At 45.5% G+C, this 72,089-nt stretch overlaps 1 protein-coding gene and 1 long non-coding RNA gene across 7 annotated transcripts; both read right to left on the reverse strand.

Annotated features, from left to right (window-relative positions):
• Positions 1-434: 434 nt before the first annotated feature.
• On the reverse strand, positions 435-3,751 carry LOC115353900. Its single transcript, XR_003927740.2, has 3 exons — positions 3,500-3,751; positions 3,280-3,423; positions 435-1,146 (listed from the first exon to the last, which is right to left on the reverse strand). It is a non-coding gene; the product is annotated as an uncharacterized LOC115353900 (long non-coding RNA).
• Positions 3,752-4,658: 907 nt separating this feature from the next.
• SLC41A3 (solute carrier family 41 member 3) lies at positions 4,659-31,707 on the reverse strand. 6 transcript variants are annotated; one of them, XM_029996127.1, is made up of 11 exons: positions 31,577-31,707; positions 29,293-29,611; positions 18,604-18,711; positions 17,706-17,777; positions 16,767-16,911; positions 14,489-14,635; positions 11,733-11,877; positions 10,938-11,017; positions 8,978-9,112; positions 8,043-8,191; positions 4,659-5,595 (listed from the first exon to the last, which is right to left on the reverse strand). In XM_029996127.1, the coding sequence occupies exons 2-11, from the start codon at positions 29,581-29,583 to the stop codon at positions 5,410-5,412; spliced, it is 1,458 nt and encodes a 485-aa protein (XP_029851987.1). In that variant the 5' UTR covers positions 29,584-29,611; positions 31,577-31,707; the 3' UTR covers positions 4,659-5,409. The 6 variants fall into 6 exon arrangements, with proteins under 6 accessions (XP_029851987.1, XP_040974740.1, XP_029851986.1 ...); XM_041118806.1 differs by lacking the exon at positions 31,577-31,707 and adding an exon at positions 31,018-31,035; XM_029996126.1 differs by lacking the exon at positions 31,577-31,707 and adding an exon at positions 30,697-30,837.
• Positions 31,708-72,089: the final 40,382 nt, after the last annotated feature.

Genomic DNA, 72,089 nt, shown 5'->3' on the forward strand with positions numbered 1-72,089 from the left:
TATTGCCATATGAAGTAGCATTCAGACTTCTGGGTCACAGAGCGCCTGCGTCACACAGCCAAGATGGGGCGAGTGCACCATGGGCATGCCTGGGGGCAAGTGCCAGCCTTGGCCTTGCTGCAGCAAGGACCGTGGTAGCAATCCCCCAGACCCCTTAAAGGCTGCTGGTACTATGGCGGGGTCCCATCCTGGCCTCAGACAGGCTGCAGAGCTTGGGGACAAGCAGCTCCGAGTGAGCCAGGCTGGTCCTGGAGTTTGGCCCGAGGCTTGGGAGCTACTGAGGAGCTGTCAGAGCACCAGGGATGCAAAAAACAAGAACCGCCTCACTTTGGTATGTCCATGTGTGCACACGTATACAATGTAAATAATTATTATATTATAATGTATAATAGAATTATTGCAAATAATTGAAATATTTATAGGTGATAATACATGCATATGTAATATGTATATGTGTATAAACTATGTATTACAAGAATAATTAAACAGCATTTATGATTATACTTATTATATGTTGAGTGATTATATTTGTATATGATTGTAAAACTTAATAGCCATTTAGTTTATGTATATCTACATATGTGTGTGTGTACAACATCGTATTTGTTATATAAATACACACGTGCCCCCCAGCATAAAAGACAGAGCACCTTCCCTTCCTGCAATGTTGAACCTTGCCACAGTCCAACGTGGCTTAGCAGCTAATGGCGAGCCGGCCCCTTCCTCTGAGTGCCGCTAACAGCTCTGCTTGCTCCAGCCTTTGGAGCGTGGCACGTTGCCTGTGCTGCGGGTATTTCATGCTGTGGAGCCGCTGGCCCCATCCCTGGTGGCCCACGTGAAGCTGTTGAGTTTCTCCTTCCAGTGGCACAAAACTGAGCTTCAGCGATAGGGAGGTTTCGTTCCAGAGCTTGCTGTGCGCCACAGATTGGGTTGTTTACCAGCTGGAGGATTAAATAGACTTCCATTGAAGGGAAAAAAAAATAATACATGTTTTCAAGTATGTCTTGGAAGCGGTGTCGCGCTTGAAGGACAGACTTGCTTCTGTTTGCTGGCTGGCACTTCACTTGTCCCTGGTAAGGATGTTGCATCTCACACGAAGTACTTTCTGCAGGAATACTTTCTTAGGATGGAGGCAGTGAGTGGAAGCTGGTGAGGGAGGAAAATGCATGCTTTGACTATCCCTGAAAACAAACCCCTGCTCCCATCTCTCTGTAGCTGCTGACAGCCCCTTCTTTGCTTGCAAAGAGAAACCCTTCTGCAATCAGGCATGAGGGAGCCCCTGACCGTTTCCTCCCCGATGCGGCTGGGATCTCCCCAAGGTCCCAGCAGCCCCCCCAGCACACATCACCCCAACGTGCCGGCCTTGCGGTGCTGAAGGGCAGGCACCCACCCCCTCCCAAACTCCCATGCCCTTCCTCCCCCCCCATCCCACAGCACTGACATGAACCTGAGATTTAGATTATTTGGGGACAACTAGTGGCTGATCTCAGGACTGAGTCTAAACTTCGCTGCTAAGACAGCGTGAAGGAAAAACAAGGGAGATTAAAAGAAATAAATTTTACATTTTTTTACTGCCTCCTACTACAACCTGGATGAGCTGTCCGATAGCTGCACAGGGCTTGGAGGATCCAGCCCAAAGCAGTTTATTTATTTATTTATTTATTTCTGCTTTATTAAAAAACAGCTAGTCTCATTCTTCTGCTGACACTCCACATTTGCTTTATTTCCCCTTAGACATGAAAACGAGGTAAGCCTTCTACTGGGTTCTCGTAGCATTTGATGGGTTTCTCAGTCCAGGGCAAGCGCTGAGCCCAAACGGGCAGGTCAGCAGCCAAGGACTAAAGAGCAGCAAGAAAGCAGCTCTCTTCTCCCACCTCTTCCTTTTTAAGCACATTGCTTATTTGGGAGCTGTGAGGACTAAATACAAATAAAAGTCACCGTCAGTGCAAACAGAGGTGTTGGTGACTGTGGCAGGGTGGCTACAACCCAGTGAAAAGCTGGGCACAGTAATGAGATAGACACAGCAGCAGAGAAACCAGGCCAGCTGCTGGCAGGGACTTTTCCTGCCAGGTTAGATTAAAGACAGAATATAACAAAACGTCCACACCCCGTCTGGGCTCTGCTACCCGCACAGGTTTGCTCTGAAGCCCTGTGAATTTTGTGAAGGAAAGCAACCCCCTCCCCAAATCTCCTCCCCAGCAAAATAACTCCCAATACACCACCATGGGGAGCAGAAAACCAGGTAGGGCTTGCTGTGATGTACTGAAAGCTCTTAAAAGCTGAGGATCCTGCAGGCATTTAAGCACCAAATCTCTGCTTTTAAGGGGAGGGAAGGGGGACAATGCCTGGACAACTCAGTGGCTTCTGGCCCTGCTGGGACGGGGGCTGCGCTCAGTGTCACCGCTCACTGACGGGCTGGGGGTGCTTTCTTGGAGGAGCAGGTTCAGATGGAGTTACAGAACGCTGATGCAAGCTGTGCTCCAGGGTTACATATAACCTTTGGAAGCAAAGGCCCTTTCTCATTTGCACAGAGAAAGAATGAAAAGGAAGAAAGAGAAAGAGTAAACAGGCTGAAGAGCCAAATAACTAGCCTTTCGCTGCCCTTAAAAAAAAGGGGAAAAAAAATCCCCTTTTATTGAAACCATTTCCTTTGGTTATATCATTTCTCTTGAGGCTGGAAGCAATTTTCAGTCTTAAGTGCGTTCCCTGCACTAAGTGCATGGGCACGAGGCTGATGCTTGGCTGCCCACCAAGGGGTACCCTGCAGAACAAACAGCACGTCTTGCTGTGCCCTTTGTAATCTCCCCGCATCGGCTTGTAGCCCAAACGCCTCCTGCAAGGGGGGAAACCCCAAACCCAGCGCAGGCAAGGTGCAGCACAGGTCACCTTGGCCCAGCTGGGTCCCACAAGTAGGACACAGATGGCATCCATTACGTGTTCCCATCCGTGTCCTACGACAACAGTGACAACCAGAACAAGCCAAGCTCTGCCCAGAAATCCCCCAATGAAGGGATACACCAGTGCCAGGGCTTTGTTGCAATCACCTGGCAGAGCAGCAGCCGTGTGATGGGCACTGGGAATTGATGCTGGAGGAGGGTGACTGGGGTCCCTTGTAGTCTGCACCAGCCACAGGCTCCAGTCTGGGGCTTTTGGGGGACTGGAGGGAGCAGGGGCAAATCTGTGCTATTAAAAGTTTCACATGTCTGGGACCCTACAGAGGGCTGGGGTGTCCTCAGCAACTTGGCCTTAGGGTCAGCCTGGCCTTAGGGTCAGCCTTACCCGATTCACGCCAGCAGCAAAAGCATCAAGGTCCAGAGACGACCTCTCCAAGTCAGTGGGAACGTGCAGCAAAGAGGAGAAAAGACGGTGTTGAGGCAGGAGGAGTTATTTGCCAGGACTACTCAAGCCACTGCCAAACCAGAGCTAATAAAGGCTTAGAAAATAAAACGCTAAGCTCAAGTTATTAAAATATACACAAGTTATTAAAATATATACGTACGTATCTCCTAATGCAGCCCCCTCAAACTGGGACCGGCAATCAGACGCTTGCTTTGCTTTCCCCGCAAGCCCCCTCAGCTGCTGCTGCTGCAATTATCACACGTGGGTGCTCTGGGCCGACGGCAGCGCAGCCGAGCAGAGCTGACAGCACGCAGGCTCCAGCGAGAGATAAAGCAGTGAGGCCCAAGACGGGGGAGCATGTGCCTCGAATGCTGAAATCTCCCCCACCATGAAGCTGGTATGCGCATACTCTCCAGCTGAGCCAGCATGGGGTAATTTATCCTTCTTCGCAAAAAAACCTAGGAGGCTTGGAGAGGGGGGAGGTGACAGCTGCTTTTTTTTTTCTGGGAGTGCTTTTCCCCACACCTGGCAGCCCAGAGCTGAACAGCTTTTGCTGTTGGGGACCTTCAGCCACGTGTTGATCCCATGCAGGGGCCTCAGCTTTGCAGCAGCTCTGGGAGATTGGAGCAGCACCAGGAGCAAAGAAACACCCAAGGCCAGTAGGCACCCAACACAGCTCAAATTTAAGTGTTTAAGAGCTGGCAGGTCCTTGAACAAGACATCTGTCTGCCAGCAGGCAGGCATACTTGACTTCCCCCTTTCCCTCCTCCAACACATACAAAGGCAGATTATTATTAAAGTTGAGGCTTAGCAGCGTTTTTCAAAAGTTTGATCCACATCCTCAACTCTTGACTCTTGAGCATTTTATTATCAGGAGGACCCTACTGCTGCTTTGATTTCAGAGAGAATTGGCTGCTTTCAGACCCACAAGCCTCCCTGATGTGTTCTGGTAGCATGAGGTAGCCAGCCACCCCAGAGTGAGGACCTAAGGAGTCAATTTGCCAAATCCTCATGCCAAATCCTCACCCAGCCCAACATGGTCCTTATGCACATGCAGGTTCTAGACTCATTGCAGAGCAATTGTTAATGAGTGGATGGCAACTGTGGGAGAGGGCGTGGGCTTTAATTCTAACCTGAAACATGTGGGCTGCAAAAGGCTGTTCTTGGTTAGGAAACACTGATTTTCCTGAAGCCCTATTAAAATTGTGTTGTCCAGCCCTGAACGGATGAGAAAGAAACAAGCAAGTTCTGCCCGACAAGTTCAAACTAGAAACAGGCAAAGCCATGGCAAGAAAAAACAATCCCCAAATCCACAGCACTACCTTTTTTTAAAACCACTTTATTTGTGTGTATGTTTCTAGAAACATTTTAACTACTGGACATTTCATAAACTGTAACAACACACCTTCCTACCCCCAAAGTGCAATCAATCCAGATTGTCAGTCAGACAACAGCGACGCTGCCAGGGCAGGTAGGTGGTATCCCTAGATAACCTCCCCCTGGGCGCGAGCCAGCGAGGAGCTCACTGCATCAGGTCCTGAGCGTCTGTGCGATGGAGGGGAGACAAGTTTAAGTACCTGGTTGCTCTCCTCCTCCAGGGATGCGACGGGAGAGAAAAGGGGGGCGAATAAAGAACTTCCCTTGATGGAAAGCCAGAGTCCAACAGAGAGGTTGCGACATCCACTTTGCAGGATCGGATGCAGTGACCTCGGCAGGCCTTGGAGTGGCCTCATGGGCTGCGTTGGTGCTAGGGACTGAAACCGATCAAAATGCTCACTCATTACAAATGGTCCAAATGCTCCTTAACGCCTTGTTTGCTGGGCACTGGCGTGAGCAGTGGGCGCTGCTTAAAACCGGCTTGCTCACTTGCAAGGGCGCAAGTCTGCGGGTGCTGATTCCTCGGGGCGGGCGAGCCCAGCTGTAAGGCACGATGGGGAGGAGAGATGGGGTGTCGAGGGCGCCAGGGGAGGCCCAATCCAGCCGGGTGACCCAGCGCTCATCGCCAAGTACCCCGTTGTCCCAGAGGAAAGCACCGTGTCACACGAGTGATGCGGAGCAGCGCACGGTCTCTCAGTTCCCCAGGTTCATGTCTGCACCATGGACAAGCCAAACCAGGCGGAAACAGACAGCCAGGAACCCGGTGCCCAGGAGATCCCCCAGGGCAGTGAGGTAGGGGATGGAGAAATTATCCGGATCCAGTGCCTTCCTCCACATCAGGCGCACAATTAGGTCAGCCACGTAGAGCAGGATTCCCACCTGAGGAGAGGCAAGACAGGCCCTGCTGTGAGGCAGCAAGAAGGTAATGCACAGCCTCCCTCAGCTCACAGCCAAAATGACATGGCCACAGCCGAAGTACCAGAGCTAACAGGGATCGCCGAGCGTTAACGCCTTCCCCAGAGAACCCCTGTTTCTCTTTGGGATGGAGCTGCACTGGGATGGGTGTAGCTGGCTCATGCCCTTGCGCACTGCATCGCCTGACATCGCCCATGGCCCCATGCTGCCAGACGCAAGTGTGGGGACCACGCTTGAACTGCTCACCAGTATCGTGTGGCCCGAAACAGGAGTCTGGCCACACCAAAAGCATCTCCCAAAGGTACGGTTCCCGCTTCCCAAGCCATGAATGGGAGCGCTCCCATTCACTCCACCAGAAACAGGGGTGCTATAAATATGCAGGGAGCCCCAAAGGATAAGTTTGTAGCCACATTTTTTTCTCTTCATCCTTCTTTTTTCCATTAGAAATTCAGATCGCGTCTACTTTGTTTTTCCTAAAAGTCTCAGTGGACAACTGGAGTTTGAGGCAGTTTTTACATCAAAGTTATCCCAGGCAGCATTGACATGTTAAAAAAAGAAAATAATTTCTGTTTTTTAATCTCAACAGTTTTAAAATCTTTGTTGTGATTTCTTTTAATTCCTATTTCATTCCCAATTCTGATAAACAGATGGAGGAAAAAAATACTTTGGTTAAAGATTAAAGACTATCTAGTTAATTGAATTAAGAAGAGAAAGAGAGTTTACACCCCACATCTCTGGTCCCTCCATGGGAGACCGCAGCACAACAGGAACCAAAGCCAGAGGCAGCCTTTCTAAAGGTGAGAACTGCAAGCTGGGTGGGGGAAGAGGGAGGAGGAGAGATGGGGGAAGCAAATTAAGTAACAGAATCACAGAAACTAAAGCTGGATGGAAACTCAAGAGTATATAGACCATTCCTGTGCCTCAGTACAGTATCAAATATGCCCACATCTTTCCTGATGGTCATTTGTTTAAAACCTATGCTAAACAACCCTTAAAGATGGAGATGTCACACCCTAAGCATTCAGTCCCATGGCTTTTTTTTCTGTTCTTGTTTTTCCCAAGGTCTAACATAAATCTGCCTTTTTCCATTTGAAACCCATGATTTCATGTTTCATCCCTAGTGACCACAGAGAAAATGTTATTCTGTGCCTCCCTACAGAAACCTGGTAGTCTAAAGGCTGTTAACCAGATTTTTCTCAAGACTCTCTTTGGACTAGCTAACCCCAGTCCATTCAATCGTTCCTCTGAGGTCATGTTCTCTAGGCCTCTGATCTTTCTCTTTGGGCTTCCTCCAGCTGACCCAAACTTCCCCCCTCTCTTTCTTTCTGTCTTTCTTTATAAAGTATAATGGAGGGGAAGAAAGAACTAGGCTGAGCGTATTCTCCTCCGCTGGCCTCCATGGGAATCTTTCAGGGTCAGTGGCGTTGCTGGGATTCTGCTCTTTACACTGTCATTTATTCTGTGTATTTTCATGCTTGGCTTTGGTTGAGGACTCACCTCGATGCATAAAGAGAAGAATAAATATTTTCCTTTACAACTATGGCTGCACTGCTGGGCTTAGGGTTGTGCAAAGGTCGAGAAAACCTGATTGTTTACACACACAAAGAATTCACCCACAGACACGAGGCTGCTTATAAGGCAAAGTGAGAAGTCAGCTACCTCACCCTGCAAATTAATGAATCACTGATTTAAAAGGGCAAGTGAAGTCAGAGCCTCTGTGAGTTCAAGCAACAGCCACATGCATTTCTGAGTGAGACAACACAGTTTACAGGGCAGGCAAAACAGCGAAAGGGAACAGGCAGAACAAATTGGATGAACTGCCCATTGCCTACCCAGAACTTTTACTTTTAAAGATGACCTTCTCAGGCCTAGGTTTTCCCTTTGGTTTTGACCCATATGGCCCTACCCAGAGGGATCCCTAGGTCTTCACCATGATATGTGAAACTGGTTTCCAAAATGAGAGGGTAAACCTGATGGCTGGGGTTCACAGCCTCTCACTTGCCCCTTACTGGGATGACCAGTGGCAGTCTAGAAATACTTGGGGCTTAGAGACTTCAGGACTGAACATCGTCAAACAACATACCACCTACAGCAAGAGGTACCTCCTTGCTAAGTACGTCTCTGCACACTTACTGCAGCTCAGCGGACGATGATAACTTGTTCCTCATCTCATGTCTGATGCCTCACTCACCATTAAGGGCAATTGTGCTCATGCGGGCAACCAGACCCTGGCAATTTGGGTGAAGTATTACTGGACCCACAGAAGATACATGATGCTTGGTAGGAAGCACACCTGAAACGATTGGAAATGTGGGCCGCTGTTGCAAGTTTTACCATGACTTCTGTTTAGCCTGGAGACTGCTTTGTTCGGTATCTGAAATGTTCCTTTTGGATGAGAGTTTGGGGTTTACCTGCAGCAAAGCAGCAATCAGATACAACATCACAAAGGTGAAGGACAGAGACGTGTGGCCTCCCTGCAGCAGATGGATGGTGTAGAGGAACACGAGGTGCCCTGGGATAACCAGGAGGAACAGGACTCGGGCTGACTTGGAATTCACCTCTGCAGAGGACAGAGACAGAAAGAGTGATGACAGCGGCTGCAGATGGTGCGGGGAGGACAGGACACAGCTGCATATTTTAAGGCATAGACTTGGGGCTGTCCCCAGCCACCAACCGCATTGCTAACACTTTTTCTAGATCCCGCAGCAACCTGGAGCATCTGCAGTATCAGCCCAGCAGCTTTGTCTAGCACTGAAACTACGTGCCAGAGACGTGCTCCATGCTGATCCACTCCACTTCTTCCAAACACTCCTCTCAGCTGCTGTCTGCCTCCCACTGCTTCTGCTCTGCCTTGCTGCAACCCACTTTCCCAGTTTTTAGTTTGTTTTAGCAGTAACTCCCAACCTAGCAGGGAAAATCAAGAGGAACCTGCAATCTAAAAAGACAACATACCCAAATCCAGTTTTGCTGATGCTTAGGTTTATCCATTGCTGAAGACGGAAGAATTGCTGATTTTCACCACTCTGTCCACAGGTGATGGCTCTAGGCTGGCTATGGTTAAAGTTGCTTTCTATTAGATCACATCTGAGATTCTTTTTCAATCACTTTCTTTAGTGCTCCCTGAAGGCCAGTTCCTTTCCATGCCAGTGAGCAAGTATACCACAAGCTTTTTTTCAAGCTGCCCACTGCAAAGATCCTCCTCTCCGATATGAGTACCCTCCCTCTGGAAGGGGGAAAAGGAGTTCTGCCTTTGAAACCCACCTAGTCCTTCGCTAACCAGGCTTGATAAAGGAGCTATCTGTGATGACAGGCCTTGAGACAGGGACACCTAGGGTTCAAGGGCTACCTGATGAGAAGAATGTGGTGCACGGGTTGGGCCAATTCTGCCTCATCTTGTACGGTAAAACTCCAGGCATGCTCCAGAAGTGCAGGAATGTGGAAATACGGCTGGCCTGGATGGCGACCAGATTCCCTCCAACACCTATGAGGACAAAACACAGTAAACCTGTAAACCACCTTCACTGCAGCAGGAAACATCAGTCTAAAACCTAGCCCAAGGTGAGTCGATCTGCATTCACTTAGAAGCTCACTGAGACCAGCAGTGAGAGAAAGAGAAAACCTGATCTTATGTCATGGTGATGCTGTGCTATTCAATTGGCAGAACAGCTCTTAAAAATCAGGAAGGCTCCAGTGATCATCTCCTGACTGCTTTATTGGAAACATTTTCCCTTGCTTCCCAGCACCGGCTGTAAATGCCACATGGCCTCTGAAGATGATGTAATTGCACCTGGTTTGACACAGTCTGTGAGCAACACCTGAGGAAAGCAGCACACGCAATGGCAGATGCTGCTCACGGCCACTTCTTGGATTTACTCACCCAGAGAGCCGTTATTGTTTAAAAGAAAACAAACATCACAGAGAGTGATTATATGTCTGTCTGAAGGCATCTAACACACTTGATAAATGAGAAGGAATCATACAAGAATGAATCAAAGCCCAAATATGGGAGGTAATTAAAAGGAAATTAATTCCTTCCAGACTGATTAATTCTAGCAAACATGAAAAAGCAGCTACGTTTTCCAGCAGAAAATAGAGGGATGATCATCTATGGGGCAAACCTCCACCACCCTGAGTATTTGCAGGGTAGAAATGCCACAGAAAAGATAATGGTGAGCCAGATCCTACAGGCTTCTCATATTTTTCCCTCCTTGAAGAAGGAAATGCTCCATCATTAAATATGAGATTTGCCAGAGCAGAATCAAAGTGAAAATACTAAGACGAGCTCAACATAGCTCAAGATGGGAGCTTTCTGAATCGTGCACTGCCACGCTTTGCAGGACTCCCCTGCACATGCAAAATGAAGAACTACCCGTGCAAAGACACTGAGCACTGTGTAACTCTGCCACCAGCTCTGCCAAACAGGTCGCCTGCCCCAACAGAGCAATGTCTGGGTCAATCATTGTTCAACTAAATTGCTGTTGACGTACTTTCCTAATGAGGCTCTTTGGCTAACCGTGCTGGAAAGAGTTTGTCAGCAAGGTGGCTGCCTTCATGCAGATCCAGTCAGGTGACAGCTGGGTGACACCCCCTGACACTGCAAGAGGACACCGTGCTTTGAGGGTGGCAGGAGGCCAAGCCTGCCCTAGGAACATGGGTTTCTCCTGGGATGGGCCTGGCCTGCAAGAACATTACAATATCAGAAAAATAACCCAGTGGATCCTCAGCGATGCCAGGATCCCCAGCAGTTTGTACTGGGGAGTGTGTGTATAAAAGTACTGTGAGGCTTCAAACAAATATAAATATACACACAAAGGATGTCGAGATACATATATTAAAAATCTGTATATATAATCCATATATATAATGTTTTTTATATATATACACACATATATAATCTTAATATATTAATCTTTATCAACAATCTGTATAGGGGATGACTGCACAGCTCAAATTACAGAGCAGAGAGAAACAGGGAAAATGGATTTATTGTGACATTCTTAGTATGTTTGATGTTATGAAAGTAAAGGTGTTAACGTAGCTCTCAGAGACAACTGTCGGATGCTGTTAAACCTTCCCACAGCTCTGCCTGTATTTTTCAGCCCTGCCTGCTATTTTGGTCCAGAGACGCTTCAGGATATGAGTAAGCAGGGATGTACAGGCGACCACTAGCTTCACTTCCACTCATGATGGCAGCAGGGACCTGAACACAGACCTCTGTGTAGGGGCAACAGTGGCTACCATAACCCTTGGGGAGGAGGGGGAGGTATAAATAAGAGCATGCATATAACCCCCCCCGCCCAACCTACCGTTAATCACAGGTGTGAAAACTGCCATGCCTTCAAAGTTTGGGTCAGTTACAGTTTTGTCCAAGATGAGCCCACCAATGCTGTTAAAAAAGGACAGGCAATGAAGGTGGATCAATCTCTTCCCAGGGCAATTCCTGCACCATGAAAATAGCACACTGAGATGAGTTACTGCTGCTTCCCCATTGCCAGAGCTGGACTATTCACCATTTACTCCTTTTACAGCTCAGTCTTCACCAATAGATAAGTCTTACAGTTTTTGTTAATGGCATAACGTGATTAGGAAGACCTCCTTGCCCACCCTTGAGCAAAACTGCTAGTAGCCAGGAAAGCTTTATCATCCTTCCCAAAAGTTTTGCTACACTTCTATACTGGTCTTAGCAGTTTTTTTAAATACTCTCCCAGATCTCAGCTGGGCCTGAAAGGTGTAGCACAGGGGGAATGAACTACCTGGCTCTACATTCAACAGTCTTCTGTCTTTACAGCTGGATAAAAATGAGGTTGAAGTCTGACTATTTGTGATGGCCATCATCTCCCTTTTCGGTTTCCTGGCTTGCACACACGGCGCAGAGATGTGCAAGTGAGACATAAAATAATGACTTGCTTTTTCCAGTCATTTGGAGGCTCCTTATCTGCTATCTTACAGCCTGTTGGAGGGCCACCAATGGCTGAGAACTACTGGACAAATACCCCTCTGCTGTCTCTTCCAGTTTCACTTTTGATGGCTTTCTAAATGAGCACAGGGTCTCTCTGCAGCATGCATACACGTGTGGGCTCAGGAGCAGTTCCTCACTTTACCTGCTGATGCTCATTGCAACAATGACTGGCTGCCATCCAGATTTCAGGACTTCAGCAAGGGAAGGACTTTGCTTGGCAATAGCAACCCAGAGAGGGATCATGACAATGAAGACAGCACAGATCAGAGGAGAAAGGTATTTCATGTCTGGCAAGAAAAAGAAATCTTGAATTAAATGTCCATGGCTTCGCAGGTTGGCAAAATCATATTGCAGTCTGGAAGAAAGGCAGCAGGGCTCTCGCTCAGACTGAGTTAGGTTAGCAGAAAAATCAATCACATGAGGCAAGATATCTCCCACACAACGACCCACTCCATCACAGAAATCCATAATTAATCCCTGAAATTCACTGCTAGAGGACGTTGTTTGAAAATCAGCAGGATTCAAAGCAAGTTATATTTAAAGATGAGCAAGTCTCCAATTCCATCTCCAACTAAGCAAGACAAAATGTTACAAAAATTCTGGCTTCAGGGTACAAATCAAACAGCATGGCAAGGGGGAAACTCCTGCGTGCAAGCTGTATCACACAACAGACATCTCACGCCTTCACCTAAAACAAGAGGTAATAGGTACTTTTTTGGTGGCAAGCTAGCAGAATTGCTGAGCAGCTGGTCTGCTCTATGGGAACAAATGCTCTCTTGCACATATAAGCCAGTTAAGATCCAGGGTTTCTTTCGTGCTAGCTTACATGTGTTTCCATTAGGTGCTTTTCCCATTTGGTAGGGGCATAACCTTGAAGTGACCTTTAGAAGCAAAGGAATTAAAAAATAAGTAGATGTGCAGCACTAAAAGAAAATAAACATGACTCAGAAGCATGAGAAACACCTTCAAGCAATGGGGATGATGCCAACCCTTTTGATATAAAAATGCTTCTTCAACAACGCTCTCCATCTGGTCTCTGTGTTGGGGCCAAAGCCAGCGGGTTGTAATGCAGACTTTGCAGGTAATCTGGGAGATGAAGCCGGCTCAAAGTGTGCATTTTTCAAAATGACATTGCCAGGGCCTCGGGCTACCTGGATGAGATAGCACTGATGTGATGAAACCTTCCATGAATCCAGGACTCTTACACAGAGGTGCACTCTTCACGCATGTCTTTAGCACTGAAATGCAACCACTTCTGGGGTGTAAATAGCTGCTGTTTTGTCAGTGCACTTTACCACCTGGAGTCATTTAGGACAGATGGGTTGTATGACAGACTTAGCCGCTGTACTGGATCTCCTTTCCTCACCCCTTGTTGTTTCAGGCAATTAATTCCTTCTTAAATAATGCAGACACAGAGCACTGGAGTCTATCAAACCTTATCAAAGCCCACAGAAAGACTCCTGGTAGGATGAATGGACTTCAGTCTCCACATTCCAGTTCTGCTACATTCTCTTACACAGAGCCCATAAGCAAGCTGAAACTCTTTAGCACAGTTTGTATCTCCACTATGCAGGACTTGGAAGGACCAGGGTTAATTTTTAAAAAATTGAAGATCTTCACTGGCAAAAGAGTACTCTGCAGAAGGAGGTGGTGCTGCATCAGATAGCACATCATACTGCAAACTTTACAGACTCACCGGTACTTCTGAAGGATACATTTTGGTAGGACCCAGAAGTTGCCACAGCATGACCTGTCCCTTACTACACACTGGGGAGGGAAATGGAGTTATTCAACCACCATCAACAGTCCCTTCCTCCTACCTGCTTCACTTCATGCTCCTAATGACTAGGTGTCTGCGTGCTGAGTATTTTCCATCTCAAGAGGCTATTTAAACTATGCTGAAAACATCAGGAATGCTCTCTGGTCACAACCATAGAGGTTATGATGCTGTTCTGCCACGTGCTCCCTGGGAGGTATTATCAGAGGCGTAGTGATTGAAAGACACTTTACACAGGCAGGTGTGATGGCATCATGGAAAAAGCCTATTAAAAAAAAATGCACCTCTGAAGCTCAAGGAGGACTGAAGCGATTCGTGGGCCTCTCCCTGTAACGTGTGCTCCTTTGCTCCCTCACTTGCTGGCATATGGAACAAGTTATGCAAACTGAGAACAGCTGCCTTGCTGCTTCTGCTCACAGTCTGAAGCAACAGTTTGGGTTTCAAATGGTATTGAGTTTGCTGGATCTTTTTATTTTCCTGTTTCTATTCTAGGTTAAGCTCATGGTAAATAGCCTAGCACTTTCCAAGCAACAGTGAGGCATATATCACCAAGTTGCAACACGTTTTGAGCTTTTCAGTGTCAACAGGTGCCCAATTCTTTGCCAACCAGCAGAACAGCTAAGCCCATAGCCACAACTCCTACTCAGAGTCCTGTGAGCATAAAACAATGCAACACTGCCTTCCTCCCTCAAATTTGATCATATCTTGTTCACTCACGACTCTCCACATGAGAAGATACAAGAATATTTTACAAACGCCAAAACCCTGAAATTGCTTTGTGAGGAAGGACCTGCTATTACCCATGCACAGAAAGTAGTTATGCTTGGCCAGCGACAAATGCAGGAACATAGTCAGTGTCACATATGTCAACCTTCTGTTCCAAAGCTATGCAATACACGTTGGCCATTTCTTTGACAAATCCCAGTTATGTTTCTTAGGCTCTGCCTTCCAGTTTGCTACTAAAAGAGAGCTTGGAAAAAGCCTCTTTGATCACTTTTCTAACCCAGTGACATGACAGCCTCCATTCTGAAACATTCCAGAAATTGGTAAGCGTCCTGCAATAATTTCACAAGGATTCATCCCTCACTTGCTGAGCTCCAAATCCCTGCTAAACACTGTACCTATGTATTTGAAGAGTGTACTGCTGATTCCTGCCAGCAGGGAAAGGGTTATCAAGTCTCCAAGGCTTGCTGCTATGGGTGTGGCAACATTGTCTGGATTGATCCCAACTTTCCTTGCTCCGATGATCACACCAATCATCACCAGACCTAGAGAAGACACAGAGCAGGCATCAGAGAATGCATCCTGCTGCGTTTCACCCCAGAGCTTCTGTTCTGGTTCCCAGAGGGATGCGCAGTCTGGGAAAACCAAGAAGCAGATTGCCCACAGCGGTACCATACAGCTGGAAACTGGACATCCCCAGGAATTTGTCCTCTTGCTTTCGCCAACCTGAAGGGCACGACTCTGCCCTTATGAACTGCACCAAAGGCCCAGAGGCACACAAGCAAATTCCAGGGATCAAAGGAGATACCAGCAGGCAGCCCAAATGTAGAAGCTCCCCTCCTGAGCAGCCTAATCTGCTGCCTTGAAGCAGGACCAGGCATGAAGCACACTCATAGATAAGCACACAGCAGGCATGCAGCAGCCTCCTGGTGCCATCCCCCGCTCCGGATTCCACAGCACAAAGAGATTTTCCATATTAGACCAAAATTTCTCTGAGTTTGAACCACCAAGGAGCAACTTCCTTACAGTAGCCTGAATTAGCTTTTCAGTCCGGCCATCAGACAGACCCCTCATGTCCCAGAGTCTTTGGGGCTGCTTTAATTCGCACTGGGTGGATGTTGATGCTGTGAGCAGCTCCAGAGTCAAGGGGTTATGGAGGTAGCCCACATCACCTATTTTCCCCTGTCCTCTGAGCTGCATCTGGAAAATCCAGCTGCTTTTCAGCGTTGTTGGAGAGGAGGGAAGTCTTGCCTGCCCAGGTAAGTTAATGACCACAAACCCCCAAACCTGATGAACGTGTGGGAATCCCTCAGCCATCAGATCTCTCAGAGGCCTGCGGAAGAGCCACCTGGAATAAACCCTGCCTGGCCAGCCTCCACTGCTGTGTGATTAGCAAAGGCAGCCTTGAGACAAGACACATGACATCTCTTCAAAGTCCTTCTGTGGCTGACAGGATGCATCAAAGGAAGCCTGAGAAACGGTGGTTCTCTCCAGCTCACCACCTCTCTGGGCCTGTTCACCCAGGCCCACCAAAGCTGAGCATGCACAGGAGCATCGGCTCTCCCCTAAGAAATGCCACGTGTGCACCTTCCCTGATACAACATCCCTTACACAGAAACACATCCTCATACAACATGGCATTCTCCACAAAAGCCCTCCCAGATACCCATGCTCCTCTCCCCGCAGCACAGTTCATGCTGCTTCCCTCCCCGGTCATAAAAAAAGCAGCCTCCTGCCATGCACACTCACAGACAGGCTGCCCATGACCATGTCCACAGGAGAAAATACTGCTAGCTGAAAGCCTGTGATGGTACAGCAGCAAAGCCTCTCTGTATCACAACGAGCAAGGAGATTGAAGGGAAGAGTTTAATGAAAGCTGGGCTGCTGTTTTTCTCTTTAAACAACTGCCTCATCCCATGTTTTTCATCAAAGGCATCTACTATCACCCTTTGACTCCAGCTCCAGGATGTGCACTTGCTCTAACTTGTCCCTTTCATTTAGAAAACTTGCTGTATCCAACTATGCCAGCAACCTCTATTCAGGGTATCATGCTGCCCTCATATGGCAGACCTACAAACTGATCACCTTCAGGCAACACAGAGCAGCTCCTATCCGTCCACCCCATGACTTTTCCCTTGCAACGGGAATAGCCAGCGGAGTGGACTGCCTGGCTCAGAGCTCACAGCAGGCAAGCCACAGGGCTGGCCACAATCCTCCGCAGTGTATTGGCTGACCCAAGTCCATCTCGACCGTAGTCTGGAGCTGTCTGCTAACAGACTCTCAATACCCTGCTTTGTGCATGGCATTAGTTCATTCTCCCCTAGGAAAGGGCGAGCGTAGGTGGCTAACGTGTCACCCAAGACACATGGAGAAAGTGTGTGCACATGTGTGTACAGCCATGCATAGCACGTGGCATTTTTTGCAAGTCAGGTGAAGTGGGACATTTTGATTGCTGCTGTGGATGCCAAGAGCCCAACAAACAACAGATCCTGGGAGAAAAGAAGCAAAGGCAGGATGAAGAGGGGGTGAAAGCAGCAGACATAGGACTAATGCTCCCTGCATCCCTCCTCCCAGTGTCAGACCAAAGGGATGTCACCTGGGCCTCCCAGGAAGAAGGGACAGTTTTTTCTGCACCTGAGTGCTGCATGTTTGATCTGAGGAACCAGGACAACTCACCAAGAGAAAGTGCAGCTATGAAGGCCGTGGTCACGCTGCTGGCACACAGCACAGCAGCCTGGCTCAGCTCCACAGAGCCCTTGGAGATGGCTCCCAGGATCACAGCAGCAACAGCAGCCAGAAGTCCCACCACGGTGGCCTGGACCTGGGGGCCAAAAGACAAGTGGTGAGCAATCATCTGCATCTGCTCCCAGGCAGTCCTGGCTCCATGCGACCACAGCACTGCCACACAACTAAGCCTTACAGAGATGCTGGCTGGTTATGTATTAAGCAGCATCCCTGTAAGGCTCCACTACGTTAAAAATAATTCCTGCCAAAGTTTTTCTCCAAACTTCTGGAGGCCTGCAAAGGGCAGATAACATTTCAGCAAAGGACACCAAGTCCATCAGCAAAGGAATAGCCCTGCTCAACACAAAAATGGGCTCCCCATCAACACAGCACTCCTAGCAAGCTGAAAGCTGTGGAAGGAGATAAGGGAAAGCACACAGACACATGTTGCAAGCCCTGTGGCCTTGCCATGTGCAACCTCTAGGCTGGTTGCTGGATTTTAACAAGCAGAAAGAGCTACAAGTCACATTTCTCCCATCTCTCCCCTCCTGCCCAAGGCTGATTCCCAAACACTGCCAGCAATGGACAGGCTTTATCTGTTGTGAAACAGGGATTGTGCCGCAGCTCTCCCTGAAAAAGGAGGTTTTTTTCATTATTTCAGTTTGTCCACAAAGACAATTAATGTCTAGATGTGTTTTGCAGCTAAACTACAAGCTCTGGGGCTACACAGAGTTTTATTGGAGGTCAAGTCCTGGGCTCTGCTTGGCTCTGTTGAGACTACCTGTCCCAAATCAACAGCTTGGGATTCAGCACTGCTGGGAACAGATGCTGTTGGGCTGCAGCACAGGAAGACAAAAGGGCCTTTTTCCTCTCCCAGCTCAAGTGACTCACCTGGATAAGGGCTAAATTGCACGTGGCCATTTTCCATTGCTTTTGGGCATCATCCATCTGTCCGGTGTTAGCCTAGGAGCCAAGAGAGACACCCTGAAAACCTGTTCCTGTGGCACAGGTGGCTGCTGAAGGCAGTTTCACCTGGTCCCTGTGAGAAAGCGGCTGCTAAAGCCAGAGAGAGGCGAGCGCAGGTCGGCATCTCCCAGCCTTCCCTGCACTTCCTTCTTGACACATCTCCATCATGCTCCAGCCCAGTGTCCCAGGCGTATCAGAGGCTCACATGGAGGTGCAGAGGCATTGCAGGGCACCCAGCTAAAGGTGGAGTGGGCATATCCACCACATCCCGCACAGACCAAAAGCTGAACAAATTAAACCATTTTTCCTCTTTCGTTCCTCCCAAATTGCTCTGTCAAGCTTCAATTTCTCCCAAGACATGCAATACAAACAGCCCAAAGTAAACAAAACCGTTTAGGGAGATAGGAGAAATCAAATCCAGAGTAGCAAAAGCTACTGCAGGTCCCAAGAAGCTTCAGTCTGCTCCCCCCAAGGTAGGATTGCTGGGAAGCCCTGGGTCTCTCAAGGATCAATACCCACAGAAAAGCAATCCAATACTGAAGCTGACAGCTGTGGAGCCCTGGCTTTGTCTCCTTCATGTGTCACAGGGCCCCAAATATCAGCAACTGGCCAACCAGGGATTAATTCACCTTGAAAGTGCAGATGGAAATTCTCTGTTCCAGTTACAAAATGAGGGCAAACACATTATTTTAACTCACACACCACTAGTTTCTACTTAGCAGAAAAGGGCATGCCCCATACACACAGTGTGGTTATATAAAAGCAGAATCTCCTGATGTCTCCTGCTAATCTCCCCCTCCCCCCCCGCCTTGTTAACACTCACAGCAGTAGAGAGCCTGGATGCCAGCGTCATCTCAAGATTACCCTTCAGGCCAACCAGGGCAGGAACCAGGATAAAAACTTCCGTAATTGTCCGAAACACATCCCAGTGCTGGAAGAAAACAAAGGCAATGACCTCAGTTTGTGAAGCTGACCAGTCCAGTGCTGTTGCTTCAAAGAGGAGTGGGTTCCCACCTCACCACCTGCTCTACAGGTGTCTGCTATGCACATGGGGGCAGATGCCGCCTTGGGCTGGCTGCGTTTTGGGAGAGAAGGAAGCAATTTTTAGCTTGCAATATTTTTTCTGATCTCATGCACAGCAAAGCACTATCCTAACAGTGAAAGGAACTTTCTTCCTGAGGGCAGCAGAAGATTTTGGAAAGCCACAAATTAAAATGTGCCTTTAGCATTAGCCAAGAACAACGCGAAAAATAATTAGGGTTCACAAGCCAAATGAAATACAGCATGCTCTCCATCCTTTGTACTGTCACTAGATACAGGAACGCCTATTGCTATCAAGACTCACAAGAATAAACACAAAGATCTGGAAACAATCTAACAACAAAAGTTTGTGTCTGTCTTTTTTTACCAAACTTCTAACTAAGCATCTAAGACTGGTGGTGGGAGGGAAGGAGATTTTTGTATTCTCCACAGGCAGTTCCTAAATCTTCCTGTTAGCAAGCATGCTCCCAGCACAGCTGGAAAAAGGATTTTGAATTAAGATACCCCATAAGCCCAAACTGCTGGGCCAATATCTTGATTATCGTTGCTCCTCTGAAGCTGAACTGTACAAAGCTGTTGAATCAGCTGCAACACTAGAAATGATCTGAAACCTTAAGAAACTTTGTTGATTAACACATGTCTTCTCTAATTTATCTACCATACAGTGCCTTGGAACATAATTCATTCACCCCCTGTGCATTCAAGAATGTTGGCGAAGTCCTACTGCAGCCAGAGAGGTTCACATCAGGATGAAATCACAGAACGGAGCAGCTCACCATGAAGTAAAACCAAATAGCCCAACATCTAAGAGCAGAATACAAGAAAAAAAGAGCAGTGGCAATGAGTCAGACCAAAGGTCCATCTAACCTATCCTTATTTCCACCAGTAGTCAAATTCAGGTGTATAAAACAACAATCTACAAGTATGACAAGTAGACGGGATAATTCTTGTGTATTTTCCAGCCTACAACTATCTGCCACAGGATACTGAGCTGGTGGAGGTTTTTCTGCACACTTACCAGTGTTCAAAGGATTTCTCCTTCAGGTACTCATCCAATCTCCCCCCTCCAACCTATGTGCCGTCCTGTGGCAAAAATTTCCATAGTTTAGCTACACGTCATGTGAAGGATCAACTTGTTCATTAATTCTAACTTGTCACTGGCTAGTATCATATGATGGTCCTGAATTCTGGCGCTAGAGGACAAAATGAACAACAGATCCCTGCCCACCTCCTCCACATCCATTGGGGTTCTATAAACCTGAAAATCCAGGAGGCTGGACAGACTCAGTAAATGTCGACACATTCAGCTGTCAGCCTGTTGGGAAATATATAGGGGGTGTAACGGCTTGGTGTTTTGCTCTGACTGTGCCGTGGGAAGCCGGTGGTGTGGCTGTCTGCTGGGAAGACATCACAGCTTCCTTCTGAGTCAGGATGAATAAAAGGGGCTGAGCCAGCCCTGAGCATGTGGTGCAAGACACCCCTCAGAGGTGCAGATAACAGGCAAAACATTATTATCAGTAAAAAGGGCACATTTCCTGGCAGTGGTGACCTGGAAACAGGCACGTTTCAAAATGTTAAAGGTAAGTTACTGTTGAGTAAATAACAGATAACACGAGAATAGTCACCTTATTCGACACACTGCAATTTTGTTTGAATTTGTTAACATGGAACTTAAATACCTGAGAAAAGCTAGGGGCGGACATCTCTTTTAAAGATTCAAATCCCCCTCTCTCCTCTCTCTTTAATTAAGAATAAAGATCCAAACACATCTTTGACACCTTCAAAAGGAAGAGGAGAAAAAACAGACTTCATAGTCACAATGTAAAAAAAGCCAATAATTTAAAATACACAGGCAAGCAGACATTCATATTTAAGACCTTGCATATTTTTACACAATAAAAAGACATATAAATAAAAAGCAACAGAAAAACTCAACTGTTTATATTTTCTGTGCATGTCACGTTTGGGAAATATTACTTTGCTTTATCAATGTAAGCGCCAATCCTTGTGTTCATGATGAATTTTGCAGGTCTCAAGCCACCATAACAGAAGTTTCAGCATGAGGTATGATTTTTTGGGACTCTGCCTTACACATAATTACACCAAAAGGCTTTGAACAATTAATAAAGAATAGCACAACTTTACTAATAAAAAAAGCTGACTTAATTGCCTCCATTTGAGTCTCATTAGTGATTCATCAAGAGCCTAAGGACAGATTCATAATTATTTATACCACAGTAGCCAGGACTCCATTGTGTTAGAGCCTGCAGAAATACAGAATAAACAGATGATCCCTGTGCCATCACCTTCCAGGACCGTCAGCTGGAGGAGCTGGTGAATGTGGCAAGTTAGAGCTGTGCAGGCAAGGAGCTGCCTGAATGAAGACAGCTGGATTATGTCTAGGAAGTGCCTCTGTCTTTCGAGATGAAAACTGGCCTAGAAGGAACACAAACAGTCCCTGCAGCATTGCAAACCCACACAGGGACACTGAGCCAGAAAGAGACTCTTTCCCACTTCGCGTCCCCATAACGGAGTTACAGCCCTAAAGCTCAGCTCTGAAGAAACTTGGTTACCTCATGATCCACTGCAGCTGGTCCCCATGGCAGTTGCGTCTGCTCATGGGGTCCCATAGAGGAAGAGAGGCTATGATGTACTGAGACAGTGTCCCCAGCTCCGGTCTAGCCCCGCCGTCCCTCCTTACACTGTCCTCACAGTCCCAGCCAGGTCCTGCTACCTCTTCATGGCATCCATCCTCCCACGGCAGCAGCTAAGAAACCTCAGAGGTTTTCCATTGCCCCGAACAAGTCAACAGAAAGATCAAAAGATCCTGGACTACAAAACGCAAGCCAATTCAAAATCCTTTTTAATGCTAATCATCTCATGGGCTTTTATCAACAAAGGACAGGGATATCTTATGTCTGTGATTTTTATTTGGACTGTGTCCCACTGCAGTGGTGTGGAAGGGGAGAATGAAAGGGAAGCTTTCCTTCTGAAATCTCTGGTTTGAAATCTGATCATCCAGCTTCAATCTGATTCTTCACCTTACTGTAAAAGAGTGGGCCAAACACTGGCAGGGCCCTGCAAGGTCTCCAGCAATGCCAGCCAGCCCGGAATCCAGATCGACCAGCTGGCCAAGAATCACTGGAGCAGAGGCGGAAACGTCCAACAAGAAAAGACCCGTGCAATGCTACTGGCCCTGCACAGAGACTGCATCATCTGCGTAACCAAGAAGGGAAAATGGCAAATGGCTATTTCTTTGGGCATCCTTTTATACCAGTATGAGAGACCCGGGTTTGAGCCTTGGAGTCAACTGGGCTAGACAAATCTCTCTTATTGATTTTTTTTTTTTTTTTTTAACAGTAACATCAACAGTTCTTAGTCCCATCCCAGGACAGACCAGAAACTGTTAAAAACCTGAAAAGTTTGATAGGAGACAAACAAGCAATTTCCACTTTGTTCTCGCCTTTACAGCAACATCAGCCCTGCAAACAAGAAAGCCAGATGGACTCCCAGCGCAGAACCACATTATTTCAAGATACTTTGTATGTAACAGAACAAAAGCAGCACCATTAAACTCACATGTATGCTCTAGATACCATCCTTGAGCTTGCGTATGTATCTCCCTGTCAAAGGCAGACAGGGAGTTTCCTAAAAAAGTTTTGCAGTGACTGCAAATAGGGCAAAGCATTCCTCAATCAGACCATCCCCTGAAAAATGGGCAAATCACAGACTCCTGGACTCGAAAAACCTGTAGTTTCAGTAGCATGAGCCCTCATGATTACCAATATGAGTCTTATGGTACCTGGCCTCAAGCAAACAAACTTAGTCTCAGGTTTTAGTTGGACAGGACTGTAAGTGTCCACTCTTGCACTTGCATGAAGAAAAGCTGAAAATAAGCAGCTCAGACACAAAAAGGCACAGAAGAATAATCCAAACCTTTAAAGGCTAAGATCTCTGGATTTTCCCAGCTACTGGTTTTGTTTTCAGATATGGGGTTGTTAATGCCATGGCAGCTTACCTCACTCACATCTCTCCTGTGCCAGTTGTGACTCTCAATGCACTAGCTCCCTCCTCTGGGAGCTGAATCCACTGACTGATGGCTCCTATTTCAACATAGTTGGAAAGACCTTCACCAAAAAATACGCTTCCTATTATTGTGCTTCATGCATGACCCCATTTCTAAGAGTTTAGCAAACAAATATACAAAGTAGACTGCAGTCTGGTATTTAAAGGACACATGCAATGTAGGTATACCTGGCTTATGTTTTCCATCAGTTTGGATACAGTTACATTTTTTAACAGAGCCCAATTCTTAGCAAGTGCATTCAATTTCTTTTAGACAAAGACCTATTCACCTGCCAAGGGTATGGAGTGGGTACGTACTATGTCTTTATCCTTCTCTGAGATAACTGCTAACTATTAACGTAACATCTTGGGTAGTTTGAGAACTCCTGTAATGCTGCAAGACAGGTCTGTGCCTAAGCACAGCACAAGGTGGAGATGACAAACACAGCATAGCAACAGCGTGTGCCGCTCCAGTTAACCCTTCTTTGGTATTCCTCACATTTCCTTTAATTCAACTTCTCTGCCTTCTTTGTTTCTTCCAAGGCAAGAAGAAACAGCAAGGTATTGTCTTTCCAAACACTCAAGCATCCATATTTAGCTCCTGCTGTGGTACTAATGCCAGAGAATCCAATGTACTCCAGTGAGCTCAGAGCGCAGGATATATCCTTGGGAAACTCTGCCAGCCTTTTGATTTGTAAATCCACTGGCATGAGATGCCCAAACTAGATCAAATTTTGCATTTCTATTTGTGCCACTGGTACAAAGCAAAGACAGATGGGATAGATTCTGGTTGTGGGCACAACGGTGTAAATCCAGCAGCACTCCTTGGAAGTCAATGGAAGTTATTCAAAATTTACACCCACCTCAGAATCTGGCCAAGCAGCACTCTGTAGGCAATGCTAATCTTTTTATGCTGGCATGCCTCTCATCACAGTATCTAAATGCCTTCTAGACCAAAGATTACATTAGGTTGTTTGCAAAGAACTGGAAGTATAAACTTGCCTCTAAGTGAGACAGGTAGTTAATAACAACCCTGACCTAGATCTCCTTATCAGCAATTTTGGAAGGAAAGAAATAATATCATGCAATAGGGGAATATGCTGCAGTCTGATCCCAGTTGCTTCATGGCAGTCATCAATGAGGTGTTTAGCTAGATACAGCAAAGGGAAAACCCAGTCTAACACACCGAGGGCAGTCTCAGGAAGCCTCACTGAAAGCCCCTATCCCACTTTACAAGGAGCCCAAGTACTGATCTAAAGAGGATGGATAGTGTCTCTCCAGCACAGGAAAAGCCTACAGCCATCCTGCTGACCGGCTTCTAGGAACACACACGTTAAAAACAAAAACGCACAAATACTCAAGGTTAGTGAATTAGCCCACCCTCTCACTACAAAGTTGCCTAACCACATGTACCTACTTGAACAACATCCATCAAGAGGCCAGCAGCTACCATGCCCAAGCCAGCCAGAAGGAACGGCACGAAAATCTGGGAGGCAATGGAGAATGAAGTCTCTGGGAGAAATCCACTGGCTGACCTGGTCAACTTGCAGGTGAAACCTCTCAGCTTCTTGCCATGGAAGCACAGTTCCAATTGTAACTGGGTGACCACCATGGTCAAACACCGTTACCCCATGCTCAGCAGCACAAATGGGGGGAGATCAGGACATCGCACAGATCCTCCTGGTAGCTCTCTTCGAAGTTAAAAGGAATATTTTTCCTTGAACTACATCAATGATGCCAAATTCCTTTAGCTTCTTCTCCTCCTAGGAGCACGTCCAGAGGGTTGCAGCAAGGGTATCCTCCAAAACTGATTCAGCTGGGTTGAGCCCAGGTGGCAGCAAACTTCACGGACACTATTTCTCCAATTTATATCCAGGGGGGAATTAAAAAAGAGAAAAGAAGATTGCGGAGATGTCTGTGGACGAATAGAAATAAGCCCACACCCCATTCAGCTCCCACCACCTCGGTAAAAACCAGTAAGACCTGCTCAGGCTACAGCACTGAAAGAGTGACAGGTCATGCAAGAATCCCTCAGCCTGCTCAAACGCACTAGCGTCCTTTCTCCTCAGGTTACATTTCTTGTCAGACTGCGGCTCGCCTTTGATACGATGGTTTAATATGTAAGCCTGCTGTGAACCGGCCTCAGTTCCCTCACTCCCACCATAAGCAACGTTGAACTTTTCTCACTGTCCCAAGGCCGAGGAGGTGGGGAGTTAACAACCAGGATTCGTTTTGCTCTCCTTCAAGGTGAAAAAGGTCAAGGAAAACACGAGTCCACATTTCTCACCGCTGATGATATTACGCAGGTCCCATCCCTGGGCAAGTGACACAGCTAAACCGGCTGATGAGAGAAGATCTGCCCTTCTAGACCCCGGCCCCTCTTGTCCCCTCCATGGTCTCTGTGGGATGTAACGATCCAGCTGTACCTCTGAATGACTGGCTTTCAGGGGGAAAAAAAAATCCAGACAACCAGCCAATAAGCTTCAAAAGTGAACACCCTTATCTGCTGTCATCACTTCAACTTTCTGCTAGTTTGCAAAGGCCAAGATAAGAGTCATAGCCAGAGCTTATTTAAGGTAGCTCTGTAATCTCACTACACCACAGGCAAGGGAGAGAAAGGGTGAACGTTTCCACTGCATGCTGCGAGCTGGTCTCCCTTCCTATCCTAAAGTGAAACACACTGCTTTTGCATACTCCCAGGAAGATACAGTCTTTGAGAGAGGGGATCTCACACCAGACTCTCCATGGTCAAACAGCTGACACAAAGTCAAGAACCAGAGAGGCATCATGGCCACATACAGCCAAAGAATTTGTATCCTGCTCAGTAAAGACTTCAGCTCAACATCATGCATGCGGGGAAGGGAGTCAGGGTATTCTGTTGCGGGTCCTTTCTAATAATTTAGGCAAACTAACCGGATCAGAGGATCAAAAAGCTTTAAAAGCACAATTTAGAATGGAAGGTTATAGGATTGCTTTAGTACATTGGCAGCTGAGATTTTTCACTATTCAACCACAGGTTCAAATCCAGCTATGACCCAGTGAAGGCAAACGAGTGAAAGCAAGTATTCAGTGGTAGGCACAAAAGATACAGGTTTCTTGGTCCAGTTCAAGTTCAATGTTTAAATTGCACTGCCTTACTTACACTTTTTGTACTAATCAAGCCCTTCCCTGACACTCTCTGCAGAGAGACATAAAGATTAATGGCTCGTGGACTCTGTCCTTGTGACAGGGTCCCCAGTTTGGAGCTAAATGCATTGGCAGGGTTGGACAGAACAAGACATGCTTTTGCCTTGCAGATAAACAGGGAACTGAGAAGCTCTCAGCCATTTGGACGGTGTGTTTCTTTTGGTCTGAATTCACGCAAACCAAAGCACGAAGCCTAATAGGCTGAGAGGGCACAGCAGATCTCTCTGCAAGCATGGCAGGGTGGAAAACAAGCCCTAGCTACAGATGGAAGAAGACTCTGTTCTTTATTGCTTTCTAGGTTGATATTTTAGTACAGTCCCCGAAGCCTTCTCCACTCCCAGCTGGCTTGGTGTGTACGTGTGTCTCTTCCACCTAACAACGGTCCAGTTAGCTGAAAGCTAACAAGAGAGTACGTTTCACTTAATCTAACTGGAAAAAGCCCACAATAGTTGGAAGAGTGAGGTTAACAAAAATCGTGTAATAACCACACATGACCCAACCTCTTGATACCAGCCAGGAACTCAGAAGTGACAGCATGAAGGCCCAGTTCTGGTTAGAAACGCATAGAGGCTTCAAGGAAATAAAGGACAATTTCTGGACAACTACCCCAGGTTTTCAAACGCCTGATAATGTGCATACCTAGTCCCATATGCCACTGTATCTGCCAACTGGACTGCTGACAGGCAGAAACATTAATGTAAAGGAAATATTAATAAGCCTGAATGACTCAAATGTCATTTAAAAAACACAGCAGCACCACATCCTGTACTAAAGCGTCAGCTTGGCAGGGTTTATGGGTTTATCATGCTTCGTCTCTCTCTGTTTCTAAGCAAGCACCATAAAAAGCCTTCAACCGATGAATCAGTATGCAGAGAAGGTAATTGGTTCAGGTGACCTGCATGTGTACACTGGGTCATTTCATTATGCATTTAAGGAGCCTCTGATAAAGATCCGCACCACATCTGTCAGCAAAGAGATGCATCATATTTTCCTGGCAAAGAGATATACCATATTTGTATGCAAAGAGATGCATCAGGTTTGAGAAGAAAGAGAGCATTACTGAACAGCAGGAAAAAGATTATAGCTAGTTGGGAAAAAAACCCGACACCTCATGGCTGCACCATTCATCGTGGCAAAACCTGGGGAGGTACACTGCCGCCCTGCTCTGCACACAAATATATGCTGTATCGCTGTGCTTGCAAACTAGCCAACAGGTAGCATCGTCCTGGAGGAGCCAAAGCAGAAACAGCCTCTTGGGCGGCCCCTGACCCTGATCTAGGGCCTCCATCCACTGCCACAGTACAAAAAAAGAACAGAAAGATGACAAGTGCCAAAGAGCACAGTTTCAGACGTACGTTATCATCCCTGCAAAGAAGGAACAGGGATACCAGTGAATGCTCTTACAACATGGCAGTGTTAGCAACAGGCAGCGCTATTCTGACACCTTAGACTCATGGGAGGATGATGCTTTTCAGGGAACATACATCCCACTTGTTGGAGTACTATCACTCCTGACTGCTAGCTCTGTCAGATCAGGTCGTGTATTTTTGTTTCTTACTTTGCTCCTCTCTTCCCCACTTTAGGAAAGGGTGGAGAAGAGAGCTTATATGGACAGACTGAGAACAAGCAAGATGGAGAGCACCTGGGGCCCAAAGCCTCGCAGCATCTCCTGTTGCCCCACAGAAACAGCAGCAGCAGCAGCAGGGGCAGAAGCCAGGACTGGCTTAGAAAGGAAGGGCAGTTCCTAGTAGCAGCGAGTCCACGATGAGACACGCTCAAATAGTCCACGATCATGCAGGAAAAGTCACTGTGCTAATTGCCAAAGACCTGCTTTTCTGATGAGATATTGCATGGGTTGATTTCCCAGGCTCTAAGCACTAAAATGAAAGCTCTTTGTGAGCTCTTTATTTGCATAAAACAGAAACCAGACTTTTGCGGTTTCAGAGGAGTATGAGATTTGCTTCACATTCTGTTTATATTAGTGGCCCAGTCCTTCCTAGAAAAAAAAAAAGGGAAGAACACTGAAAGAAAAGCACACCTCTAACATGATAAATCCATCTGCAACCTATTTCACGCTTTAATATCTCACAATAAAGAGATAACATGCATTAATGTCAGAGATCCATAAGAACAGGCAAGTCTGAACAGTGTGAAAAATAAAAATGAAAGTGGCTGCTCAAGACTCTCAGAATAACGTCTAAGGAGACAAAAAGTAGTTTGCCACCGGGTTCTGGATTTGGCTTGGTGTTTTGTGATCTGACTAGACATTCTGCTGGGTATTGAGTACATGCTAAGGTCAGTTAAGGATACTATGTCACTCTTAAGCCTTTATAGCTCTTCTAGCTTAGGGAGATCAGTCTAGGGCTAATAGCAAAAGAACACAGCCCCAGATTTGTGAAAGTTGTCAATGCAAGCACAATAGTTTCAGTATCACTATATCAGATAGGTCAGGGCAGTCTGACCCAACAGCTAGCTAGTCAACAAGGGTTAACAAAAAGGCACACAGCAGTGAGAGTCGCCTAGAGTGCAAAGGCATAGGAATTCATAAACTGGAAATTAACTGCAGCTTTAAACTGCCTAAAATTAGGTGCTCACCACTACCTTAAAGCTCTGTATTGCTGCACCATAGGAGGAAAGGTCTGATCCTGACTGTCACAGAATCAGAAATCAGACTGTTAGAAGACTCAGTGGTTTGAGTCATCTGCTACAAGGCCTTAGAAAAGACTGTGGTGCGCAGGCTGGGCTGGTTGTATGAAGTGTTAACAGTGCTGGTCTGGCTGGCTCCTTGCACAATAAAGCAGGGAATGCAGGACTATCCAGATCTGTATCCAGGAGTGATACAGCTGTATCTACCGCAGGAAAGCGCTATGCCACCACAGCCCTTAGGGCTGCAGCTCAGATACCCTCTTCCCAGGACCAAGGTGAGATCTTTGTACAGGACTGCACCTTCCTACATAGATGTTTCAGATCCTTCATGTGCTCTTTAGTGTCATATTGTTTTTTATCTCTAGAGGGAAAAAAGGGCCAGAAAAATACCGCACGCGGTCTCCTGAGAGCTTCACACAAGTACATAATAGCTGACTTTGAAGGACACGTTGGCATGTGAAACTGCTGCAAATCCTTCTTTATTTTGCCATCCCCAGGGCAAAACCCCTGCCTCTGAAGAGAAGTCCCCCACCTATCCCATGCCCAGTATATCAGATCAGCTTCTTTCCCTTACCTGAACATAATCCAAAACCATTCCTGCCAAGACCATGCCAAGCCCAGCTAGGAGGTATGGCAGGAGCACTTGCAGGCAAATTGCGACAGCTGACTCTTCCCGCGCCTTTGCCATTGCCGCTTTCTCCTCAGCCAACAGCTTCTGCTGCGCATGCAGAGAGACATCCTCTGCCTCCTGGCTGCCAACTCGGCTGTCTCTGTGTTTACCCTTGTTCTTTGCTTTGTGCCTGGATCGCTCTCCATTCCTAGTCCGGCCTTCTTTTCTCCTCTGCCGAACTTCCTCACCTTTCATGGTGGCTTTCTTGAATCGCAGAGTTTTTCTGAAAAACAAAGTCAGAAACGAGGAGATAACAAAAAGATGCATTGGATGGGTCAGAGACAGGAAACCCTTTGGTATTTTGTCCACTCCACTAACCTGAAGATAAACTACCATCTGCTCCCAAAGCCCTAGATGCTCTGCTGACCGAAACACTAGTACTTAGTTTACCTTCAACTTTGTATAGTGTCAAATCAATCTCTCTTTCTGTAACTGCATCTCTTCCTACGCCTGTGTTCGTGCTGGAGTGCTTGCTGTGCATCCTGGCTCTCACCCTGAGAACACCTGGAAGGATGCAGAAGGTGCTCCACACAGCCTGAATTTTGGACCCACCAGCTCTCACACTGGGAGTTGTAAGAACTGAGGAGCCCAGCAGAATCCAACCCTTTTTGGTGTCTGACCCCTAGCCATGACATGGGAGCAGTTCACATCCTAGCATCCTGCAGTCCAGCCAAGGACTAGCATACCTAACATAGTACAGGTAGGTACTACACATGGTACCTAGCACCTAGCATAGTTCAGCTAGCTGTCCGCCGCTCCTCCATAACAAGATAATTCTTTGATCTTCCTTCTAATCTGAATACTTTTTCCTCCTTTGGCGCCTTAGTTGACACGCACGCACTATGTGACTCATCTATCTACAGAGAAGCTGCCATAACCACACAGCATCTTATAAGAAAAAATCATCACGCAAAATTGTTACCAGTCACACTTTTCCTGCCATCACGTCTCATTTCCTGATGTAACTGTCACTCGCGCTGCCTGCCCCACTGCTGGTCCAGCCAGTGCCCCAAATCTTCCCCCATCACCTCCTGCCAGCACTCATCCGGGTTAACCGCCGGCAGACGCTCCCTGATGCTCCCATTTTCGGGATGGGCCCCTAATGTCCTAAGCCCCTGCGCTACCCCAGGTGGAATCAATCCTCTTCTTGCCCAACATCTAGGGAGAAGAGGACACTGCTAGGAGGCCCCAGTCACGGCTGGGGCGGGGGGGGGGCAGGGGGAGGAAGGAGGGATGGACAAAACAAAGTCCCCCCTCTGCGGGAGGAGGAAACCCGTCCCCCATTCCCCCCCCCGCCCCAGCGCTTACCGGCTCCTTGCCCTGCGCGGGGCTCTGCCCGCCGGGCCGCGGGCGCAGCCGGGCCGATGCAAGCGCGGGAGGCGCCCGCCACATCTGGGGCGCGGCGGCGCGGCTCGGAGCACGCCCTGCGCGGCGGCCGCGGGTTCGAGCCCGGCCCCCGGCCGCGCAGCGGCGGCGGAGGCGGCGCGGCGCCGTGAGTGGCAGTCGCCGGGCCTGCCCCGACGCCGTGCAGGCAGCGGGGCGAACGCCCGGGCCGCTCTCTGCAGGCCGGCAGCTGCTGCAAGCCCCGCTACGCCATTATTATGATCGGTATTATACCCCCCTCTGTACCCTAGCTGCCAGAGGGGACAGCTCGGGGTGGGGTGGGGGGGCTGGAGGGCTCCCAGCAAGGACTGCTCCTGCTCGGGAAACAGCCCCCTGGGAGGAATTGCTCAGGGTACCGGGGTGCCAGGAGCAGCTCCTGCTGCCCCGCCGGGACGTGCCCAAGCCTCCGGGCCTCCTGCCGCCCCGAGAGCCCCTGGCGGCTCTTAGCAGAAAGGGTGACAACTTCCAGCGCGGGCAGAGCAAACAGGAGGCTGCAATTAAGAGCTGAAGAAAGATGTTTCCTCTGTGGTTTGGTTTTGTTTTGCGTTCTTTTTTTTTTTCCCCCTTAGTTTGGCATTTGCAAGCTTCCTGTGCAAAAGCCTGCCTCCACCACAACCACAGCAAAACTCCTGTTGATTTTTTTTTTTCCCCCTCCCATATTGAATCAGCATGTCAGAAATGTGATTACAGCATCCATCACATTTAAGCACATAAATCTCATTAAGCACTGAAGGAACCGTACTCATGCAAGTCTCCTGAATCATGCAGCTCAAATTTCCAGAACAATTGAGGATATAAATCATACCTCAGTACCAGAGCAATCTTATATCCTGCTGAAGTCTCTCAGATGTCATGCTACGCTAAAGGGCTCTTACTGATAAAACGGTGTCCCTGGGCCTGCGAGCTCTGGCTCAAAGCAGGGCACACCAAAGGGAGTTGAAGGTTTTTGTAAGTGACAGTAACAAAACCCTGCAGCTGCTGCGTGTTGAGGGTGCGCATTAACTGTTGAATGTCACTGCTGTAATGGCAAGGCTTAAATTTCAGCTCGCTTGGTGTAATTTTATGTCTTCACTTTGCAACTGATGCTTCCCTGAGAGTGGTCAGAAGACAATGTTTTCCTGTGAGAAATAAGAGGGGAAGGGACAAGGATTAAAAAAATAGCAACCTTGCCAAGACAGTTTTAGACCTGTTAAATGTATTTTGCTATCACTTTACCGCTGAGCTTCAAAGAAAAACATCTACAGTGCAAGCAGAAAGTCTCCTGGGGAACTTGATTGACAAGGGCATTTTGGTAATGGTTCCAGCTCAGGAATGTCACCATTCTACAAGGGATCTCCCACCTGGGTCTAACCAGCAGCTACAACAAGAGCTCCCAGCACCCTGCTAGACCTCATTCTGTGTGCAGAAGGCGACTTAACTGTTTGGCTCGTGTACCACGACCTCATGTACCAGTCTGAAATCCCTGGTGTATCACCAGTGGGTACGTATTTGAGAAGGCTGCCTTTCAGCAGCGGCACAAAGCTGCACTTTCTCAGAAGTTTAGATAGAACCTGGGTTTGACGTAAGAGAACGGTGGCTGGACCTTGATTGCAAACAGAGCTCCTGTGACTCTTTAGATAGGATAGCTCAGCTGCTTACTGCAGTCTGGGAAGTGCTTGTTGGCACGAAGCTGAGCAACTTCATGCTAAAATGTTTTAACTCCCCACCGAGTTAGAATTCATGTGTGCTGCTTTTCTCTGCTCTCTCACAGATGTGCAGGTAGTAGTACCAGCAGTTATAAGGGCATTTGAGAACACATTGCACTCGTTTCTGCTTCTCTCCTCAGTGCTTTTAAAGACTGTTTCCTCCAGTAGGAAAATAAGAGTAAGTTTGGTATTCCTTTCCTCTCCTCTATGTTGCTTCACTCCTGGACCTCCTTTCCAGCAACTATTACTTCAGCCAAGCAGAGGGGAATTTTACAGCTTTTTCCAGTATTCTGTCCGGAGATACAACTTCTTTTCTTCCCAGTTTCCTGTCATAAAATGGCATTTCTTCGGTGACTAGGGACTACTGGAGATATTTCTCAAATATAAAGCTTGATTTATGACTTCAGTTAGCCCTGGTGACAGACTTTGTTTGACTGCTGGGCCATGCAAGCCCCCGTGTCACTACTGGGGCTGTATTGAGGCTGCTGAAGACTGCTCCATGGCTCACTGGGCTGCAGTCCCGTCACGGGACATGGCTCTGGACACCCAATGGCTGCAGCGCATGGATGCATAAAGAAATACGCAGTCTCTAACCTTTCTCCTCCATGAGACAGTGTTAGGTAGTGTGGCTTAAAGGAATTATTTGAAGATCTGTATGTACCCAGAAACAGGCAGTGCAAAACTGATACATGATCAACACTTACTGCCTTATAAACCTAGGGTTTTAGAGACAGAAAACACAGCAGGAACTTCCTGGAGTTGGGCAAGGAGGAGGAGGAGACATCTCTCCTTCTCCTTTGCTTTTTCCTTTATGCATTATTTGAAGGAAAGTGAGTTTTATTGTCTGTTAGCTTTCAGATCCAATAATTTCCAGAGAGTCAATTGTGTTCTAGTCTCCACCTCCTCTTTCTGTAACAAAGTTCTTGAAAAAGCAGATGTTCTGTGTGCACCAGTGGTACTCAGAGAAATTAACAGTACCATCTCCTACCTACTTTCTCTGGACACCTCCCCTTGCCACAGGCACCCATCACCCGGTTACCTCTGCCCTTGGGACAGTTGTTAATCCAGCTTACAACCACAGACTTTCACTCGGGTTTCATGTATGGCAATAATCCAGCACAGGAGAGCAAAAGCAGCATGAAGATCTGTTTTTTGTAGTGGGACACCTCTTGACTTGCAGCACAACGGGCCTTTGTCAAACTACTCTGTAGAGGAATAAAACCAGCCTAAAACACCGTGCTTCCCCAGCACTCTTAGGGGCTGATGAGAACTATTTGCACAGGTTCTCCCACATACTAAATTCCCAAGGACAAGACATTTATATTGCAGGAGACCTTTCCCCTCCCCACCTGCCATTAGATGGCAGCAACTGAATGTGGAATGAGGGCACGCAGCTCTGCAAGTCCTATTTATCCCGTGGCTCGTGCAGGGATTTCAAGCTTTTCACTTCTAGGTCAATGGTTCAAATCTGGCCCAGGTCAGGAGGGGCCAGAGATCTTTATAATCCGACAGCTGCTCAGCGTCCTGTGCGAGAGCAGTTTGCAGGTTTCCGTTTCTGATCTTGTGGACAAGTGCCCATCTCATCACTGGCACTAATTGGCACCCCCGCTTGACACACCAACAAAGAGGCGGAAGATGCTCCAAAAAGACTGAATTCTCCTCCCTGCACTCCAGATGATTCGACAAAGGGGAGCACTCATCTCTGTGCACAAGCCTGCTCTCAGTAATGAAGCCAGAAGAACGTGTTGGCCCTGTTCCTCCTGTAAGCGAGTAACTGCCCAAAATGATGTCATTCTGGACAGGACGGTGACAGTTGGGGTCTTTCAGCAGATAAAATTAATTTGTTATTAATTTGGGATATGATATTCAGATAGACTAGCGATGGTGCAATGAAATCCCATCAAACATGTTGTAACACATGTTATTTACAGCCTTCATAACTGCAGGGACAAACTCCATCCAGAAGTGCCTTACAAGGTGACCTAATTTGGAAAAGAAAACAGATACAGAATTTTCTCACGTTAGAAGATACCTCACTGTGACTCCTTCCCTTACAAATTTAAAACCCTATGAGGGACTGAAGCAACTGATACTCTCCAGAGAAACCTGTGAGATAAGAAATGAGCCTAGCAAGCATGTGATTGTGATATAGTTCAAGCCTGTGTGTGTATCACTCAGCTTGTTCTGTTAAGATTTGAGGAGCATGTCACTACGTAAATCCCTTTGGGCAGCTGGGCACCCCTCCAATGCACAGATTTCCCTTGCTGCTAATGAATCAGCCTCTTTTGCTAACTTACCTCCAAAGCTCGTTTACTTGGAAACCAAGGGAGCTTAGGGAACAGGGTTCTCTCCGTGCATAACAATGACCTATTTTAGATACTTCTCCTCACGCGGTCATGGAAAAGGGGCAGCAAGAGAGAGTGCTTCTATCCAAGAGGCATTTCCTGGAATCGGTCCTAAACAATACCGGACCATTTCCATTTTGAGACCTGACATTTCATGGTGCCAATGCTGCCACACAACAGAAAATGCCAGTGTGAGCCAGGGATGGGATCCAGCTGCCTCATTCCAAGGACGCACACCCAGGCCCTCTGCATACAGGGTTATTATTCTCACAAACAGCCCCCTTCCCACGGAAACTGATAACACAGAATAGGAACGCTTCACAACACTCCCAGAGCAGAATGGCAAATGAGACCAAGGGCATGTTTTCCGTCTCTGGGCATGTTTACATCGCTGGGGTTTCTCAGGTATCATGAGCAATGTATCATTGCTGGGCATTCTCAGGTATCACGAGCAAGGGAAACACAGACATGTGTTAAGGAATCTGTCCTTCCTCACCAAGCCCTGCGCTGCTAGACTGCTACCTGCACTGAATTAGCGGTGTAGCTCTATGAGACACCACAGGAAAGATGCATCTGGTACCCCAACAGGGAATGCTTGAAAACAGGAAATGTTTTGCATGCCGTCTGGTCTCTGAGATGTGGGCTACTGCCTGAGCCCTGGAAGAAGCCAAACACTTTGTGGTTTTCCCACAGTTAGTGTCCTGAGGCAAAATGAGAGGAATAAACACGTGCATTCATTTTGCATTATATTTAACCCAAATGCCAAACCTCACCAGCCTGAGTACAAGGCTCAGATCCCAGACTGGAACCCTCCACCCATCTGTGGTTGATACCTTGCAAGGCCAGAAAGGACCATTGTCCCATGTGACTCAAAGGACATAGTACGTCTTTATATTAACTCCCGGTTGAACTGCAGCATTTCTGTTAGAAAAGTACCCGACGTACAAAAAACCTGCCAGTGATGGAGGAGAATCAGCCATAAGGTTTAAGAACTCATCCAGTATGTGCTTCTTCATGAGGCTGAATTTGAGCAGTTTCAGCCTCCAGCCCCTGAATGCAGTTATAACTTTACGACTATGTAAGCTCATTTCCAAACTGCCCTTTCCCTTCTTGTGGTTATCCTCAAGTGCGTCACCTTTAGGCAAGCAGATCAGCTTCCATTCACTCATGTACCTCTCCTCAAAACTCATCCCAATTAACTAACATCTTTCCAAAAAGTGTACTGCTGAATGGGGCCCAATATTGAGAGGTAGTGCTGAATCAGAGAGAACCAAACCTATCTGCCCCAGCAGAACACTTTTTCTGTCAATCCAGTAACCATTTTTGTCCCTCTAGACCTCTAAAGACTGGCACATTGGCCCATGGGTTTTCATAACTAAAACGCTGGGTGGTTGCATGTACAACAGGAGACCGGCAGTGCATTAGAGTGTCACTGTCAGCCAATCAATAGACTACGGCCTGTAAGCTGTCAACCCAACTGGATACTAGGTTAATTTGAATGATTCTGTTTTTCTTAAATAAATGTTCACTGCTGCTAATTACCCAGTTATTTTCATTCATGAGTCACCTCTAAGCTCTTCCGTTATTTTGACTAACACCACTATGAGCTCTCTTAAATGGTGACTTTTCCCCATTCCCCTGGAACATCCCTGTTCTTTGCTGCCCCTGCAGGGTCTGTTTCTCACCATCACTGACAGCTAAGGCTACTGACTAAGAGGGATAGAAAAAAACAAAAATCAAGAGTTTTCCTAGCTACCAAAAAGTAGCTACCCAGTCTGCTTCGTCTCCCAGATTTACTAATGGCAACACAACATATGCTCTGTTCAGATAAAGTAATATTTAGCATTAAAAAAGGAGTTATCTTCCTGACCCCAAAAAATTCAGTAGGATTTCACAATGAATGATTATTCTTAGTCATCTCAGCATGCTTAACTTAGCATAACTGCACCTATGCCAAGAAACAAGATGGCTGTATTTCTGCTAAGCACTGAAATTGGTTCCCTGTAGTGCACATCAGAACATGAGGTAAAAGCTGGCAGTACTCAGTCTTTCTCTGGTTCCCAGTTTGTAGTGACTACTTCAAGATAACCTGCAGAACCATTCAAGAATATGTTATACCTGAAGTGTCTTGATACAGGACACAGCCTTATGACTGGTAACTCTCATCTCTGTTTTTTACATGCTTTGAGTTTGATGGAGATGGCAGTAGGAAATCTTTCTGCTGGGATGGAGCAGCTCCAGAAGTAGGTAACAGGAACATCATTTCTCCCATTCAGTTATGCCTGGGAATGATCTTAAAGTATGGCAGTGATCCTTTTACTGCGCCTTTTTGTAGCTGTTAAAATAAGCCATCTTTCAAAAACACACAGTTTTGCCAAATGTTGGGCACCACTGAATATATTCAAAGCCGTATCATTGCCCCCAAGGAAGAGGAACAAAGCTCTCATCCAGCATCCTTTCCCCACAGATAAATGCCTCTTGCTTAAGAGGAATTAAATCTAGATGGTTAGTCCTTAGGGCACAGCTGTGCTGAAGTGATTTTATTAAGTGACTCACAAATGATCATTTTGAAACATCTTTCTGGTTTGTTAGGATATTTCCTCAGGCAACTGCTTCATTCTTGCCTTTTGCCAATCTGTATTAGGAATCTTTGCATTTGATTTCTTAGCTGTTTGCTGCTGGAAATAGCAACAAACGTTCCTGTCTGAACTCTTTCCAGAAAAGCTGAATCTTTCTGGAGAAAGGATTTGGGAAGTCCAAGCAAGATTGTTTAGCAAAACAAGGTATGCCATCAAAGTGATTTGGGAAGGTCTAAATAGCAGAGGAAATTAGTCAAGGGAAGAAGAAACCCCTTCACTCCCAGGTTACCAATTATAGTTATATCCAGAGCCGTAATGGCTAGCAGTCATTAGAAGCTAAGGATTGCTTGGTGGCATCTGGAATGAGTTGTTGGTCTCAGTCCAGCTCCTCCTTGACAGGTGTCCCAGAGATCACCATGCGAAATGGCCTCAAGCTTGGCCCAAGCCTACAAGTCTAAGCAGAAAACACAAGACTTAAAGAGGACTATGAAGACTGAGCACAAACACATTCGTTACCAAAATGTGGCTTTTAAAAAGGACAGTTATAGCCATAGACTTTCAGGGGCACATTTTCAAAGTCATTGTCTAACAAGGAAGGTGCAGTTTGTGTACCCTGTCTCAAGACTTGCCAAATGCATATGCAAACTGCACGTAGTTATTATGCAAATGCATTTTAATCCCCAAACATCCCAATGCAAAACTCCCATAAGACAGCATTTAGACCTTTCGGAAACCATGGGAGGCACCAAGCTCAACCCAACTCCATGGATTTTGAGATTGACTTAATAGCATGCTCTGTACTTCTGAGACAGAGTTGACCAGAGAAAAAAACTCAAGCAGAAGCCTTCTTGGAGAGGAACGTAGCTATAGTCTTCCTAACCAGAGGAGGCCTCCTGCAATGGCTACTGTGAGGATCACTTGTCCCCAGTACACCCCTGTGCTAGGAGGCATGCTCTCCTTGCTAGTGTTCTGCAAGACTGCTGCAAGGAAATGGAGCAAGGAGGATTTTGCCATTTGCCTATGCCCACATTACTGGTGCCACAAGCCACTGTTCCATTTCCACCCTTATGCATGTGGCCTTTCTCCTCTCTACTCCACATCCGAACGGGGCACACACCAGTACATCTCTGACAACCCCTCTCAAATATTATGCTCTTTATTCAGCCAACCCTTAGTCACCTGGGGGAGCAACATATTACTATTGGTGTAGAACAGACATAGAGAATTGTTATAGATTACCTTTTAAGAGCAGAATCTCTTTGTGGGTTATGTAGCAGGGAAGACCTATTAGTAGCATGGGAATAATCAAGACATATTTTCTCCCTTGGTAATGCCTTCTATCGAAGGATCCTCGAGCAATTTATGGGCTTCCTCGAGCACGTTATTTGTTAACTAGTATTCTGAAAAGAAGACAAATGTTACATAAATGTTCTGATTCTGCTGTTATTAGGCTCAAAAAGGCAGGTTACGGATCCAGACTCAGTCTCCTTCAAACTGCAGGACAGTGCAAATACCGAGTTTTTATTCCTCCCCATCAATTACCATGCACTCACATGCTCCTTCCCTATGTTGAGAAGCTGGCTGTAGGCCTGCACACCTGAAAACTCTTGCTCACAGTATCACTTATTTGTGCAAGCCCAAATCTGACAAACTCTCCTCACTGAAAACCACCAGCAACAACTTCTTCAGCACTTTCAGTTCTATTTTAGTCACAACTTTTCTCCTTTTTCTCCCACACACGAAGCAAAGCACCAGGTTCTCTCTAGTTTCTTTTCCCCATCAGTCTATTTTCCTCCACAGGCAGGAGAAGGGGACAAACACTAAAGGCCTGGGCAGAGCTCATCCTTAGCCTCTGCAGCCCTGCTCAGAGCATCTCACCTACAGGAAGAGAGAAACAAGGGGAAAAACTTGTGACCCTGCTCTGCAGCTGAACTGCAGCTTGTCAGCCTTTTCACGTGTTAAGTAGGTTTGCAGCTGCCTGTTACAGCTCTGCAACAGAGGCTGATCAGGTTCATTTGGGGCCATGCCAGGCTCTCCTGAAAAAAAAGGTATTTATTTATAACTGGCTTGTGAGATGGAAAACTGGTTTCTATATTTAATAGGAAGTGCTCCCAGCAGATTAACCCTGGCAGTATTAGGCTTGGGTACTTGTTCGGTTCTTTTTCGAGTATGAGCTACTACACTTACCATATTTCTAGGTCTAATCCTCCACAGCTCTAGGGTCCAATAGCACAATTACTTACTGTTTAGAGAGGGGCTAATATTCTCAACCCCTCAGAAGATCCAGACTTAGAACTGTACAGTCCGGAGGAAGGAAAGACAGGAACTTCCAAGGTTTTGTTGAGTCTTACTTTAATTTTGAAAAAGAAAATTAGTGTTTGAATACACTCTCGATGCTGTGTGCTGCAGCAATAGGTACCACATGAACCCCTGTCCTATAGTATAGCAAGACCACTTCTGTCTTTTGAGGCCAAATTCAAGGGCATGTTCCCATCTAAAGAGCAAGGTTAGAAACACTGCATCAGATCTTTTGGGGGATGTACACTTGAAAGTAGGTTTGCCTAAGTATTTCCCATGGCTGGAAAGTCACTAGATACATCCAGCCAGGCGATGCGGTAGCTGCGATGCCCGTGTGCTGACAACAGCTGGATGCAGTCAGACACTTGGCTCACAGCTGCTTCTGGAGCTGCCCTGCCAACGCAATGCAGAGCCTCTGGAATCAGTCTTCTGCCACCATAGCACAAAGGTGCAAGACACGGTGAGAGGAGGGCTGTCAAACATGGGTGCAGATTGAAGGAATAAAGCTTGTTATGGAGATGATCTCCCAGCTCCAGCCTGGGTAAATCACATTCTTCAAATTTGCACCACCGTTGCTTCTTCAGAGGTATGCAGTGCCTGATCTCTCTACCCTGTTGTGAACTGCTGTGCCAGGCTGTGAAAAAGTGCTGCTGTAACATTCAGTCCCAGACACGGGTACATTCCAGGAGCAGGGGGACACTATTTCTGTGTATTTCCTTCTACCCGGACCAGCTGAGCTTGTTTTGAACCTGACTTTCTATTTGTGAAAGACTTTGGGGACACTTGGCTAAAAAATATACACAGATCTCCCTTTACAACTTGGGTTGCATTCCCCTTGTGGTACATTTAAGGAAACTGAGACACAAGGAGTTCTATCTAACTTATGCAAAGCTACAGACGTACCAGCAGAAGACTCCAAGCAGAAAAAACCATTTTCCTTGTTTAAACTCTGTAACACCTAGATTGTTATCACCTTCCATTATTCCCTGATCTCTCCTTGTCCAGTCCCTTCTCCCTAATAATGAGGAACATCTTTCCAGGCTCAGACTCTAACTTGGAGCGTTCATATATGCCACCATGCAAGAAGATCTCATCCTGACATGGTGAGCCCAGATACTCCATCAAACTAGCTTAGAAATCTGACTACATGCAAGTATATATATATGTAACATTACAACACTGGAGACAAATATAATTCATTTTATTTTGCAGCCTGGACAAGGGGAAAAGACAGTATGTTCTTGCTTTGCGTGCCACCACTCATTTTGTGCGTGGAAATGCTCAGTTCCTGAATGCAAGAAGTGCATGTGTCAATTTTGCAAGTGTGGGTCAAGAGCCTGCCCATGGGTATACAGCCCACGTGCTGCCTCTAAGTCTCATACCAACATGCTGAGAGCAGCCATCACATGCCTTGGCTTTTCAGGAATCTGCACCCTCAATATTACCCAAACCTCTCTATGCCTCTGGCCATAAACAGAACTATTGCTTCCCTCTATCAGCAGTGAGAGGTTTATATTGGATTCAAAGCCCTTCTGATTCAGAAACAATGAGAAGTCATAGCACATGATATATGCTAAATAGCTATTTAAACTGTTTACCAAAAGCTTTGATATTACCCTGAAGGATATTGGCACTGCTGTGCACTTCAGAGGCAGCATGGTCCAGATGTTGTAAAAGAAAGCTTGGAAGAGGCAAGGCAAAGCTTACATTTACATGTGCTGCTAGTTTGAGCAGCATTTTAGTCTCGTGTGTCTCAGTCTTCTCATTTATGCTACCAAGATAATTACAGTTAACAACTGAACATGGTCTGTGGTAAAGCTTTCTTAAACACTTGGGTAAAAAAAGCTGCAGACACATGAGAGATTGCATTTATGGATTTTTATTCCATTAGTAGCTAGCTTCTGCCACAAATAGGACCCAAACCAGCTTTGGTATCTTAAGGCAAGATCTATTTATGTATCTGTGTGCTAAGCAAAAAAACCTGAGTCCTTGAAATGACAGACAAACAGGTTTCTCTGTTTGGAGATCCTAGCTAATAACAAGAACCAATCTGCTGAGCACCATGTGTTTAATACTCCCCTGTGCCACAAGAGAGAGACACTCTGGTGAATGGACCCTGCCCTGCACTGCCTGGAAACCCTGAGCTGGCAGCAAAGCAATTTGGAGTAATGAGAACCATAATAGGTATGCAGGCCCTGAGCTTTCCATATTTGTGATGGTCTGTTTGGAGCCTGCGGCAGCAATGTTAGTAGTACATTACATCTTGTGATCTGCTGTGTAATAATAAGCCTGAACGGATGGTGACATTAAGACTGGGGAGAAATGTTTTGCAGTGTGCAGTCTGGGATGAAGGTAATAATTTAATGAGCTTTTGAAGAATTTGCACCCTCCCAGAAAACTCTGGCTGTGAATGAGCATTAAAACAACTTCCTTCCCATCTATAACACCAGGGGACTATCACTCTTACTGAACAAATACCAGGTCACAAGGCTAAAAAAAGTACTAGAGTCAGACTTGTACAGGTGCAAAAAAGATCTTGCTGAAGTTCTCCTTACTTTACAAATCACTATATAATAAAATATATTTCATTAACTTGAGCTGGGAGAGCCCTTCAAAAGTCCTTTGCAGTTTTTTCAAGCAAAATAGCTTAAAAAAAAAAATGGTAAATGCTTCAACCTTACATCCCCGAACAGAGCATCTCCTAAAACATCTCTTTAATACTGCAGATAGTCACTATCTTGTCACTGCCAAAATCTAGCTATGTCTGCAGATGTACTGTAAGCCTCCCTTCTCCTCTCTTGCCCACTTAAACATCCTTTGGGAATTTTTGGTTTATTTTGTTGTCCATTAATACACCAGTTTAATGATCCATGTTGAAATGCTAACAAGCATCCAGAAAGACGTGGGAAATTGGACTTCAGCTTAGGAAGAGCTTTCAAACTACAGAGATAATGAAGCATTAGGCCAATATGCCTCCAATAATGGATACCTTTAAAGGCATAAGCATCTACACACAGGTAGCTATAGCAGAGGACAGATGAGATGGCTTTCAGAGTTCCCTTCCCGCTCCACAATTTGCTAACTAGCTATGATAAATATCGACTAGTTACTTCCTGAAGGTAACAAACTATCAACACTTGGAGATACATCCTTGGGTATTTTATAAATTGCAGTTAACTGCATTTCTCATTCTCAGACACTCAATTGAGTTGCTCTGGTTACTGAGCTACTGCACATCAGCTGAGCTACATAAATCTTTGCCTTTCACAGATAAGCAGGAAAATGTGAGTGGTAAGCACTGTTAACCCAGTGTAACTTGACTAATATCAATGGCATAACTAGAGCCACTGACTGCATATATCAAAATTGAAACAGGTGGGATCAAACCCATTAAACATTAGGAAGGTAAGAGGGGGCAATTACATCCAATCCATCTTAAACACTTCTCTTCAGATGGGACCCAGTTAAAGTGCTTATCTTTCTCTGCTGTCTACAGAAGGAATCTGCCTTAAACACTGAATTTTAAAGGGCAGTAATCAGACAATATGATTCTTAGAAAAAAATCTTCATCACTAACGTAAACCTAGCATCACCGCCCACCTCTCTGCTCGTACACGAGGAAGGCTTTTACCACAGACTACAGTGACCACAACAGCCAAGTGGCTTCTGGGTTCAGCAGAGGTTGTGCCTGTGGACCGAGTTGGGTTTCTTCTCATCTGGTTAACAACTATTTTGGCATAACTACTTATCTCAGCACTGCGGCTATACAGGGAGGTTTGCATTTCTCAGGAACACTGGGAGAGCTGCTCAAAGGAAATCTGCCCAGCTTTTACCCACATTAAAACCTTAATCCTGAAAGCTCGCAGGGCAAGTGCCTCGGCTCACTGTGTCTATTGCACGTGCCAATGGATTCTGTGCAAGGAGACACTGAAATCTGAGTGTTAAGCATTCATTTCCCCATGCTCACAATGTTAAATCCAAAGATCCTTTTAGAGCAAGGAAAAAGTAAAGTGCACAAGGAGATATACTGATACGGCTTGGTAGAGTTTGCCAGAGTAAAATATAGATCACTTAATCTTCCTTGTCCCCTAGCTGTTTTGCTTGCCAGCATCAGCCCAACATCCTGCCCTGTCCCAGGCAGGAGAAAGTTCTCTGTCTACCTCTGCCTATTGGCAGTCCATCCTCTCCAGAAGTAGAACAGACACTTTCTTAAAACACTCATTTTTCAGTGTATTACTTCTCCTTCACCTATGCCCACAGAAACTAATTCTCAAGCTCAGAATTCATCAGAAGTTAAAAATATTGGAAATGGCGTATGAAGTTGGAAAGGGGCAGATTAATGTGGTTCAGTGCTGCAGAGAGCAAGCTGGATGTCAGAACCCCGAGCTGCGGTCACAGCGAGCATTGCCACACCGCAATGGGATGTGGTCCTCAGCAGCTAGCGCACAAAGTGCCTCTGGGCAGCAGCTGCTCTGCAGTTGGTGCAGGGCTGGCTCTCGGCTCCCTGCGTTCCCAAGCACGCAGCTGCTCAAAGTGTGTTTTGGCAGTACGTGTGGCTGACAGACACACTCATTTTGGCCACAGTGCAGGTTCAAAAGGAACAGGGGTGATGGCAAGAAGCAGCCCTTTTTTCTTTCCATCTCCAACCTCTGTGTATCGACATGAAGAAGAAAAGCACCACCTTAATACAAGACTCTTCTTCAGACAGAGAAACCTGACTTGTCCCTAGACACAACAAAGCTGGCGGATAAGGCTGACTACAGTGAGCAAGAGAACAGAGCGGTTCTGGCTGAGGTCCTCAAAGTAACAGAGCCCCATAAAGGACTCTCACCCTCATCTGATCTCATGCATCTCCCGAAAGAGTGAAAGTCTGCTGGCTGAGGGACGTTTCTGGCTACAGGGATAAATGTCCTTTGGAGAATAAAATTCATTACAAGTTTCCAGAAATGCTGGGCTAACATGCTAAACCACATGTAGTGAGAACATCCAATAAAGGGGATGTGTACATGACAGTGGTAGACGACGGGGCAGGAGATTATAAAGTTTTCCCCATTGCCTGAGAACAAGACACTGAAGACAACATTTTTAATTACCTGCTTCTACTTAGGTCCTTAGGAAAGGGTACAAACCGAGGAACACTTTCTCCTCCTGCCCAAGCTTAAGTAAGAAGGTAAGAACAAGTTGTAAATACAATCCTGTCCTGAACCTCACAAGCCTGCACTCCTGCCTGCAACTCCAGCCACTGGCAAAAGTCCCACTGATTCCAGTGAGGCCAGAGATTGACCCCAAGATGGTCACACCTGGGGTTTTATTCATTCCATGAAAAAGATTTGCTAAACTTGGAACCTGATTGTGGATCAGCTTCCAAACAACACCCATGTTTAGGGTGGCTGGAGCTGGAGTTTCAGTGCTGGCCCTTCTCCATGGAACTGAAAGCCAGAATTGTGATGATGACAATAAATATTCAGCACTTCATCTTCAAAGGGTTGGGCGGACGGTTCAGTCAGCGGCTAGCTAATCAATGGCACAACATGAACCATGCCATCAATTATTCATGCAATATCTTTGCAAGCTACATATGAAGATAGTCAATGGGGTTGATAGGTGTATATATATATATATTATTTTGCCCTGAAGACTCCATTATTGCTAGATCCCCAAACCACAATAGTAGTGGTAATAAAAACTTTTCAGAAAGGGGTGTTGTTGTGACCTAGAGGCAAGCTGGAGGGCAAGTGGGAATGGATACTCCTAAAGAGATCACTTCTTACTTTGCATGTGGCTTTCTGAACAACTCCCATGTCTCTTTCCCCTCCTGCTAAGTGACTTGGCTGGAAACATCCTCATAAGCTGCACTGCCTTCTTGGCTGTTTGAGATATTTGCTTGGTGACCAGAAAGTGACACAGAGGGGTAATTGAACATGAACCCTTTAAAGGTCAGGCATACTCCCAGTAAATGAGCTATCAGAAAAGCCACGTTTTGGAGCAGCCTGTGAGAGGAATGAGTGCTTTGCACAGCAACCGGGCTGTGAACAGAGGCACTGTGGGAGCTTATGCTCACGTTCTTTTAAGTCTGAAGCTTCTTGTCCAGAGGATCAAACTAGGCACATAGAGAAATACAGAACCAGTGTATCAGAGTACAAGAGATGCCTAGAGAAGATGCTGGCTTTCCTTCTTGGCTCAGGCAGGGGAAGTTTGCCTGCCACACACCACTACTCTTACTAAGGAGCTGATCTTGCTATGTGCTGGAGAGCTTTGGCTTTCACACTCATCAGTGACTTGAGGACATCCAGTATTTTGCAGAAACAGATCCCCTGGCAGGGTCAGGCTCTGAAGCATTTGATGTCCTGTCCTCCCTTTGCTTTTAAACATGCCACACATCTGTTTGAAAAAGGGTCAAGCTCACTCCAGGGCAAAACACCCTCAGGCCTTTTTCTGCTCAGTGCAGAGAATTATGCTTTGCATTTACTCTTCAATGCACCCCTGTGGATCATCTACTAGACTGTGGACTGGACGGGAGCAATCTCAAAGTGCCCCTTGCACTGTCTGCAGCTCAAGACCAACAGGAGGCTATTCTACTTACATCAGAGCCTAGTTTAGATGAATTGAAATAGCCTCATGAATCTCAGTAAAACCTACCTTAACCCATCTCCTTTCCTTCCTTTCAACGGGCAGTTTGCATTGACTTCTTGAGCTATAGTCAATTCATAGCCTTCTCCTCTCTGAAACTCTGCTGTTGTTTTCTGCTTTGAACTTCTCCTTCTGGAAAGGTGTGCAGGGTAAAATGATCATGTTATAGTTGAGCCCTGAGCACTTTGGCTGGGGGCAGAGGGATGTCACAGCTCCATGGCAATTACGATAATCGGAGAGACTTCCCACCACTTGTGGTAATTTAAATTAAGACCCTTCTTCTAAAAGATATCCTCATAGCTCCCACACAAATAGAGGACTTGCTCCAGTAATTTTTGGATGTGATTCTCCAGCCTATGTTATGCAGGTCAGAGGATTTGGTCATAGTGGTCCCTCCTGGCCTTAACATCTAATAATCTATGAATCATTTCATTTAGTCCTGTGATCTGGTCTCCATTATGTCACTAGCTCTTTTCAAAACAAAGCAAGGGGCCCATTTTCTCTTGCAGAATGGAAGGAACAGAAAATCAAAGTAAGAAGACCATGAAATAGTGCAGAGGTGGTCACAAGTCTGTGTGTACAGTACACCTGTAAGTACACCCCATTATCCAAAGACAACTGGTGATTTTTTTTCCACTATTGGATGAAGTAAATTCGTTCACCTCAAGTGTCAGTTATAGTTAACGTAGCTTCCTGAAGAGCTGTGACCTTGCAGCAATGTTAGGTTGATCTGTCTAAATGACAGACTTGCAGGAAGCCTGCTGTATACATTGAGGCCTGCAGCTGTGGTTTATAATAAGGCATGTCAAATATATCATAATTAACTCTCTGTGGACTCAGTCATGAGTTCTGTTGACAAATCATAAGGAACAGGAGCTCACAGGCACTCAGACTCGCTGGATACTGAAGCTCTATGGGGCTTCTTACACCTGAATGTGTAAAGTGTATCATGGATGTATGCATATATACTGAGCCTCTTACTCTAGCACCAGTCAGTAAGATTCTCCCTGACATTCTATCAGGAAGTCCTTTTAATAGGGTAATTTAAGAAGGCAAAGTCATTCCTTGGGGGTGATTAATCCAGTCATTGCCTCACAATGCAAAGCACATCTTCCCTTACATTTCCTCAGGGACTAGAAAATCTGGATTTGAAGCTGGAGTCACACACAGGTGTTCCTGTCTAACACCTTCCTTTTGGGATCTTGTCCCAATGAGCAAATATTAAGAAACAAAGCTTCACAATACTAATGTAAGGTAAGTCATAATGAACCAGAACTTAAAGGGAAGCAAAGAAACTCACTTTGGACATCTTATTTGCTGGTGCTTTCAGATGCCAAATGATTCAGGACCCTGCAGTAAAAACACGGAGCAGAGGTAGTACTGGGAATGTTCCTGGGCTGTCCACACTCCTGGACATCCCTTCTCCTCCAGTGGTTCTGCACCTTGCAAAGGGGTTAGGTGTGCCAGTGTCTATGGACAGAGGTAAGTGCACTCTCTCTTTGCCCATCCTTGTGCCACAGGGCAAGGAGTATTAGTTCTGGCATTGCACTCTGCTAATGCACCTACACGGCAACTGGACCGGGACCAGCTTGTGTCCGGCCAGCTTGGAGATCGGGAAGCAGAGCTTAGCTCTGCCTGTTCCCATCTGCACAGATATGCCCTGGGAAGATAAGGGAGGAGGCCAAAGATTACAACAGAGACCTTGTGCTGCGCACACCATCCCATGTGAAATGCCTGAGCTCTCTGCTGCATGGAGTGCCCATCTTTCCCTCCCTGAACTAGGGAGCAGAAACATGTACCAGTAAAAGCCCTTAGAGCTTCTCAGCTACATACAAAGTCACACTGACCATCCTCACCCCAGGAAAATCACCTGGTTGGGGAGTTCATTAAATCCTGGGAGCCTTCTGGAAGTCTCTTAAACATTTTCAAATGTTGTGAAACATGAGAAACTGAACTAAAATCCTAAATATTGATTGTTCAGGTTGTGTCACAACTCCAGCCCAGCTCTAGGAAAGTCATGCTTTGCCTGCTCTACAGAGATATTTCAGAGATGCTTCTGCGGAGGCTCAGGCACTAAGCAGCATGAAATAAGACACTTTCAAGTGGTAACTCAATTCCATCTTCATCAGTAAGAGGGAATTAATGGCTAATGGTATTTTACCTAACTGTAATTACATATTTAGTATAGTAATGAATGAAGCTGAGAAACATCAGAGGCTTCTTATGCAAATTATCCAAATTACTCAGTCCTTTTGGCTTCCTAAATAGTCAATCAGCAACCTCATGAAAAAGGCTTGTAATACAAGGGATTTCTGCATTTTACTGCTTCTGCAGATATCCCAAGAAAGGCAGCATGCCTTCCCCAGAAGTTCAGGGGTGCATTTGAAGCCCAATTAATCTTTTTGCAGCTGAATCAGCTGTCTGGGCCAATAGCTGGGATAACCTGTCATATCAGTGGGTAAGAAACATGAAGGCTGACCTTAAAGATGACTGACAAAAAGAAAATTTCTTGTTCTACCTACATCATCAATGTAAACTGAGGTTTAAACAGGGTGTGCATTTTAAGCTTATATTAAACTTGATTAGCATTGAAATGAACAGCAGTCAACCCAACATAGTTCTTGGGGTAAACTGTCTGGCCAGATAATGAGCACTATATACAACTCACTTAAAGTGTATTAAGTTTGCAGAACATTAAGTTAGTGGTGATTAATGTTCATCAGGAGCATCTCTCAGTATAGCAGTCCTCCTGCTATCCCCAGAGACCTTCATATACCACTGAGAACAAACAACCTGTTTACTTCCTAATCTATTCACCACCTCCTCTCGAAGGCTGTAGTGGCAGGATGTCACCTCTCTGTACCCATGATTAATGGGTGTGGGAGCATAATGTGGAAATACCCCTTTTCTGGAGAGATTCAGAGGACTGACACCAGCAAATAGGACTGTGGGTTCCACAGAGTGTCACAGTGCAACTCTGTGGAACCCACAGAAGTTCCACATCTCTTCTCTGCAGAGAAAGCAATAAACCCTTGACAACTCTCCCACAACTGCTCTCCTAATACCAAAACATAGCATTCATCAGAATATAGCTTATTTTCCATGACCAGCATTGTGGCCCAAAGCATGGTCTCACCCACACTTCTCCAGGCATAGCTAGAAAATGACCCAAATAGTTAAAACACAGGCTGGATCATAGGGTGGTAAGAAAGGAATTGGGTGGGTTGGTACCAAGTTCCCAAACTCCAAACTAGTTTGAGTGGTAGCACCAGGGAAGTGGAGCTCAGGGTGTGGAAAGACAAGAACAAAGCCTTTGGCTGTGTCCAGTACGCAGCTGCAACTTGAAAACTCTCATTAGTGCCACTGAAGGAAACAGAAAGCCCCTGCGCACTCACCCAAGTTTCTTCTTGTTGACACAATTTTCGTGTACCACAAGCTCCCCTGCTCACTTCAGGGGCTGGTTTACATCATTCCTCCCAGACTTGCTTGAGCCTGTATCAGACATACTCCCTCTCTCCATCCTCGCTTTACACCCACGCCTCCTTTTCCTTTCACGACACCCCTCTGCCACCCTTTTTTTGCAGCACCATCTGTCCAGGATGGACTTGTCTGTTTTTCCTCAAACCAAATTCTTCCTGAGAAGCAAGTGCACGATTTTAGCGAGTCTAAAATCAAAAACCAAGCTAATGATAAAAGGAAATATATCTTCCTTTCTGACTGCCCCCGGTTCAGAGTTCCCACGTGGCAGACATTTTCAACGCACTGCCAGAGGATTGTTTCATCTGCTGGATTTGCATTTCACTCCACAAGCCAGTTCTTCCACAGGTGTCTTTCATGTGGGGCCTTCAATGCCAAATGACAACCTGCCGCTTTTGTGCGAGGTAGCGGCGACGGTTCAGAGAGAACAAGCTTGGAAGCAGCAGGTTAGAAGGAAAAAAGCAGGGAGAGCTTTGAGATTGGAGGGGACTCATTTGAATCCCTGCCATCAAACTCCAAATGCTTCCAGTGATGAGGGGGAAAAAGAAAAAAAAGAAAAAAAGAAAGATATTCTGCATGCCAGATCTACAGCCAGCGCAAGTCAGCATAGCTCCGCTGCCATCTGGCTAGCTTCACCCACAGACCCCCGCCCCTTTCACGGTGAAAGTCCTACAAAGTACAGACCCACAGACACACAGGACACCTATCCCAAATGCAGAGCAAGAAAGATCCCAGCTGCATAAAATCAATGCTTGGCTCCAGTGGTGCAGTGTAAATTTGCACCGGCTTTAAACTTGCGTTAGCAAGTATATATAATATAAAGAAAAATCTCAAGATAGGGAATTTCAGAAATAAAAATCAAGCTGAGTTACAGCCAGCTTCTCAATTCCCTCAGCGCCCTTTACTTAGGCAGCTTTCCAATTAGTGTCAATGAAAGTTTTGCCTGAGTAGCAACCAAGTAAAAATAGACTCAGAATATCAGGATTTGACCCAGAGCCTTTAATATACAGAAATAGACAGACCCACACACAAACACGCACAGAGAGGGTAAACCTCAGGAGTGATAATGAGCTTTGATTTTTCATCAGCCACAAAAATGTCAACTATGCTCCCAGTACATTCCACAATAAAGCAATATTTATATTTGATCTCTGCATTTCACGCTGCATGTTACATAAGCCAGTCATTCCCCATACAGTAATGGAAACAGACGGCATTTGCCATGGTTTATTTTTTGCATCAGGCATTCTTTGGCAGATACTCATGGGAAACAATATGGCAGGGGAATGGCATTAGACTTCGCCTGTGCAAACACCAGGAAGGCCGTGAACAAGCAGTAGAGGACTTTCACTCTTTTTTTGGAACTGTTGCAAGAGCTACTGGCTCATCTTGCCCCCTCTGCATAGCTAGAAGGTCTCATGCATTATGTAAGGAGATTCGCTAACAGAACAAATCTGGCCCCAGCGCCCAGAAAATAGTGGTCTCTGCAGTGAGCTCCCCTCCTTTTCCAAAGCAGGAAGCCACCAAAGCTTTTGCTCTGCTCCTTCTACCTCTGTGAGTGAGATTCAAACAATCCTCAGGGTGAAATCACCCTTCCCACAAGTGCCATTATTTCCCTGGGATCTCTACTAGAAAAGCACCATCCTGTAGAGAATGAGCACAAAGATGGGTTGATTCCTCCACTGACCCCTAGATCCTGAAATAAATTACTAGGCAGAGTAAAATGAGAGTTCAATGTTATTAAGAGGACAGAGCAGTTAACATTGACACCAGCATTAACTACACAAAATAGCTACTCAGTAACGTATTGCTGCACAGCCTGTGTGAGTCTATCCACCAGTGTACCCAGGTTATATAAACACAAGACTCTAAAAGAAAACTTGGATCTGGAGTGGAAATGGCACTACAAACTTGGCCTCAGCCTTGGTTTTTGACCCATTACAGATGTGGAATCATCCAGCAGCTTTGCTTGGGTTCTGCTTTTTTTTGAATCTGTGCTTCAGGTTGAGGTTTGGACAGGTTATTTCCCACTGTTAGACATCCTTAGAGGGAGAAAGCTGAAATATCAAGAACTTCATGGAGTTGGTAGCATTGTTCTTTGAGCTTTTGGAAACAGGTTGAAAGAAAAGAAACTGCTTAAGCCATCCCTCCCACATTAAAGTAGGATCACCCAAGCCTGGAGTAAAACCCTCTCTTGCCAGATCTGAGCAAGCCACTCTGTGCACTGGGTACTGAATATCCTGAATCCCACTGGCAGCACCAAGGAGACAGGAGCACTTAGCACTTGACAGGCTGGGCCCTAAGCTTGTGATCACACAGAACAACATCTCTCCCTGTGTCTCGCCCCACACTTGCACCGTGCTGAGAGCCTTGCAGAGGGCTTGGCATCCAGGGGACACCGTGCTCCACACTTTGCAAGTGCTGCCCAAGACTTCCTGGACAGACTGTTAACATCTGATTCTGCAACAGGGTCAGTGGAAAAACTGCAATGGAAGAACTTGGAATACACCCCTCAGTGAGCTAGCAAGAGCTAGAAGCAGTCTTTGCAGGTTTTATTGGCAGGGATCAGAAGACAGCAATGGGATTTAAGTCTGCCTCTTCTCTATAACCCGTGGTAAGCTGTTTTTCTTGGTGCATAACTGCTTACAAACTCTGGAGGAATGTAACAGCTGGAGTTTTAGCATGTCTTTTCCTTCCAACAAACATGCATGATTATTTTTTGCATCCTTGCTGGAAAGAACAGAGCAGACTGTACTCCAGGACTCTGTCACCTTAGGACATACGATCAACATTCGCGTGTGTCACATTCAGACATACGCCAGCCTGTTAGCAGAACAGGAATAGTAAAGGCAACGAGAGATGTGCTGCATTTCCACAACCCTCCAGCTGTCAAGAGGAGCAGAGACTGACAGATATAAGCTGCATGGAGGACACAGGCCAAACCAGAAATAATCCATCATGTGCCATGGTTCCCAGATTCCTCAGGATCTTTTCCGAGGAATCTGATGTCAGGCGTTGAGCATGTCAGTACGACTTGCACTTTGGTGATTTTCCATCTGTAGCTGCTGTTTCTGATATTACACGCAGGGTTACCACTGACACGTATCACTTTATGAACAACTGGAGGAGCAGTGGCCAACCTTCCTTTTCATACCAGAAGTTTTGCGCAGCCAAAACTCACAAGACACACCATATCATTCTGGAAGTCTGGGAATACGTCACACAAGCAAGGATAGCAGCTCCACTGGGGTCTTACTGCTCTAGTGTGTGTTGGCACGAGGCTGTGCATGCAGTGACAGCAGGCTTAGCCCCCTCCTGGTTTACTTTCAGATAGATCTGAAGTCACAGAGAAGCCTCCCGAGTCCCACAGGTCCCTACTGCTGGTTATGTGACAGTCAGTGTATGAGGACTTGTACTTATGAGGCAGCTGTGGCTCCAGAGCCACGCAACCACCATAAGAAATACCAAGGCATTAATGAGGGGAGTCAAGAAAGCCAGAGAGGCAGATATGTAGTTCCTTAGTCCAACTGCAACACTGCAGCCATTTTTGAGGGGAGGGTAGCTCAGAGTTTTCAATATCTGGTTTGACCAGCAAATTGGCCCTCGGAGAAAGCACAAGAGGACAAGGATGCTACACAAACCTCCTCCCCACTTTGCCTGCTACAACTGTCTAGAGAGTCACACAAGATGGGGCACCCACTACTGCTACCTTCCTCCCTCCATCACATAGGCATTGCATTTACCAATCAATGCAGCCAGCTACTTGTACAACTCCCAGCTTTGCAGGAATGTCCAAACACCTCTCAAAGACTATCTTAAGGGTGTCCAAAGGACAGGGACAGCCATCACGCTAACCATGTTCAATGGCACAGGGACCAGTCCTGCATGGATGGACCCAGCTCCTCCTCTCCACCTACCTCTGCCACGAGCTCCCCTGCATGGGAGCAAATTCTCCTAGAAGATCCCTTTGTTAAAAGTTTTTGGAAGCAACAAAAGCCCCAAACCCACACAGGTTCCTCCATCAGTAAACAGCAGAGACAACATTTCTTTTCTGCCCCAAACCTGGCCATCAGTCTTGTCCTGCTCATTCGCTCTAAGGTAGATGCCAAATTCCTGCAGATATTCCATGGCACTACACTCTGCTGCCAGACAGTCCTGGCCAGACATAGAAAGGGAGAAGGAAACCAGAGCACGCCCCTGCCCTGGAGACACTAATGAACAGAACAATTCCACAGAAACTGAAGTCTGGATCACCCTCACTGCATGCATGCACGTTTCACCATCACTCTTGCACTTACTCTTCATCACCATTTCTATCTATGCACAGCCATGTTAGACATTTAAACTAGTTAGGAAGAGAAAAGGATCCATGCAAAGGAGGCAGTTAAAAATTAACTACATTGGTACAGTTAAGATTATTTTGGAAAGCAGAATGCCCTCAGGAAATAATAGTATTAACAACTAACCGGTTTCATCTCATTTCTGTTTGCCATATGGTTGGAGCTACAGCGCCACAAGCATTAGAAGGTGTGGAAAGATGCAACTCTCACATGTTCAGAAATAAAACACTCAAGGTTAGCTGAGTAGCCACTGAACAATATACTGAACAAGAAATTAAAAGGTACCCAAGAAATGCCAACTGACTAAAGAAAACAGTCCCATTTCTCAGCCACATGCCCCAGCTGAACTTCCTGTTCCCTTCCGTCATTTAATCCCAGCTTTTCCCAAGCGATCAGAGTGCTTCAAAGGAGACTGTTCACCAGAGTGCCCAGAAGCTGCACAGCCCTCCTGTTCCAAATTCAACAACCTCCTGAGCTACTGCCTTTCATACCATTAAAAGGGTCTTATGGGCATATTTCAGGCGCTAAGCAATCCTTTGCAGCATTCACTGCAACAAGTTCACTGCTTCTCCAGTTCTCGTCTTTATGCATGGAACTTTTTTTTTTTATTTTAAAAACCTTCTTCTCTGATTTCAGATGGTTTTCCTTTCCTTGCCCACTCCCTCACTGATGTTTAATGTTCTTCCACAAAGTTGTGCTGCTCTCCTCTGTTGCTCATTTCCTTTTCCAAGTTAAGTTGCCCTCCTTTTTTCCCCCCAAGCCTTACATGCTTCTTTTCTTTCTTCTCATTCAGTTGTTGCAATTGAGTTCCTCTAGCCAACTACATTGAATGCACAGATTCCTGCACAGGGCTCTCCTCAAATCTCAGCCCTCTCCCTGCCCAAGTGCACTCCCTGTTCACACAAAGAGAATTAGGTCATCTGACTGCAAGTGTACACAACAAATGCTACAGCAACAGATGTTACAGCAACACAGAACTGTGGGCTGTTCAGCGATCCAGTTTACCATGACCCGGTTTTGAGTCACTATCTGTATCACTGGTGTTCTGAAAAGTAGGGGCTTGATTTTTAAAAAAGAAAAACACCCACATGTATGCAAAGCTCCATACATAGTTACATGGCTGAAGTGTTCATACAGCCAAAGAACAGAGCAAAAAAGGCATTTGTGCAAAATAATATGCAGAGTTGCTACTGCCAGCATTGATTTCAAGCCACAATGCTAATGTACGCCACTTGAGGATTAGGCAGAGGTTCAGCACACATTGCAATACGACAACAAAAACACACTTACTCTATATTGGGCTAGCCAAGCCGTGGTAATGTGGATCATCACTGGTTTGTAGAGCTCAGTTCTACCAGTGCCAACTACTTGCTGCAGTCACTGCTGCCGAAAGAAAAATGTTTGTCAAAGCCTGAACTAAACCAGTACAAATTGGTGTGGACTAAGCATGGGCGCAACGCTGCTCAGTCAGCAGAAGCAGGTTTCTGCAAGGTAAAACAGCATCCCATATTTCAGAGAGCTCTTCCATCAGTGCCTCTTCTGCTAGGAAGAATGAAGGTGACAGGAGGACCAGGACTACCGCAGGATTACCATTAGAGAGGTTATCTGGCTTTTCTCCTGATGTAATTCCCACACTTACAAGCATAGGAACTGCAGTTTTCACCAGGCCCTCCCGAAGAAGAAAGCTGCGTCTCTCCCTGCCTCACTCCCTGCTCCCTAGCACTGCCGTGTGGTGCAAGAGCTGGACAGTTCAGCGTTCCGTATCTTGAGCTGGTTTTTGTCTCACGTACCACAAGCCAGCAGAGATGGCCACAGAAACATAACCTTTTAGTAAAAGTAAATAATAACAAGCTATTCTATCTAGAGGCATTTTTGGAAACGGTCCCTTCACTTCTTAATTGGGAAATTCAACACACTCTGAAGTCAACAGCACAACCTATTGCCACTAATTCCCAGCTCTGGCAAAGGAGCTGAGGTTCATATTTCTAATCAAGTCCACGACCAACGTTTGGTTCTTGCGTGACTCACTTGGACCCCGAAGGGAACCCGAGAGGAGAATCCAGGCACGGAGATCCCATAGCATCAGCATCCTTTTTTTTAAACTTCATCTAACTTGCTCCCACCCAAACCTTTCCCTGTTTAAATAAAACTTTTCAGCAGTCTAATTCCAGCTCCAACTCCTTTCTCCGTCTCTTATGGGGCCCTCTTGAAAATCTTGGACTTGCCAACATTAGGGATTAGACTGTACATGGCTGTCCTAGCACAGAACAGAGAGAACATCATGTAATTTCCATTTTTCTCCCGGTTGTGCTCTTTCAAAGCCCCACACTACTTATGGTTTCCACGCCACATATTCTTCTGTCCGTTGCCATGGTGCAGCCACTGGTTTGTCATTAATATTGTGGGTAACTTCAGATCCTTGACCTCAGGGCTTTCAGAGCTTTTCATGGTGTATTTTCCTCTTGATTGAATTGCTCTACATTCCCAAGCACAGCTAAAACAAAAATAAAACACTGCTGCTTTTGAATGGGGAAAATTCATTTCACAAAGACTGGCTAGCAAAGGCTGGAAACCCATTGAAGAACAGCAGATTAAAAGGAAAACAGCCATTCTCTGCAGATGTAGTGACTGTGGCATGGATTTAAATTTACCTACAGCACCTGAGTCAAGCTATGGTCCCCAGGGTCCATGCATGAACTCAATATCTGGCCCAGTTCTGATTCTAATAATATACCACCCCACTGCCAGAGGACCTCAAATCATTCTATAAATTCTCATCCATGAAGTTTCACAACAGTTTTAAGAAGTGCAGAGCTACTTGTTCCCGGATTGCAGGTGGGAAGACTGAGGTACAGAAACAGTAAGCTAAATGACGATGTAGCTCATCGCTTCCCATGCATTTGCCCTACCTTGATTTGTGTTCTTGCCTTAGGGGGTTACAGGGGTATTTGCACATCTAGAGACACCTTACTCCCACAGCGGGCCTGTGCAAATGCTTTTGTGCCTATGATTTTTGTCCAGTGGGATTATTACCTAGACAGCAGTTGGTAAGTCAAATGCTATCTGTCATTCTCTATATTCGAACCTTGAATTTATTAAGAGCAGAATTTAATCTTAAGTATTTTTTAATGCTAGTGATAATTCTCACTTCAGAAAGCAGTCCATTTCTGAAGTCTGTTAGAAATCAGTAAATTCACATACGCTAGACTGAGTCTGTGGTATCCCTGCTTAACAGAAGTATGATTTCTTTTTTTTCAGTCTGAAGAAAACAGCCATTACCATGGAAAATGTGATCATAGTCATATCAACAGCCAATTGCCAAAGCTAAACTACTCTTCAAATTAACAGATTTTAAAAACTGCATGCACTTAAAAGATTTTTCTTTCATATGAGCTCTTTCTGTTCAATGAGCTCCCATAAACATGGATTTGCATTAAAAAGGCCTAATCCATTGCATTTCTGAAGACCCAACCCTCCTGCCTAGCCTGGTAGTAGCTTATTTGGTGAGGTGCCCTTCCAAGGGAACAGCAGCACTAGCATTTTCCTTTTTCCTTTAGGGTAGTATTTGTTTAAAGGGAAAAATGCATCTATTACCTATTTAGGGAAGATGCTTCAGAAGCTGCAAACAAAACGTCTGATGCGATGCAATACTGCACGCATCAGGCAGGCAGTTTTATGCACTTAAAGATGCCTAATAGCAGGTCTGAGGATGACAATAACCACTTGATTTTATCAGAATCAATACAAACACCTTCCTGGAAAAATAAAGAGCAGCAAATGGACAGCAAAAAGACACAAACCCTGAGGGCTTTTCTGCAGATGCTGGGAGAGCAAAGAACAAGCAAAGGAGAGAAGGAAAAGTAGCATAAAGGTACATCCATCCTCCTCAGGTTTGGGGCCTGGTTGAGCTCATGTTGCCGCTGAAGCAATTTGAGGACTGCTCTCACTTCAAGTCTGTCTCCCCTAGTTCCCTTACAGGACAAGAAAGCCCTATCCTGAGGACAGAGCGTAGCCACATCATACAGTGTTTAGGGACAAAACCCTCTCCCTGCCACGGACACATCCTTCTCGCCAGAGGCTGGGAGTAAAGCCAATCCCACAACTTCTTCCCAGCAGAATAAGGACTCCCTTTACGATTTGCTCAGTCAAGAGGACACTCCAGCTGGCTTCGCTCCCTCGAGAGGCTTTCGCTCCTGTGTATCTGCCTTGCCAGGCCAGCTATATCAGAGCCACTCTTTTACTATTGCAGTGAGGGTGAGTTTGCTGTAAGATCCCCCAGGCAGCCCATTTGAAAGCCTTTCATTGGGAAGGCCGGTCACATTCCACTTTAGACAAAAATGCTGCTTGACAAACAGCCTTGTTCCTCAGATCCCTGGCTGGAATAAGGGGGGGGGGGGAGGGGGGGGTGGAGGGGGAAAGGGCTGTGAAATCCCATAGCTCCTCAGGGAAAAGTGTCTCTGTGTGTGTCAGTGTGCCTCATGACTTGCAGAAGGGCTGTACCTGACATTTATTCTTATAAAAACCATTAAAAAAAAAAAGCCTTTGTAAAAAAAAAAAAAAAAAAAAAATATCTCGAGGATTTATAGAAGCACAGTAGAAATAAGGAGAAATGCCAGATGTCCCTTCCCGGGTTAAATCCTGTGAGATGCTGAACATTGCCACTTCCTTATGAATACGGCAGATGAAACCCCAAGATCATAATTTAGTTTTCCTCATATTATCAGCCCCACACTCACATTCATATGCTCTCTTTGGATCCAGGTACCAGCCTACTGCTTCCCAATATCAGAGGTGGGAGGGGTTTATGCATTTATGAACAAAACAATGCTGTAAGAGGGATCTCTGTCTATATATTGCAAAAACCCACATCAGTTCCCGTGTATGGATCATGCAGGATTAGCCTAATAAGCTCTGCTGTAAATCAGACTCAAAGCATCTGTACTACGCTTAGGAAGAGCAAAATGCAGGATACCCACAGAAACCGAGCTGCCTGGCCTTTTTCAGGTGCAAATTCATCCATCCATCCCTCCCAGAGCAGAACCAGTGATATCATGAAGCATGTGGGGGCTTTCCATCTCCAGTACTAAGGCTGTGTCAGTGTCCAGAACAGAGACCTGATGTGATTCTTGAGCCTAACAGAGAGCAGACCTGAACCCAAATCTTCATTTACTGTGCTGACGCACCTCAGGAGCCTCATCTTTCTGCCTTTTCAACATACTGACCCAATTTTAAGAGACGAATGCAACTGGTAGTATTGCACGGAAAAGTCATTGCAGATGCCTGTTAATGCCCTCAAGGAGCTGTTCTTCTACCTGACGTTATGTGTGTGCCTCTTAAACGTAAGCAAACGAGAACTTAACACACATTTAATTTCCACATGGTATACATTTTTGCTACAACCTCTGCTCCAGAGGGGTCAGGATTCAGCGTGGACATAGGACTGCACCTCCTCACAGAGGAAAGAGATTAATGAGCCTCAGAACAGAATTTTTCACTTGGAAGCATTTCATTAGGCAAGCTTTCTCCCACATGGAGAACATGATGCTGGAATGGAAATAGCTTAACCCATTTTATAAATTGGCATGAATCAAGGTAAACAGCAGGCGTTGAACAGATTCCAGTTGCGGTGTTGCATGCTTCACTTACTGGATGATGATATAATTTCATCACTGTTGATTAACTAATTTTGTTAGCATCTACAGTAGTCATCTATCAGTGCCTTGAGGTCTCCAATTACTTCTCTACCAAAGTTATGACCTACTTATACATCATCCAGTTACTTAACAGTGACAATAAAAATGGCACCTGGTAGTTAAACTGCAATGGTGAAAGTCAGGATATAGGAGTTTTGTCCCAGCTGTGTTACTCACTTGCTGTTTGTGGCCAATTCACTTAAGCCACAGTTTCCACATATCCCCTAATTTGGGGAGTCCTATTTCAGACAATCAAGATCTCCATCTGACATCAAGAGAAAATACATATACTCAACAAATCAATCCCTTAGTACCTCGAAATGAGCCTTCAAATGCAGTAGAGAGTCCTAGAATTCAACTCTCTATCAATTCTTTAGCCATTTAATCAGTTATCATGAGCTTCATGTGCCAGCTGATTCCTGCTTATGTTCGCCCCAAAAGATGCCTGAAACACTTGCAGTGCAGACCCCTCTCTCCTGATCCAGCATCCCACGCATTAAATGCACTGCGATAGCCACCCAGCTACGTCTCTTATGTGGAGTCAAGAGGAGAGGGCACTGCTTGGGGTTGGGCCACTTAACAGTCCTGAGGCCAGAGGAGCCCCCAAAAAACATGGGGGGAAAAAAAGAGCTCTGCAAAACAGGGACAACCAGTATGCATGTCTGCCTCACACAGACTCGGGCAGATCTAATGAATACAAACAGATTTTAATTCCTTTATGGAAAAGGGCTGCACAACTCTCCATTCTTATGGCGTTCTCTAATGTAGCACAGCAAGACACAATGTTTTTACAGGTTGTTTTTAATCCTGTAGCCTCGTTAAAAGGATACACTGTTCCACCAAAAACTGTATGTGCTCTGGACAGCAAAGTTAAAAGCAGAACTTCATACTGAAGCTAGAACAAGGTGAATCCTGTAGACAGTGGCACCTACCCACGGTATAATGTTCAAGCATGAAAAATGAAGCCAGCCGAGTTTTGCACAAAGCTTTTCTGTGTGTCTGTGTCTGATGTGCTCTGTGACTCTTTTGTCACAGCTCAAAGCGTTGTCCCCAGAGAGGGACAATTTTTTCCCTTCCCTCAACTGTGTTTTATGGTTTTATTCTAATTTTACAACACAATCTGTGACAGCTGGTCACACGGTGTGTCTGGGTTGAATAAAGCCCAGGGATCCTTTGCCAAGCCTCTACGCAATGTGCTGAGCTTAATGAAATGTGTCAGCTCCACTTTGAATCGTGCATTCATGGAACTGAATGAATCTGAGTTTTCAAGGAAAACTTAAGGGATACATAACTGCACACAGCAAACCCCTGGGGGGTGGAGAGACGAGAGGAATCCCAGAAAAACAGTCAGCGGCTCTACTAATAGCAAAATAGATCCTTATAGCTGGAATTTAATCAACCTGTTTGAGTAATGATTTAAAACTATCAGCCACTGCTGAGGCCTCAGGGGAGAAGAGTACGGTTCAGTGGCTGAGTTAAAATGCTAGGTCCCAGTGGTCTAGGTTATAGTGCAGCTCTGCCACACACATCCAGCACAATCCCAAGCAAGTCACATAATTTTTGGGCCTCTTTCTCCCATTTATGTAATGGGAACAAAAGTGCTTCCTCCTGGCTCAGTTTGCTTCTCTTATCTATTGAGGTTATCAGCCCAGGAGGATACTGACCACTCCTGAGCACAGAACAGTACCTAGTTGGTACTTGAAACCGTTTTCATAGTTGGGGGAAGATAGCCATCTGTGAGAGTCCTGTACATGGTGAACATAACATTGCAAGGTACAGAAAGCAAAGTACATAATGTAAATCAGATTGACCTTACTTTTTCCTCCCCCCAATGCTGCAGAACAAGGAGGACCCTGATGAACATGAAAAATGCTAATTTTAACAGAAAGAGAGGTCTTCAAAAGGTTTAAGATTGTCCTGCATCACGTCAATCTGTGAAAGTCATGGTCCCATTGCATTTCTCCTCCTTGTAGTTTCTTGCTAGAAGTCAGTCTACCAGTAAACAAATTAATGTCTTGATTCTCCATTGGAAGCAGAAGGAAACATGAGTGCTCAGCATCCTTGAAAATCATACAGCATATGCCCTGGGAATTTTTCTGACATAAGAGATTCACAGGGGGAATGGGTAAATTGTTACCCTAACTGCTGTAAAGGAGTTGCTCTGTTTCCCTCAACATTTTCAGTTACCTGTCAGCTGAACTGCTGCAAATCCAGACCTAGCTGTGTCATACGTGAGCACTCTACTACAAAGTGGGGAAATCTGTAACAAGGCACCTGATGTCCATGGCTGGGCCCCACTGCAGTTTGCTGTCAAAGTCAGTCTGACATTTCTGGATCAGACAAGAAGCCATCTGACCTTGTCAGGTGAGTTTAACCAGGAAAACAGCAAAAACAACACTTGCACAAACATCATAAAACAGGAATACAGGTGCCAAAATGTGGATATCCTTTGGGGTAGAGTTCAAAGTCAAACACAGAACTCCCGGATGTATGAACACTGCTTTCAAAGTTTTCTACCTCTCACCAGCAGATCTTACCTCAGAAGTGGTTTACTAAGGAATTAAGCCTTAAAATGTCCTTTTAGATAAGAGGTTATTATTCTGTTTTACACTAACGGAAATGGAAGGTTATATGACTCCTGCAAACCTTACACCTGTGTTGGGATCAGAAATAAAACCCATCTATCTTTGCTTAACTCCTTGGCTTTAGCCCAAGACCATATTTTTCTACTTCCTAACACAAGCCCTGCAGAAATGTGCTCAAGAAGAGAATCCTTCCCTGCAACCAAGAGCCCCTGGCTGGAAACATAGCTCTGAACTGTGCCAACCTGCCACGTGCACTAACAATGAAAAAAAAAAAAAAAAAAGCCACAGCTATTTGAGAAGCACACTTTCAAATGTGGCCCAGTGCCTGCCACCCTGTCTCCAGCCACCTTCTTTTTCTACCTGAACCAACCGCACCATCGTCCTTGTCCCTGAACTCTCCTTCTCCTTCCACATCTGTTCCCTGCAAATCTTCCTGTCACCACCTCCTTTTTGAAATGCCAAGGCCTGGACTGCATCCCTGTTCCTTCAGGCCACAATCACTTCTGGCCATGGAGAAAAGCAAACTCCCCTTCTCTTACGGACCCTCCCCAGTTGCCCATGACACCGACCCTACCAGATGCAGCGTGTAATTTCCCACCTTCTCGCCCCATGCAGAAGGGCGAGACAAGGGCTAGCCCCACCCTGATCAGAGCAGACACGTAACCTTGTAGATGCAACTGCATCAGGAACGTGAAATGCCACAAGTCACGGGATAGCATCTAATGCAGTGCTAGTGGGATCCAGGCCAGGATCCACAGCCCCCTGATTTCACCAGTAAGTCTTTGATTCAAGACAAGCCTTGCCTGCAATATCTTATCTACACCCCATTGTTTCTGGGATCCAGTTCAAAATAATCGTTTTGGATTTTCTACTCCTCTCTCTCTCATCACTCCCTATATTCCCAATTCCTCTCCATCATGACGCAAATGCACTGCTGGTGCAAGACCCTTCCATTGTCCGGAAAGCCACAGGGTCTTCCTCTTGTCTTCTGCTAATGAGTTTGTGAATATTCAAATATATTCTGTGTATTTTTAACCAAAGCTTTATGTAATTACCAGCATCTATTCTCCGCCATCCTGTACATCATTCTGGAAATGATTTGGGTATGAGATTTATTATAGGCCATTGCAGCGTGCTCTTTGTTGAGCCTGATGAAAGCAGGGTTTACCCAAGAGGAGTGATTAATTTAAGTGTCCTGTATCCCAGCTATAGCAATACTTTTAATCCATATGTTTGTAGACAAGCCAACCTGTTCAATTCTAATGACCTGTGCAAGAAATACATTTTTCAAACAAATTCTCAGCAGGATACTTTTCTTCAGCATTTCTGGCTAGAAGGGGCTATGTGAGGTGATGGAGTTCTGAATCTTACATCTTGCTCGGGAAGTGCCCTTAATGATGACTGGGTTCTGAGTTTGTAGAAGTGTTTTTAATTACTAAGGGGAAAAAAACCATGAAGTCAAAGCTGAGCCAGCTGCCAGAGCTTCCAGAGGACTGACTACATTCACAAATCTTGTAATCTTTTTATGTTCATTATGAGAACACTACAAAAAAAGGGCAATCAGATCTTGGCCAACAAATTAAATGCTTATTCGAAGATTAATTCACATCATCTGTACTCCATTAGATGTTCTCTTTTGCCAGGGAATATAATGCAATATTTTCAGGGGGAATAGTTGCTGCCATTGCCAAGAGCTTGCAATTTACTGGCTTTTGCAGCATTGACATGGGAGTCACTGGGCTATGGGCACAGCTAGAGCAGATAGTGTAGCAATATACAGTATGAAACATATGGAGCAGATCTGCTTCATTCTGGTGTTAAAAGGTACTGATTATGACTCTGAGATGCAGCCAAGTGACAAGGGGGAAGCAAACCCATAAACCAGTAAAAGTTTATCCTTCATTGTATCATGAAGGGAACAATTCATCGCTGCTGGGTTTGGGTTTCCTCCCCCCCAACTATAAATACATCGAGATTTCATTTGAGAATCAGAAGAAATGGCTGAGGAAAGTGTGACTTAATTTCGGTGCATCTAACCTGAAACATCATAACAGGGCAACCTTTCCAAGAATAAATGCATAGTACTACTAAAGGCAGATCCCCAGAATAATAATAAAAAAACCAGCTTCCCTAACCAATTTGTGATTCCTTTCAGAATACACAGTGCCAGAATGCAGTTCTACTATCCTGCCTGTTTTTATATTTGCTAAGCACAAAGATTTTACCTTTTGTTTCCCAACACCGAAGGCCAGCACTGTAGTGCCTACCTTTGAGGACCTTATGGACAGATGGGTGCATGTACAACAGTGAGATTCACGAAAGCCACTATGCTCAGTGCAGAATTGCCTACATTAGCTCATAGCAAATCATAACTACTTAATTTTTGCCCCTTAAGGAGCTCTTAATACTGGATTTAAATAGCTACAAGGTCAATTACACAATGCAAAGGTGTTTGCATCTTTTACTGGACTTAGCACCCAATCCCTTTTCTGTGCAAACACTTCTAGAGACACCATAGCAATAAATACCCCAAAATTGTTGTTAATTATCCAAGACCCTTTTTTTTTTTTCATTGTTTTTCATTTTGCATCCAGGGCTTCTCACATAGTAAGCACAAAGAACTCAGAGAGGTAAGTCTCTTGTGTAAAAACTGGTGGCATCTAAATGATAAAGATAGCACTGCAAAAGCAAACAGAGAGCATATCTGGGAGAATGGGCAGATAATTCTAGCTGCTAAACTGATCTTGAGAATTCACCTGATGACATGTAGGCTGACTGATATACTGCACCCCAGATTTAGGTAGACAGGTCTTGCTAGTGACACATATGGTTATTTCCAGATGTTCTATTGTATCGGTGTTGTTGAAAGGCATGAATTTACAGATGTCGCAGAATTCGCCTGCAGTTATATTCTTTTCATTCTGCAGTATTTACAATAAACAAATCACCATGAAATCTAGGTGCCACACTGCCACATAATATATCCCCCTCAGTTGCTTTGTCTGAGGCTCAAATCAAAAACAAATGGCGTCCTTCTATTGACTTCCTTGGGTACTGGAAAGAACCCTGCTTGAATTTGGCTCCCTGTGGAAGCCAGATGCTATGAAGTGGCCATTTTAAATGGTTGAAGGGCAGAACTAAGTAACAGAAAATTGTTTTTTCCTGTAGAAGCTATACAAGATCTCGGCTACCTAGCCAGGCTTTTAGATACAGAAGTAAATATGCAGTTTGTTCCCAAAACAATTTTGTGTAAACTGTTACTTTCTGCTAGATAGATGGAGAATTAATCTCTACTCTCCTCTACAATGTGCATTGCCTGTTTCTCCCACTAGCCTCTCAGAAGTAAAGGGGTGAAATGCAACTGCACTGTTTAATGAGCTGCTACTATTCTTATTATGTTGCCCAATAAAAATTAAGTTTTTGTTTTCCTGAGCTCTTTCCTTCAGGAAATGTCAGCCAAACATAACCCAGCAAAAGCGAACACCATGTTTGCCTTGGCTTCTGGGACACACCATGTTCCCAGAACGAGGGCAGAACAAAATACTGGAGCCTAGGCACACCGCCTGGCTTGAAAATTGGGCACTGTCTAAAGCTAGTTTGCAGATATTGGAAGCCAAACCTGTATTATGGGCTTTGCCAAGTCTGGTGCTTTTCCTTCACTTTCCCAAGCCCGTGGTAGCCACATCAATATATGTATTTGGGAAAAGTTTGAGCTCATCCAAGGTGTTATGCAAATATTCTCTCTCAAATGTTCTGCTGCAATACATGTATTGAAATAACCTCTTGTAAAGGCTTCACAGACATCAACATTTTTGGATTAATTACCAAGCAAAAGCCAACAATTTTCTTGCCTTACTATACATTAATATAACCAATTAGCAGCGTCTCGTGTCAGGCAGTGTCAAAAATAAGGTGTCATGCCAGGTTTGTGAAAAACAATTTGGACATCATGCTCTCTGGTTTTGGCCCATATATTGTAAACAAGAGGACATCCTTATTTCTTCAAATGTGCCTCAATGGAATAGGTTCATACTATAAATCACTCAAACTTAAATGGTGTGTTTTTATTTTCTGCATTAAAAATTCCAGAACACAATTCATCCTCTTGTATTCATGTCAAAATGTAGTGACAACTCCTCCACAATCAACGGACTCATACCAAACTGGGGTGCTAAAACAAGCTTTTAGGCAACACTGTTTTTCCTAAGTCCATCCTCTAAGCAACTTCTACTTTCACTAAGACAACAAGACTGAACTACAAAATTATTCCATTCCATGACATTTATTTGTGAAACTCTCACAATCCAAGCGTGGGTTCCTTGAGACCACTAGATTCACACACAAACCCAAGCAAACCACAAACAGGGCATGAATGCTAGCATGCCTCCCTACCCTAAGATCTTCTGCTGTGAGTGCAACCAGAAAACAAGGATGAGTTTAAGAACTGTGTCCCCAGACAGCCTTCTCAAGGGACAAGAAAACTTCAAGATTTGATCTTCAGATGAATAAATTGGGCTTGGCTTTCAGTCCTATCTGTTGTTAAAACAACCCATTCCTGCAAATGCAGGAGGTGTTAAAATAAGGGTACGCTTGCTAAGCCCCAAATTTTCAGGATATACAAGCATAACCTGCTAATCCCTTTGTTTATCCCTATCTTAATCAGGACAGCACAGTAGATATGGATGTGATAGCAAAATGGATGCGATTGCACATCCTGCCTTTTCCAAGGGACTCAGCAGCTTCTTGCCCCCATCAGTCACTGCTCTATGGCCTGTCATTAGAGACCCTCCTCCGAGATGCTGTCTGAAGACCATTTCATTAATTTACATTGTCTTCACAGATGCTGAGACTTACAATTCCCTGAAAGCCACATGAACTTCTGTGCTTCAAAACCATCCAAATCAGGTCAGGGTTTGAGGGTCTTGGTTCTTTCTGAGTCTATGTCCCAACATCTCTGTGCATTACAGTGCTAGACCAGAAAACTCAGCATAATTACTCCTTCCTAACAGGAAAAATCTTCAGTGTTGTGCTATCAGACTACTTTTACCATATGCCACTTTCAAATGCAGATATGTTCTCATTGGCACAATACTGATCTGAAACATGCTGGGCCTTTGGAAGGAAAATCTACAGGGAGAGAAAAAGAGAGGGGAAAACAACTTCACTCCTCTAACAGGTTACTTTATAAGCAACCAGCTTTCTGTAGCTGCCCAGGATCCTGGCAGACCGGGAGCTATGCTACAGGAGAGAAGTGGATGCTGAGACCTGCATGCAAAATGCAGTCCGTCACGTGGCAATGCTGTTTATCATTCACATTCCAATCCTGTACCATTGGTAACACACACAGACGCTAAAGTTGGACTTTTTCAGTACATTTCTGTTCCTACACATGCGACCATCATCAGAGAGCTTTGGCAACAGCTGAAGCACTGAACAAGAAAAAACGAATAATAATCCTAGGCTCCACAATTTTCTCTTAAACAGCTTTGACAGGACTTGTTGAATAGGCAAGAGAGCCCTGAAACTTTCAAGATGAAAGCAGAAATACAAGCATAACTGTCAAACTTCATTTGAGTTAACACCTCTAACACTGTGACCAGAAATACTTTTCCACAGAAATGCAGGCAGGAGACTAAATATGTAACTGAAAGACATTGCTCCTGGACTGCAATCCCAGCTCTGCCACTGACTTGTTCAGTGATTTCATTTGGGGTATTTAACCCTTGGTTACACTGCCTTCCCCACTGGCAAATGAACAAAACGATATTGAACTTCCTGGGTGAGGCTAAGGTAAGTGGCTATGTTCTGCCATACATTTCCAAGGCAAGCACTGTACTTGCACAAAACATTCAATATGCTACCCATATGTTCATTGCTGCCTCCATTTTGCTAGTGCTGGCAACTCTGCTATTTATTTCAAATGAGAAGCTTCATATTTTTTTTTCCATAGATGCACAAACTATACTACACCTCATGGGAAGCTGCTTCTAATAAATATCTCTAAATTTACCTCATTCTTTATTTAAATCCTTACCTAAAAACAACTCTGCCACAAAATCACCCTAAAACATGAGAATGATGAGGGAAGCTCATAAGCTGAAACCTTCTCATATTATGCCAAAACTGCCTATTTCTGCACTGCAATAGAATCATGAAAGGGAGATGTCTGATCTAACACAGCTCCACATTTGCAAGAGCCAGTGTGTTCCCATGTTCCTGTACACAACAATATGGGGAAAGCAGCCTGGGTCCAAGTAAGTAAGCTGAAAGCAGGTTTGAAATGAACCAGAGGAAAAAGTTTTCCACGCAACACAAACTGTGGAGCTTGTGACCATATGATACAAGTTCAAAATGGGATTATACATATTCACAGAGTCACAGCCTATTAAATCTCCAATTCAGGATACAGCTAACCTGCTGGTCGGTGGTGTATCAGGGGACAGACCACTCAACACGTGCCCTGCTCCCTGATCTCTTCCTTCCAGCCTTCCTTACCAGTTGTTGTCAGAGAGGATGTCAGTCTAGGTAACCCTTTGCTCTCACCCAGCAGCATATCCCTTCCATTTTTACGTAAACTAGTAAGACCTGCTTTTCAGCAAGAGCTTATTACCTCTGACACAATATCATGCTACATTGCTTCTAGCAGTGGGGCAGCCTTCATGGAGCTTGGTACCCCTGCATGCTGTCTTGTTATGTTCCTGTGTTTCTCGTCCCCACTTACTTGCTGAAATATTTTATTTAGCATGCACATTACAGGGAGTTGGACACTTGTTTGGTCCTATGTTTATTGAATTGTCAATACGACTATGTATAAATATGAGGCACAGGAAATACTAAGGTAAGCTGTCAGAAAGCCCCTGTGGAGGGAACACATGCAGGCCCGACCTCCAGCCCCCTCAATCCATCACACAAGGTTAGCTGATATGATAAACACCGTAAATAGAAATGACTTGTTCTGAGCAATAGCTGTTAAACCAATAAACATCCAAAACTTTGGAGAAAAACCACTATTTTTCCTCATTTATCAAACAAGACTCTGTATCTTTTTTTTTTCTCTCCCCCTTTTTAAACAAGTTCAGTTTGTGAAGATTGAAGAAAAACAAGACGTCCTTTCAAATCCCTTCTCTGGATCAAACCTCATTAGGTTTTGATGTCAATGGTGCATAGAAGGCAGACTGCTGCCAGCAGAAGTATTTGGCAGCCGGACTGTTACATAATACAATCCTGTCTTTCACAGGAGAGAGATCTCTGTGCTACTAAATGTGCTAAAATTTAACCCACTGCTTTGCTCCATCCAGCCAAAACAACTCTGTACATTTTCCATAGTACTAAATGATGGTTATAAAAAAAAGTCAAGCTTCTGCTTGAAAAATAAAATACCCAGAAATACTAAAAACACATATAGGTATTTGTTTAAGGAAGTACACATTTCCCTTTCCCCACCACTGACCGAAATCTGCTCTGAGAAGGGAGATGTTTGTCCCTAAAAGCGAGAGGAGTATTTTAAAAAACTTGTGCATCTATTACAAAAAATATACTAACGAAAAGAAAAGAAGTGTGTTACTCTCAAACTGTGTTGCTGCTTCATGGAAATATTTGGATTCAGAACTCTGGAAACATAAAATGCTTTCCAAGGCTGTTTACAGTAAGCTTGAGTTTTCAGCTCCCATGAGTAAGAAGAAAATGTCTAACTTCAACTTTTTTCCAGAATGGCTTTTTAGCTGTGCCTATGTATCCTGTGATGCTAAAAAAACAGTATCAGCTTTGAGTGGTGTAAATCAGGGGCACTTTTAGTCCCATTCGTAGTTTCTGCCAACAAACTGACATGGCAATTTACAGCACCAGATGCTGACAGGTGATATTCCCAGTGAACCCAAGTTTTAAAAACCAAATTATCTTCTCTGAGCCCCAGTATAAAACAGCCCATTTAATTTCACCCAGCCATCTCTGGACCAGCCCCAATATCTTGTGTTCAGCTAATGAATACCCTCCAGCAACAGTGATATTAGCAAACATGGGAAAGAGAAATCCCAGTTATGGGACTGACTGAAACTGGAAGAAAGGTCTTCAGGATTTGCCCCATAGGGAATCAAATCTGAAGAGCCCAGGAGGCCCAGCTCTACCCAGTCGGTGTACAGTCACCAGTAAAGATGACCCAATGGGCCTTTCTCAGAGAGCTGGAGAAATTCAAAAAGCGAGTGGACAGGGTACTTCAGGACATGGTTTAGTGGGCATGGTTAATGGTTGGACTCGATGATCTTGAAGGTCTTTTCCAACCTAAATGATTCTATGATTCTATGATTCTAAATACTTTGGGGATATGAATCCATACTCAAGCATGGAGTTAAGGGGAACTGTGGGGTAGAGGAGAGGGAAGGGATGTGCACTCGACACCACACTGAAGACATTGAGCATGGTGTGACCAGCCATCTCTACTCTCTGGCTAGTGTCAGGCAGACAAAATCCTTCTCCAAAATGCCCCGGTGTCAGCTGCTGCTGAAAGAAGAGGTTAGAGTTATAGGCATTTCTTTACACAGCGTGGACACAGGTAGCCACAGACATCCAACACATAGCACATGCTAGAATTGATTGCATCCCCTGCCCTGGGCTTCTACAACAGCGAAGACAGATCCTGAAGGAGGGAAGGTATTCACTGAGGCAGCTAAGGAACCTACTTTCCATACACGCCTCTGACAGGAAGTCAATAGAGGACAGTGATTTATATAGTCTGAATTATCCACTGAAGGAGCCTCTCCATCCACTGAGAGCAGAAGGCTAGAGAGACCAGGGAGACCAGAGTCCTAGGGCGCAACCTCACCTCTGAGAACATACCAGCCCAAATGCCCCAGCTCGGCAAACAGGACAAGCAAAGTGCCATCTCCCAGTGGACAGTGGCCAAGTTGGCCTGTGTCACTACAGCGTTCCCATTTAGAGATACTGTTACTGTAGTGTCCAGCAAAATTCTCCTCAGCACGGCCTGAAGATCATCTCTTGGTGCTCCTCCAAACCCCGATTGAGCCCATTATGTTTTCAATTGAGCTGCGTGTTTCATGGGTGGCCATTTTATTGTACGCAGGGAGGAGCGCAACAAGAGAGGAAGTAGGTGGGAAGAGTTATTTAGCTTTAGGAAAACTTAGTTTACTTAGGAATTTATCTTTTGTTTCCCTAAATCAGGAATTAATTAGCCCACATTACTCTCTTTGTTTAGATGTTGCGTATTATGCTTTGCTAGGTGGATAGTGGCCTAGAGCAAGTACTACATAAACAAACACTTACTTGTTAATGGAGACTTGGAGCAAGACGGAAAACCTGGGGATACAAACCAGCTAAAAAGAGAGACAGACCGGTCCCAAGCTGGTGAACAGGTATTACACACACGTCCAAAAACCTCAATACTCCCCTTTCACATACCATGATCCCTGCTACCGAGGTCCCAAATGACACACGCTACTCAGAACACATTCCCGTGGCCTCGTCCTGCAAAGGCTGCCAGCGCAGCCTCCTCCAACAGGAGGGTTTGGGGAGAGGGCGTCCCTCTCGACTCCGGGAACTGAGCAGCCCCTGTGAGCCCCAACCCTGGCCCTATCTCCCGCCTGCCCAATCCCTCGGAGGGATGATACAGCAAAAACCTGGCTCCCACCAACTGTTGTTACAGCCAGAGAACTCAGAGGTTTCTCTTGGCTCGC

Source organism: Aquila chrysaetos, chromosome 20, assembly GCF_900496995.4.
Source record: "Aquila chrysaetos chrysaetos chromosome 20, bAquChr1.4, whole genome shotgun sequence".
In the NCBI taxonomy this organism is placed as follows: domain Eukaryota; kingdom Metazoa; phylum Chordata; class Aves; order Accipitriformes; family Accipitridae; genus Aquila; species Aquila chrysaetos.

Bases quoted from the DNA above. Each gene is read 5' to 3' on its own strand.
- SLC41A3 (XM_029996127.1), bottom strand. From the start codon at position 29,583: ATGAAAGGTGAGGAAGTTCGGCAGAGGAGAAAAGAAGGCCGGACTAGG. The intron at 17,778-18,603 runs GTGAGTGTTAAC...CTTGGCTCCTAG, and splicing joins CATCCAGGCTCTCTACTGCT to GCTAACACCGGACAGATGGA. The intron at 11,878-14,488 runs GTACAGTGTTTA...TTTTCTTGCCAG, and splicing joins TACACTCTTCAAATACATAG to ACATGAAATACCTTTCTCCT.